The 72,089-nt window shown below is 36.8% G+C and overlaps 5 protein-coding genes and 1 pseudogene across 10 annotated transcripts in view; 1 reads left to right on the top strand and 5 right to left on the bottom strand.

Annotated features, from left to right (window-relative positions):
- LOC125191773 (Peptidase S41 family protein) overlaps positions 1 to 435 on the bottom strand; it is a 5,617-nt gene extending 5,182 nt beyond the window's left edge. The window contains exon 1 of the mRNA XM_048089184.2: positions 278 to 435. Within this exon, the coding sequence (XP_047945141.1) occupies positions 278 to 373 (96 nt within the window). The 5' untranslated portion in view covers positions 374 to 435. The remainder of the gene's footprint in view (positions 1 to 277) is intronic.
- Positions 436 to 6,885: 6,450 nt separating this feature from the next.
- On the bottom strand, positions 6,886 to 8,594 carry AMT1;1 (ammonium transporter 1;1). Its single transcript, XM_048094215.2, has one exon. The coding sequence runs from the start codon at positions 8,532 to 8,534 to the stop codon at positions 7,059 to 7,061; it is 1,476 nt and encodes a 491-aa protein (XP_047950172.1). The 5' UTR covers positions 8,535 to 8,594; the 3' UTR covers positions 6,886 to 7,058.
- A 7,649-nt stretch (positions 8,595 to 16,243) lies between these two features.
- LOC125193306 (UPF0481 protein At3g47200-like) lies at positions 16,244 to 18,904 on the bottom strand (annotated as a pseudogene). The gene is made up of 3 exons (XR_016137853.1): positions 18,745 to 18,904; positions 16,725 to 18,152; positions 16,244 to 16,465 (listed from the first exon to the last, which is right to left on the bottom strand). The product of XR_016137853.1 is annotated as a UPF0481 protein At3g47200-like (transcript).
- Positions 18,905 to 26,017: 7,113 nt separating this feature from the next.
- LOC148927155 (uncharacterized) lies at positions 26,018 to 29,798 on the bottom strand. The gene is made up of 2 exons (XM_089056505.1): positions 27,815 to 29,798; positions 26,018 to 26,782 (listed from the first exon to the last, which is right to left on the bottom strand). The coding sequence occupies exons 1-2, from the start codon at positions 29,783 to 29,785 to the stop codon at positions 26,018 to 26,020; spliced, it is 2,736 nt and encodes a 911-aa protein (XP_088912631.1). The 5' UTR covers positions 29,786 to 29,798.
- Positions 29,799 to 37,916: 8,118 nt separating this feature from the next.
- Positions 37,917 to 41,820, bottom strand: LOC125196169 (UPF0481 protein At3g47200-like). Of its 5 annotated transcripts, none has more exons than XM_048094572.2 (4): positions 41,697 to 41,818; positions 41,527 to 41,571; positions 38,454 to 39,861; positions 37,917 to 38,134 (listed from the first exon to the last, which is right to left on the bottom strand). In XM_048094572.2, the coding sequence occupies exons 2-4, from the start codon at positions 41,529 to 41,531 to the stop codon at positions 38,129 to 38,131; spliced, it is 1,419 nt and encodes a 472-aa protein (XP_047950529.1). In that variant the 5' UTR covers positions 41,532 to 41,571; positions 41,697 to 41,818; the 3' UTR covers positions 37,917 to 38,128. The 5 variants fall into 5 exon arrangements, with proteins under 5 accessions (XP_047950529.1, XP_088913521.1, XP_047950528.1 ...); XM_089057395.1 differs by having other exon boundaries at positions 38,454 to 39,839; XM_048094571.2 differs by having other exon boundaries at positions 41,527 to 41,819.
- A 3,786-nt stretch (positions 41,821 to 45,606) lies between these two features.
- On the top strand, positions 45,607 to 47,800 carry PPR2 (Tetratricopeptide repeat (TPR)-like superfamily protein). Its single transcript, XM_048094371.2, has 2 exons — positions 45,607 to 46,049; positions 46,152 to 47,800. The coding sequence occupies exons 1-2, from the start codon at positions 45,708 to 45,710 to the stop codon at positions 47,313 to 47,315; spliced, it is 1,506 nt and encodes a 501-aa protein (XP_047950328.1). The 5' UTR covers positions 45,607 to 45,707; the 3' UTR covers positions 47,316 to 47,800.
- The last annotated feature ends 24,289 nt before the right edge of the window (positions 47,801 to 72,089 follow it).

Raw genomic sequence — 72,089 nt, 5'->3', positions numbered from 1 at the left:
TAGACTTGCAGAATCTCGAATTGCATCAAAATATAAGCTTCATTTCGATGCACAAATCTTTGAATGCACATTCCACAATCAACTCCACAATGATTAGTTTTTCTCTTGTAACATTTTCGTCCTCATTTGTAATTGAAAGTATTGAACAACTCAAGCAAGGGATAAGATTGAGAAACAAATCCTATTTAACAAAACAACTAGCAGTATATTTTCCAAGCCATTCAGAAATTAAGCTGAATCCAATTTTAAAATTAGTGAAATTTGAAGAAAACCGCACCTCGGAAGAGTGAGCAGTGGGATTTCTGCGAGAATAGCAGACAGCGAAAGATGGAGCGGCGGCAAAAGCGGCGGAGCTTCCCAAAATCACTTCCATTTGGAAAATCGGGAAGATTTTGCAGCCACAATTTTGTATGCAAAATTGATTGGTTGTAATCAATGGCGGGATTATTGATTATTCTTTTATTTTTTGGCCTTTTCTTTTATTGAAAAATAATCTGTGGCATTGATTTATTGGAGTCTTTAATTTTCGCAATTTGGATAATGTATTTATCCCAACTTGAGTGGGACTGTTGAATCAAAACTTCTCTTTCACTTGCATTTCTAATTATGTTTTTAATATGGCAATTAGGTTATGAATTTTGCTGATATTAAAAGTGTTCTGTTATTTTTAAAGAATAAAAAAGAAAAGAAAAAAAGCTCTATAACTTGATATACCAATTAAGACTGGTTCCTTATAAAGAGATAATTGCATTTTCACAATCAATCTTTGAGTTATGCTATTAGATGAGATTAAAATCAAGAGTCGATCATCCTACAATGTATAGAAAATTAGACCATTCTATTATTCAACATGTGTTTGGCTAAGATTTGGACACTCGTGTGATTAAAACACAAATATTGTTTGAGAGTTTTGAAATCTAAGTGTAAATTGTGTTCTTTCCTGATGAAATTTTCATTAAGAACTCGAAATATATTGAGATAAGATCAAAATATCATCTAAAAATTACAAAAAGAGTTTCAAAATGATATTGGGCTCGGGTGAATTTTGGGCTATTGCTAAGCCCAAATTTTGAGTTGAAATATTACATGACTTCTAGGCTTTTAGAGTATCGTCTCAAATCTCAATCTACAAATTTGTGGCCATTTATTGTGAGTTATAGTGTGAAAAAAACAAATAAATAAAACATACTTCCTCCTTTCATCAATAATAGTCAGATTTGTTACTTTTGTTCATCAATATTATCTTATTTGTTTTCCTTCTGCTTTTCATAATAGATCATACATTTCACTAATTTTATCTCATTCAACTTTTATTACAGAGTATAAAACTATTTTTTCTTCATTTACATTTACTATTCCATAAAATTAGTGCTTTCTTCATTTACTTTCTATTATATTTCTTAAAACTCTTCTACGGTCAAACTGAGCCAACTATTAATAGTTAGAGGGAGTACTATCTTTATCCAAGAAAATAGTCTTAATAGTGGCGACAAATGTTTAAATACAAAATTAATAAATATTACTATATAAGAAATATGAGTTAAAGTGTTATTAGCAAAAAAAATTCATACTATATCAACTAACCCAATTAACTATGGGAATACAAATTTTGTTTTCAAGAAGAAATAAACTTTGTTCATCGTGAAATGTACGAGTCCAAGACTCGAAAAGTCATGTTAATTTGTGATTTGAGAAATGAATTATATACATCCAAGGACCAAGACTTATAAATCTTCACTATCAATTCAATGTTGGACACCAACAATGTAGAAAAACAATTCCACAAGATTAATGCCACATATCATATCATATTGTCGGCTAGTTAAATTAGTTTAATACTAAAAAAAATATCCATAATTTCCGTAGGATTTCGTCTTCAAGTTTTCAACTTAGTACGAATTAAGTTCCGTGGGAAAGAGACAATGGTTGTTTCATAAGAAAATTCTTCTTTATTTAACGTAATACGCACCCGTCCCATAAAATTGAAAGTGTATTTTATGATTTGATTATCAATAATCAAATTTGTCATTTTATGTTAGTCAATACAAATAACGGTGGGTTATTTTAAATTTTTGACGTTGATATATTGAATGACCATATAATTTTTTGTTGGACAATAATTTAAAAATGTTAATCATTAAAATATATTGTTAGCATTTTAGACTTCAACTTCCAAATCTCAAATCATGAACTATTTATTGTTGATATTACGTGTACTAACACCAACTTGTGTAAAGAACTATCTTCTAGAAAACCTTCACATAATCATCACATTATTATAGTGGAAAAAAAAATTGATAATACTCCATTCTTTCTTGAAATTTTGTTACATTTTTTCATTTCTGCCTGTCCTATAAAATTTTTCATATTTTACGTTTTACCACTTTTATAATGGACTACACATTTCACTAACTTATTCTCACACATATTTTATTATAAAATTAATATTTTAAAAGTAGGATCAACATCCTATTAACTTTTTCAATGCACTTTTTATTATATTTCTTAAAATCTTGATTAAATTGTGATAAAATTTGGAGGACGGATGGAGTATAACTTTTAAAGAAGGCTAAAATAATGATAAATTGACTAGTAGAACTATATCGCAAGTTGGGGTGACTAGTCAACAATATACCGAAAAGAAGAGTGCAAATCTAGAGATTAGGTGTTGACCAAAATGTTTGGAGCATTGATGCAACGTAATTAATTTTTGCCCAATCATATTAGCTTTAAATAAAAGCATCTTCCAAAATCGACTGGCCCTCATTTATTTCTGTGGAATGTGGAAAAATTGTTGCATCTCATATTTCCCGGAAGCTTCCTCTTCTTCACAACACTTTACTATCTTAATGTTATCTCATACCCTAGAAATATGTGCCTCTGAATATATGTATAGAGATTTCTAATACTCTTTGGTTGCCTTCCAAATAATTTAACCTCGGATATGTACATTTGTGTAAGTTATGAAATAATTATTTGATTTTTATATCAGTATAAGCTAGGTAATTTGCGTTAGCTATACTATGAATTAATTAATGTATCGTACTAACAATTATAAAGTATCTCCATAATCCATAAGAGATAAGGCAAGGAAATCAGTTTAATGTAAGAACTGAAACCGTTGGAGTTCACTCAACGTTGATTTCATGAGAAAATAAACACTAGCAGTAACAAACTATTTAAATCGTTACGTCCAATCCGAAATTCAGTGTATATTTATTTTCGCCTGGATTCGATTTTAAAATTGCATAACTAATTTTAAATACATAATTAGATAACACAAATTTAGTTTACTATAATGGTATTTTGGTTCACTCTGTATTTTAAAATTCATATTGTGAACTAAAATACTTTAATAGTATAATCGCTCTTGTAATACGCTAAATTCGTGTTTACTAGTCATGCATTTAAATTCTTGTTTACTCAGGTGTCATATATAGTACATCGGTAAGAACTCCTAAATTATTAAATTTATTCGTATATATAAGTGAAGTGGCATGCGAATAAGAAGCATTATAAGTGGCACTATTAGTGGAGTGATTATGATTACCTCACCACTATTTACAAAGCCACAACTCACAGACACAGGCCATCATTGATTCATTATCATTGGCTAATTTAACAAATACTCCATATTAATCTGAATCAATTTGACAGCGATTATATACGCCTCAATCTCGCATGTCGCATATGAAGAAATTTCAAACATAATGTGACAGTCATGATACACGAATACGACCCGATCTCGTATGTCGCATTCGCATATATATAACATAATTATAATTGACACTAAAAATAAGAAAATAATTCTTCTAATTCCGTAATAGTGTGAAGATTACACGTACATCACGTCATTACATTTGCTGCTTGAACTTCTTAAAAAATATTTTTTTCCCTCTAATTAAATTTTCAATATTTCGGAGTATTTCATTTCCGTGGGTAGGAAATGTTTTAAAATAAGATTTATCTCCCCTTTATATTAATAAAATTTACACAAATGAAACATCAATTATGGACATGAAGATTTCATTTCCTTCTGATAGTAACGAATTTAAATGGATCAAGTTGCTAATAGTAAAATTTATATTGATTTAAGCATTAGAAAATGAATTTAGACGAGTTCAATATTCAATGTCAATTTAAAATTAGTTACGTCCAGAGTTTAAAATATTTATTATTTTTATTTTATGAGAGTTCTTAGGTCAAATTCTTCAATCTTAAAATTTTATGACCTCTTCTTCTTGCTTGAACTAATTAAACTTAATACTTTAGATAAATAAAACCATTCTGATCAAACATCATATTCTATGTCCCCTCAAAATGAAATCCAGATACAAAGTTAATTATATACTTTTTTTTATCGCGTATTTGCCAACTATAATTGACCTGTGATAGTTATAAAATTGGTGGTGATTTCAGACGATGAATTCGTTCGGAAAATTTCGTTGAGGTATTAAAAAGTCTCATGCTACGTTGTTTTCATTAATTATCTTATATTTTTTTGAATTACGTACAATTCTTTGTACATTGCAATTGGGCATTTCTTTTGCTTAAGTTTCTTGCTCTGCCATCCATCTACGATCGTATGACATATTCGACTAATTAAAACTTAAAAGGATATTATTTTTTCATGATCAACGATAGACATGATTGAATATTTTTTATCCATTACTATAGTTTTACTATTTATAAATTAAATTAGCTAGCTCAAATTAATTAGGGAAACGGTCTAGTATGTTGAATATCTCAATCTCAATCGAATATTAAGAAAGGTGTGAAAATTTGAGGTGGCAATTAGCCTCTGCTAATCATGATACAATTTGATTTTCACATTGTTAAAGACTTATAGCTTTCTCGTGTTACAATTTAACACGTTTGTCATTATATAGTTTGATGTAGAATATAAGTAATAGATATACATCTAGAGGTTTACATATGTAAACATCATATTGTTTCAAGATTATTATCAAGCTTCATTATGTTAGTCATTATATAGTTGGATTTTACTCATTATAGTATTTCTTTTTGTCATTTCAATGACAAAATATATCAATCATAAAAGTATAACGTACTTATCATAGTAAGGTAGTATAATCATCGTAATGATATAGTATTCTCATCATAGCTACAATATTAATCGGTCTAAATCTACAACTTGCTATTAACAATATTAGAATTTTGTCATTCTAGATTGACAACAAAGTTGGTGAAAGTAAGGTAACATAATATAATGAGTCGGATTTTAGACTATACCATAACTACAAATTATGGAAAGACATATATATTCCGCTAAAATATTTAATTTAATAATAATGGATTGCAATGCATGAAAATAGCATTCATTAGATCTTCAAATCCAAAATTAAATAATTCATACTTTCAAATCCAAAATTAAATAATTCATACTTTTTAATGACAGAAAAAATATTCATATTTGAAGTATTATTATAAAAAATATATCATGATCCACTTTTCTTTTTTGGTTTGTCCCAAACAAGATGACTCATTACTAAAAACGGAAATAAATTTATTTCTTCTTTATTTCATTTATCTTACTTTACTCTCTCCACTTCACACACAAATAAAATTGCATAAATTCTCGTGCCGCTCAAGGAAGGGGTCATTTTCCTTGGGACGGGTGGAGTACCAGTAATTTGTTTTTTCGAAAAATGATGCTCCATTAAAATTGGATGGATCTTAGTTGGGCTTGTAATCAGTAAGCATCAATAATGTTTAGATCGGAAAATACAAGGAATTGCTGGACTAAGTGATTCAAATATGACAAACATCATTAATGGAACTTTGGAAAAAATTTAGCAGCCATTCAAATTGTGAGATGTCGTCTTGTGTTTGATGATAACTGGGTTCCCACTATCATTATTATTTTCTCTATTTAAAAAAGATTCTGCACGTTGCTGAGAAAAAGAGAGAGAGTATATTCAATCGATATGGCCCGTGATTTCTGGAGATTCTCCGTATATATCAATAATTTAGACTATAAGTTTATCTATGATTTTTATATTAATTATATACTCCATATCGATAACCAATTAACCAATAAAATATAGGGTAGTTTGAGATTAATATTATCACGGGTGTAATTAATAAATCAAAAATAATCTTATAATGATATTGTTTCGAGATTAATATTCATCTATATGAACATTCATAAGACTCTAATAATACCGTCAATAAAATATAAATTGCGCAATCAATGATAAGAGAATCAAAATTGCACGGCAGATGAACTGTATGCTTTTAATTCACTTGACAACTGTTATATACGATCAAATATAAGAAAAAATAATTAATACTCCTACAGCATGAACGATCCAAATTCCACCGCAGTTTAAATACGTCATCCCTCCATCCTGCATTAGGAGCCCGCTTTTCTACTGTAGTCCACTATTAGAAATCACGATTCATTTTTACTATAGATGATAGATAGACTTTATATTTCACTCACATTTTATTATATATAAAAATGTATTTTTCACCTACTTTCTTTCATATTTAACTCGTGTCAAACTCTAATGAGACTTTGCAAGTACGCACGCGTACGTACGAGTACTTAATTGGAGAAAAATACCTAAATTGACTTGTGATGCCTACATAATATGCTTCTTATAGACGATAGTTGACATGTGATTGCACATATACCAAGTCAATAAATGCAAAAAATAAACAAAGAGTCTCAACCCATGCCTAATTAATACAATTCCATACTCTTCATACAAAACTGAAGCAATATAGTACATATTTTTCACCAAAAGTCGAAGTTTTGATGTCACATCTCCCTTCTATAAGTCATTTACTCCACATGATCAAAGACTTATATGGTTTAGACTTTGTCAAAAGAAAAACGAAAAATCGACTCTATCATCCTTCCACACCCAAAATATCACCATTCAAAAATTCCCTTAAAATCTTTACAAAACAAAATAAAATATCATGCTTAATTACGAGATAACCGAAATGCATACCACATAAATATGACATACTAATAACATCAAGAGAGTTCCCCTCAACTAAAAATAAAGAGAAAAATAATTAAAAATCTAAATTTGATTTGGAGATGGCTCAACTCTCCTCATCGGAATATGCTTATTCGACTCATCCTCATAGACATAAGCAAAACCACCATGCCGGGTCAGATCCATACCCGCCAGCTCATCATCCTTCGAGATCCGGAGCAGCTTCAGCCTATGCAATATGTAGAAAAGCGGACCCATGGTAACGCTGACCCACCCGATCACCACCACAATCTGGATCAAATGCGCCGCCAGCAGCCGCCCCCCTCCGCCCATGAACAGCCCGTACGGCCGCCCCGGCTTCCCCGGGTACACCTCGTTCACATACTTCTCGGTCGCGAACAGCGCCGTGAAGATCACCCCCCACGTCCCGCACCCCCCGTGCAGCTGGGCCGCCTCGAGCGGGTCGTCGAACTTGACCCGCTCGGCCAGCCTGTTGCACCCGATCAGCACCAGCGCCGCCACGAACCCGCACACCACCGCCGCCCACGGCTCCACCACCGAGCACCCCGCCGTGATCGCCGCGAATCCGCCCAAAAGCCCGTTGCAGACGTCCGTCACGTTCCAGTGCCCGGAGAGGATCCTCTTCCCGAACAGAGTCGTCAGCGCCGCCGTGCAACCGGCGAGAGTGGTGGTGACCGCGGTCCGCCCCACAGCGGACCACTGCCCGTAGTAGCTCTTTGCCGCGTACGGGACTAGGATTTTGTTAAATGACCCGGGGTTGAACCCGTACCACCCGAACCATAAGAGGAAAGTCCCTAAAACCACCAGGGACGCGCTGTGGCCGCGCAGGGCTATAGCGCGTCCGGAGTGGTCAAAGCGGCCGATTCTGGGGCCTTCTATTAAAGCGCCCCAGAGGCCGGCTATACCGCCCACCATGTGGACCACGCCCGACCCGGCAAAGTCGATGACGCCTGATCCGAATAATAAATTATTCGTATTAAAGGCGCTGGCCCAGCCGTCGCCAGACCAGAACCAGTGCGATACGACCGGGTAGACAAACCCGGTCAGGAAGGAGGAGTAGATTAAATAGGCGACGAATTGGGTGCGCTCGGCGATGGAGCCGGAGGTGATGCCGGCGGCGGCGATGGCGAAGGCCCACTGGTAGAGGAAGTTGCTGTAGTCGAAGTTGGAGGTGGGGACGTCTTTGAGGCCGAAGAAGTGGCGGCCGATGAAGCCGTTGGAGGGGGCTCCAAAGGCGAAGGCGAAGCCGAAGAGGTAGTAGAAGAGGCCACCGGCGGCGGCGTCGAGGACGTTGGTGAGCATGATGTTCATGGTGTTCTTGGCGCGGACGGAGCCGGCGCAGAGCATGGCGAAGCCGAGCTGCATGGAGAAGACGAGGTAGGCGGAGAAGAGGAGGTAGGTGGTGTCGATGGCGAAGCCGGTGTCGAGGAAGCGGTCGTTGACGGTTTCGAACTGGCCGCAGATGTACTGGGCGGCGGCGGCGGCGTTGGTCGCGTTGGGGCCGAAGAGCGGCGCCAGCTGATCGGCGAGGCAGCTCATGGCTTTTTTATTTGTTTAGATGAAAGGAGAGATAATGTATGTGTGTATATGAACAGAATTTGTGAGAACAGGATATGTATATATAGAGATTTAGAGATAGATTTGATTATTGATTTACTATGAAGGAGGCGTCGATTTTGACTTTTCTTTGTTCATGGTAATCGAGGGTAAATTTGTCATTTTCCCTGATATTTTTATTTAGATTTTTTGTTAACTGGAAGATTTATTCCAATAAAAAAATCTTAAATTCCGGTGGTTGAGGGGCCATAGCCATCCCTTTGAATAATGGGACGAGACTTTTCATATATGTGATATTATGTTTGATGTCATAGTATGTAGGTACAAGTTTCTTCTTTAGCAAAGCAGTTGACATTGACTTAGGATTTCTTGGAAAGCTTACACAACTACATATGTTGTAGGGGTTCACCGTTCACATACAGAGCAAGTTTCAGGCCAAAATTCCAAAAATCATTGTTCCTAATTTCAGAATACCGTCTATACTCGTATGATGTTAATTATGCATAATATTGTCGCATGTGCAACGACATATATACTTATAATTTCAGTTAATGTGTTTCATTATGCATATATACATAAATTATTATTTTTTATATAAAATAGTCATTACAAGTAATGATTTCTGAATTCGTCCCTGTTCTCAATTATGTACTCGCATGTTTCATTATGCTTTTGTAACATACTACATATATTCACTATAATTAATAATTGTCATACATAAAAATGGTTTATACTCCCTCCGTCCCAGATAATTCGATCCAGTATTTCATTCCGGGCCGTCCCATATAATTTGTTCATTATTATTTTTGGTAGTGGACCTCATATTCCACTAACTCATTCCTACTCACATTTTATTATAAAATTAATACTTTTAAAGTAGGACCCACATCCCACCAACTTTTTCAACTCACTTTCTATTACATTTCTTAAAACCCGTGTCGGGTCAAAGTGTCCCGAATTATCTGGGACAGAGGAAATATTAAATTTTCGATTGGTATGCCCCAGAACCTACAAAGTGACTAGAATATTGATAAAAGAAATAATTTTGATCTTAGCCGTCCAACATTTTATAATCCAATAGTAAAAAGAGTATTCCTACTTTGTTGTCACCTCACAAATACTCCGTCTGACCGTAAAAAGAATTCTCAATTTTTCATTTTGATATATCCGTAATTTGAAGTATCATTTTTTGGCATATTTCTAAGCTCTAGTGCTTAAAAAGGTGTCATTTTCGAACATTGGTGATCCTTATATAGGCAGGAAAAGGTTTGACAAGAAATGTAGGTCGTTTCTGCGGACTGCGACATTCCAATGGGTTGTTGGGTTCGCAATCGCATGTGTGTGAGCTCAGGGGTCGCGGGTGGTCTTCTGTTTTCTCAGGCTTTTCCAGCAAATCTCATGGGTTGGCTCATCGTGCGAAGTTAACATATTACCGCGGATCTTATGGAAAAAGTGATGAGTTTTTTTTATTGTTTTCCTATTTTAATATTCAACTAATATGAGTTCTACTGGAGTATTAAAAACTGATACCTGTAACATTAAATTTACGCCATCTTTGAATCATCCATTTTTATATTCCGTAAAAATTACAGTTACACGGATCACGGATGATGCATCCCAATCGATAAAATATGGAGTAGTATATTCTACATATATACTCACGTGAAATAACTTATATTTGTATTTATATCTAGATATTATAGCAGAGTACAACTGTTTATTGTACTCTGTTACTAATTTACTTTACTTTCATAAGGTGAGTGCAAATAAGTATTTAAAGCATCTCCAATAATTCCACTAAACTCAAACCTATTTTAGTGTAAATCTCACACTAAATATTAATTTTGTTCCAACCATTTACACTAAACTCAAACCCAAAAGAATATTCCTCACCCACTATCTTTTTACACTTTTCAATAACATATATATATTTTATCTAAATTACACACTAACCTTATGACATTTTATCAATATCATAAATTAAATAATATAATATAAGATTTATGAATTAATATAACTAAATATAAAATCTATTATTCATTGAATAATAAATTACAAAATTTAGAAAATTTAAATACAATAAAAATACTATAAAAAATATTACAACGTCCACATAAAATAACTAAAATTCAAATTAAAATTCATTTAAAAATTTAATTTAATTATCAGTCTTCTGTTTTGATTTTATTTATTTGGGCTTATGTTTCTCTATTTTAAAATTTCTACATTATGCATCGTTTTTTATTACTTATGTTTAACTATTTTTTTTTATGATAGCATATTTGATTTGAATATAGTAATGTACGTATAGTATTAAATTACTAACTAATAAACTAATAGTTTCCATAGGTTTTATTTGTAACGTTATTATCTACTATTTAATAAAATTGGGTTCCATAGTGGAATAAAGTGACGGCTCATTCTTAGTAAATAGTAGTAATAGATTATTTTTTTCCAATTATATTGAATAATATAATATTAATTTGGGCCAGCCCATTATTTAATAACTAAATCAAATGTTAATAAGATTAGATTAGGTTAATTGATATCTTCTTCTCCGCCGCTTCCTTCTTCTCCCTGTAAGTTTTCTTCTCCCTGTAAGTTTTTTTTTTCACTGTATTTTAATTTCTCTTTCTTCTCTTCTTCTATTTTAATAAATATGAATTGATTTGGACTTGAATGCAATAACTCAAACTATAAAGAGTGTTTTTGGTATACTTTTAGTGCAAACCTAAAGATAGGTATTTTTTTCTTTAAAAACCTATAATAGGATTGGTATTGCAGTACCATTGGAGGTATTATTCTACTGCATTTTAAATTTTGCAGTACTGCTAGAGATCTTACTAGAACAATTAATCTAAACAAACCCTAGAATTGGAGGGTGGGCGGAGAAAAGCAATAGGCATGTATCATGATTCATGGGCAAAAGGGTCATTTAGGCCTTGCCTTTAAGTTGGTGTTGGATATTCTGATTCATATACAGAATCGAATTTGATTATGACAATCGTATATATATTTAATTAATAATAAGAGGAAACAAGTAAGAAAAAGTACTTATTTATACAATGATGGGTTGGTACCCATTTTTTATGCTATAGGAGTACTATATTTTTGTATAATTAAAAAAGTACATTAGTTAAACGTGGGGTTAACTAAACAAAGTTTGGGATTGGAAACAGAATTTTCACATTGATACTTTTGTCATAATGATGAATATATATTTTTTGAAGCAATTGAGAAGATAATAAATACTCCAATGAAATTTGTTTTGTCAATTTATTTGAGCCTCGCTCATTTGTTTGGAGAAATCAATAATACAGGGTTGCAAGTGCTGAAAATGTTAAGCGAGGCAATAATACAGGGTTGCAAGTGCTGAAAATGTTAAGTGAGGTAAGAGCATCCACGTCCGTGCTCTTTGGCAAGAGCACGGACGTGGGCCCGGACCCATTTTTACTTCCTGCTCTTAGGCAAAAGCACAACACTCACATTCATACTCTTCCGCAAGGACATGCTCAAGGGTCCCACTATTCCATTATTTAATTTAAAGAAAAACATTTCTACAATATTAAAATGCATTAAAAATACTCGGATTACTATTACAAATTAAAATAAATTAAAAATTACATAATTAGAATCCTAAAATTTTTTAAAATTACATAACTAAAATCCTAAAAATTTAAAATTACATAATTAAATTCATAAAATTTAAAAAACCACTACGCTTTGCCGAATTTCGCCCAAATGTGTTTGATTAGGTCTTGTTGTAGCTCATTGTGGATTCTGCTATCGCGCATTGTGTGTCTTGTTTTAATCCTCTCGCCCACCGTCGTATGCACACCTCAGCGAGGGGGAGACCTCGCGGTTGAGCTTCCGGCGTCATCCTCGTCGTTAAAGTTAGCCGCCCTCGGACCTTCGTCAGCTATAATCATATTGTGCAAGATAATACACGTGTACATGATGTCGGCAATATTCTTAACGTACCACAGCTGAGACGAGGCCTTTACAATGTTGAATCGGGCTTGAAGGACCCCAAAAGCTCTTTCGACGTCTTTTCGAGCAGCCTGTTGACGCTGCGCAAAAAGAATCCGTCTCGGGTCTTGCGAATTGCTGAACGTCTTCACGAAAGTCGACCACCGTGGGTAGATACCATCGGCTAGATAGTAACCCATGTGGTATGCATTTCCGTTGACGGTGAAGTCGATTGCCGGTGCTACACCATTCAAAACATCATTGAAGAGGTGAAGAATAGAGCACGTTCAAGTTGTTGTTGGATCCGGCAACATCGAAATATGCATGCCAAATCCATAGGCGGTAGTTGGCGACCGCTTCAAGGATAAGTGTTGGGCCGCCACCTTTGTGGCCGCTTAAGTATTGCCCCCTCCAAGTAGTCGGATAATTCTTCCACTTCCAATGCATGCAGTCAATGTTGTCTAGCATACCGGGAAAACGGTGGACTGTTTCGTGAAGATGAAGCAACCGTTGACAATCTTCGGTGGTGGGTGCCCGAAGGAATTCATCGCCGAAAGCAGAACGAATGTCGTCGCAAAAATTTTTGAGGCATAGGATTCCAGTTGACTCACCCACATGCAAATACTCGTCGAAGAGGTCAACCGTTTGCGCAGTAGCAAGTTGTCGGATGGCACAAGTACACTTTTGTAACACCGAGAGACTTTGCCGACCGACTGCGTCTCTACGTGATTGAAAGTATTCACCACGGGCGGACAATGTGTTGACAATACGCATAAACAACCGTTTTAACATGCGAAAACGGCGCCAAAAGTAATATTCTGGAAACCGCGGCTGGTCGAAAAAATAGTTGGCAACGAGCCTTCCGTTGGCTCCCTCCCGATCACGAGGGATGTAGCGGCGAGTTGATTTAGTTGGTCGAGGAGGAGGGGCGGGGGTATTGGCGGCGACATAGGCTTCATAGGCGGCACGGTATTGTTCATCGTATTCTTGTTCTTCGCGCTCCGCTTCCACAATGATATCGGTGAAATCCATTTTTGAATTTAGAGAGAGTTTGAGTGAGTGAGGAAGATGTAGATGAGTTTTATGAAATGGATGATGAATGTGTTGTATGAAAAAATAGATGATGAATGTGTGTATTAATAGATGTTTTTGGGATAAAAAAAAAAACGGTAATAAACGGCTATATTTTTTGGGAATCCAATTTTTTTTTTAATTTTTGGTATTATTTTCAATTTTTTTAAAAAATAGGAAAATCCAACGGATATACCGTTAGCGAATAGAATTGCACCACGTCAGTGTGCTCGCTGGCACGGACGTGCTCGATGCATCGAGCAGCACCATGCCAGCAGATTGAGCGTAGCGACGAACAGCGATGCACCGTGCCAGCGAACAGCGCTGTGGATGCTCTAACGCAATAATGCATGTCGCAACGGTATAAGAAATAGTACTATAAAAATTATGGTACAATGATTGCTAGTATTTGTACTTTGTCTGCAGTGCCTCAACATCCATTTACATGCTATCATGAACCTTGCAAAAATATTACTCTTATGAATTACAATCACCTTGCTCCCAGTTAAAAGAATTGCTAATCAATAGCATCCCCATCCGTGCTTGTGGGGAAGACGGCATCCGTGCCATCGGCACGGCATTCCCCTGTCCGCTGTTGTACTTTTGCCGACGGCATGGCTCTGCTCTATACATCGAGCACGGCTGTGCCGCTGAGCAGGGTGACATGGCGTGTTTCTATTGGCCGTTGGCATTTTCTTTCAATTTTTTTTTAAAATTGAAAATAATACCAATTTTTTTTTAAAAAAAGTTTCGGATTCCTAAAAATATAGCCGTTTTATTACCGTTTTTCTGATTATTTTTTGAATTTTTTTAAAAAAATTTTAATCCCAAAATCATCTATAAATACACACATTCATCATCCATTTTTTCATACAAATTATGTGTGTATTTTTAATGCATTTTAATATTGTGGAAATTTTTTTATTTAAATTGAATAATAGAATGGTGGGACCCTTGAACATGTCCTTGCGGAAGAGCATGGATGTGCAGGGAGTAAAAAATGAATAAAAATGGATCCGGACCCACAACCATGCTATCTGGCAAGAGCATGGCTGGCGATGCTTTAAAGAAATGAACACAAAACTTTAAAAGACAAATACTACTAAGACACAGTTGTTAATGTAAGAATATAGTCCTTCCGTCCGCGAAAAATAGGACACATTGTGAATTACATGAGTTTTAATGTGGATTTTGTAAAGTACTCCCTCCGTCCCATTGAAGATGACCCACTTTCCTTTTTGGTTTATCCCAACTAAGATGACCCATTTAAAATGGAAACACTTTTATCTCTACTTTATTCCCTCTTTCTTACTTTACTCTCTCCTCGTAAAACACAAAATATAACTGCATAAAATCCCGTGCCGCCCAAGAAAGGGGTCATCTTCCTTGGGACGGAGGGAGTAGTAAGAGATAATGGAAAAAAAGTAAGAGATAAGTAGTGTTAGTGGAAATGTGGAATGTGGAAACCATATTATTAGTAAGAGAGAAGGAAAAAATGTAAGAAAGAAATAGTGTTAGTGAAATATGTGGTTCATATTATTAGTAAGAGAGAAGGGAAAAAAGTAAAAGAGAAGTTGTTGAAAACTTTTCTTTTTTAAATACGCTCTATTTTTCGTGGACAATAAAAAATGATAAATATACTTTATTTTTCATAGACAAATGAAGTATTTATCTGCAAAACAAAGCAACACAACACAACACAACACAACACAACATAATGGTTTCTCTCTCTTCCACTTAATTATATGTACACAATTACCAATAATTCGAGCCAGTTTCATGATTCTATACTCCCTTTATTGACCTTTACCAAACCTAATAGGATGGTGAGTAGTGACATTTTTCATGTGAAATAGTAAAACTTGAACCAACTATATAACAGTAACTTGTACTATAAATAATTTTTTATGTTTCACTTTTTTTACACGAAATTTTGTTGTCTTCTAGAACTGTAGTCTAAGGTGCTAAAATGTTTTCAATAGCATAATTTTATAACAAGATTGTAAGAGATCACTTAATGTGCTGCTACACATGCTAACATAATTTTATTCATAATTGAGGCATCAAAGTTTTTCTCATTTGCAAGAGTTACGCGTGGATTGTAATTTTCGTCTTTTTGGATACTTAGCCTAACTTATTGTATCTAGAAAAACACAATCTTGTATTACAAATAGTATCTTATCACCCCCATATCTAAGTAACCAAAACATTTGACGCATTTTGCCATTTCAAAAATCTGAAATTCATATACTATAAATATACACCGATTAGTTATATTAGAAAACACAAATAATTAAAATGCCTTCCATTGTATAACTAAAGTTAAAAGAATAGCTATATTATGTTGAATTTCTTTGTCACGTTGCATAATTGGGTCACTATTTTTGCATCACTTCTCAGTCCAGAGATTTGATACACACTGAAATAACGCATAAATGGCCCAACCTTAGGCCTTGGATAAAGCCCATTAAACCTAATACCCATTACCCACCTGTATACTATTCAAATTTTTAGAGTTTTAGAAAAACATTATTTATATCTCGTTTGAATATTTTAATAACTGTACCATCTTATTTATAAAAGTACAGATTAATTCCTTCACCATTATTACTTTACAATTATATCCTATCATGCAGATATACTATAAAACATTTTTGGTAACAAGCTCAAGACCATCTCATTCACCATTATATAGAAATTAGAAATGTCATATGCAACATCACAAATACAATACAAAGTCATACACAAAAGTTTGCATCATTGGTGACAAGAGTCAAGACCATGTGTTACCAGGACATGCTCAAAAGAATGCATCTCCCACCATTTTCCCTTCTTTACAAATAATAGGACTCCTTTCCTCCTACTCATTGAACCTTGATAAAAAATAAAATAACATTAGAGCTCAAAAATAATTTTTTAGCTAAAAAGGGAAAAAGAAAAAAGGAAACAACTATAGTGATTGTATGAAAAGAGTGGCGATATCAATATGGTTCATAGGGCAATTTTATCAAAAGATGATTATACCAATGCTGTACTAAATATGGAGCATACATTTTGGGAGGCAAATCTAGCATGCTAGGAATAATATGTGACAGCAATTATTTGAATGGTAGGAAAAATGTGAAACCATACCTGCAGAATAGAACAGACTGTTTGTATCACTGTAAGAATGAGCAACACGGTTGCAGCGGTAAGAGACAAGAAGGACCAAGGGTTGCTGAAATAATTCTTTCTCAGCATCACTTTTGATCTAAACCAGCTGGCTTTCCACTGGTGAAGCCAATCCTTGCGTAGTCGTTCAAATCACTACAGAGCTCAGCAAAATAGAAGTCGTTTGCTTCAGTCACAACTTCCTTGTGAAGAGTGTTAAACAGGTCTGCTACTTGTTGGCTGTCGCCTAACTTATTGTCGATAATGTCATGATACACAAGTAGATCAACATCACCCGGTGTGTCTATGAAGCTATCCATGAGTATGACGTAACTAGTAATATATTTGGAAAAGTACCCGAAATGGCCTAACTGCTCAAAGGCTACAAGATTCCGAAAGAATGTCTCAGTCAATTCATCAACTCTCAATTTGGGGATCGTCAGCTCACCTCCTCGTTCACACAGAACCTCAAACAAGCAACCTCCTTTTCCATCTCCGGGTAGAAAAAAGGAAACCTCAAGCAAACAATCTGCTTTCCCACCACGGAACGTGACTCCAGCTTCTTGTAGCTCTGTTGCACTGCGAGTGTATTCAAACTTTCTAGCTAAAGATGTTTTTTTTCTCGGATTTTCTGTATCATGAGAACGCCCTGGTGGAGCATGAAGAAACAAAAGAAACTCAACAAAATGCCTAGCATTGTAACACCGTGCTGACAATGCAACCTTGTGCGTATTACCAACATTCTTGAAGAAACTGTGAGCAAGATCATAGATGGTGAGCACGGTGCCCTCGTTCAAGAATGATAGATCCACAAAATTCATCAGGCTCTCCATTATTCTTATAGGCAGCTGATTTTCTATCAACATCATATCATGCAACAAATTATTGTGCATCCACTGATTTTCATATATTGACTCGCTTTTGTCTCTCAGCTGTGAAAAATAGTTTTGTAGGAAAAGTTCAACGATGAATATCCCGTCCAAGAGAATAACTTCTGTAAGTTGCTTAACAGAAAGGTCAATCTGACCCTCATAACACCCACGAACAAAACTTTCTTCCTTTGCTGCAAATTTGACTAAGGTATGCATCCCAATTCCAAATCTGCTCAAGAAATTATGCATGAATTTCAATTTGGAAACTTCCATGCCTTGAAGTTGGGTTTGATTATGATGAAGTGGTCCAATTGACACTAATCGAGGAGTGTAGGCTCCTTCATTTGCTCCCCGTAGCTTCTCAGAAACTCTATAGATACATGCTGCATACGAGTATGAAGGATCTACTGACAACTTCTCTAGTTTTTGATCAAATGAAGATATTAAGATTTCAATCATATGAGCTTTTGATTCTTTATTCTCAACATTGACTCCAGCCTGATCAGATTTCATCTCCTGGTTTTGGGGCCTGTTAGAACTGTAGAGACGACAACAACGGCCATCAAAATCATATGTATAGACTTCTATAACAATGTCCTCATTAGACTTGAGCCTATAATTGAAGCTGACCATCTTAACGTTATTAAAATTAGATGATATACGCATATATGAAAGATAAGAATTCTACATACATGAAGCTGGAAATCTCAACATTATTGGAAGTAGATGAATTCTACATATATGAATGCAGATAAGATGCTTGAGCTATGCAAACAAAGTAGCAAAACACGTTTGGCTCATAAAAGTGGACTATAATTAATATGCTCAATCATCCAATAGGAAGTGTAACAATTTTTTGTTAAAATATTTTGGAAATTTTGTAAGAAAATTAGATGCAGTCAGGTTCATATAATGGATTAAAGAAGCAATCAAGCGCAATTCCACCCTCTCAACTTTGGGTTCATCATAAATCTAACACTAAGACTCAAAACTGAAAACTAGGAAAAAATCTATAAGTAGAAAGCATAATAAATGAATTTCAACTTTCTTCTCGAATTTCTGTTAAGTGCAACCTAAATTATTCCGTTTGATGTTCAAATTCAGTCAATGAGGAAGTAATTAGGGCTCACCTCATGTTGTGATAGACGAGAAGCAGGAGCTGTATAGTTAGTTAGCTCTGGCAAAGGAAAACCTGCAATTTTCTTCGGTCGTTGACTATGGAAGTTGCTTTCTCAAGTCTCACCTCTGTCCTCTCTTTCACTACTGCTACTACTCCTACTAAACTTTATTTAAGATATTTGTAAAACAAGAGTAGAAATCCAAATACTATTGGTTAATAATTTTGGGGGAATGGGTTTTAAAGTCACCAACTTTCTATGAATTCTGATTTTTCTAATGAACATTAAAAAGTTTGTGTAATGTCACGAATTTTATTATCGGTTGTCATTTTCCCATGTCAGGTTTTTCGGTTTGATTCAAACTGTTCGTTTCCTATTAAGACAATGTCCAAATTCTTTTATCTTACTATCGTTATCTTCGTCTTCGAAATAGCTTCGTGTGGGTACCTTGTACGCCTCAATCGGAACTCGGATGAAGAAGTTATGACCATTACAAGGTCACAGCCTTCATCAAATGACCATAACTTCTTCATCCGAGTTCCGATTGAGGCGTACAAGGTACCCACGCGAAGCTATTTCGAAGACGAAGATAACGATAGTAAGATAAAAGAATTTGGACATTGTCTTAATAGGCCGCGAACAATTTGAATCAGACCGGAAAACCTGACATGGGAAAATGACGACCGACAATAAAGTTCGTGACATTACACGAACTTTTTAAAGTTCTTGAAAAAAACCGGAATTCATGGAAAGTTGGTGACTTTAAAAGCAGCTGACTCGATTTATTTTAAACACGAGAAATACCCGCAAGTGTACGGGGCTAGTGTAGCAATAAACAAGTATGAGTATCGTATCCACGAAGACAAATTGTGCAGCTCAAGTACCACGGACCAATTTTGACTACTATCTAGAAAATCCGGAAGAGTTGGTTTTGATTTTTGAAAAACAAATGAACATAAACAAGACACAAGTATGCAACAAAAGACGAGTTTCAAATAATAGAACGAGATAGAGTCTTGGATCCAACTACAACGAACACAATGTGAACAACTCAACAACTTCGATTACCCAATTGAAGTCTCTAGGATTACTAGGAAAGCCGCTAGTCTAGGCTAAGCCCTCTCTCGAGTGCACTTAACCAGTTGATTAATTATTAATATTGAAGTCTCCTTCTAATACGTCACAATTAACTCCTTAAAACAAAAGGCTCAAGCCCTCATTCTAGAATTCCTTCTCTCGAATGCAAATTATCTAGGTGTTGTTCATTCTTTTAACAATCCTAATTGGGTATCTCTCGATTACTCAAACTAGGACAACAAACTCAATTGGTAGCTAAGCAATTGAATTGAAAAGGCACAAGAACGAAACAAAGAAATCACAAGAGCAAAGGTAATCAGAAGTCCTTGAATTAATCCAAAGCATTCATTGTAGTCTTCACCAAAACTCTACAAATGATTTAGCTACTCATATCCAAAGCAAACTCACAAGAGAAATCCATAGAAAGAGATTTGAACATAGTAAACTAATAAAGATACTCCCAAGGGTGAATTGAATGGGCAAATCGTCTTCGTCTTCAAACTTGTTGATGAATCGGACTCTTTGACGCTTCAATCTGCTCTCAAAAGGTGGAAACTGCTTCTGGGGCGTGTGGAATCTGTCCTGGAGTCGAACCCTAGGTCCTATTTATACCCGGGGCGAAAAATAGGAATTCAGCTGCAGACGAGCAAATCGCCCGGCCGGGCGATTTCTAAGCAACAAAACGCCCGACCGGGTGTTCTTCTTGAAGCGCGAAGTTGCGCAAAACGCCCGGCCCGGGCGTTTTCACAGGGAAAAACGCCCGGGGACAGTGGATTCGCCCGGTCTGAGAGGCAAAACGCCCGGCCCGGGCGATTTCAGAGGGAAAAACGCCCGGGGACAGAGAATTCGCCCGGCCTGAGTGGCAAAGCGCCCGGCTAGTTGTGTGAAAACGCCCGGCTTGATCTTTTGGCTGTCATTTCGTCCGTTTCCACCTGTTTTGACTACAAAAACTCGACAAACTTATCAGAGCACTCTAACTAAGGGATCATGGATGAAAACTCAAGTAATGTGCTACAGTATACTCAATTAAGCACTGTAAACCATCCAAAACACTTGCTAAACTACGAGTTTATCAACTCCCCCAAACTTAAACACTTGTTTGTCCTCGAACAAGAAGAAAACCAAGAAAAATAAACTCTTGCAAGTGTGTTGGATTTTCATCATTGCCTCAGTAAAAGAAAACAAGTCATCATGCATCATTAACTTCACAACAAGTAGAACCGTATCGAACATTGCTTCAAGCTACTAACACGTATTCCACCTTGTCAATTACCCTTACCGGATGTATATAGTGTAATTTTTTTTTTAACAAGCTCTCACGCTCAAAGTGTATGGGTAAAGTATGTAACTCTCAAGTCAATAAAAAATGTATAGTTTACCATAGGCTTGCTCGAAGTCTAGACTCTCCTCTGCTATGTTGTGACTATAGATCTAGGATCCGAAAGGTCTTTTCTTAAGGTTGTAATGTAAGGCTTTTTGGTTAGGTGAGGTACATTTGGCTAAAGTGGCTTATAATCCCAAAATGAAACTACAACTACTCCGGCTATGTATATTACAAATCTCAGTAGATTTAGGCTTTGCCTAAACTCATCTCAACTTCCCCAATCCTCATATTTTTTCTTTAACACTCTTATTCAGTCTCAACTCAATCACCTTATTCAATCGAAACCAGACTTTCCCTTTTCTTCCTTTCTTTCCCCTTTTTTTTTTCGAATTTTTGCATGCTTTGCATGTCATTTATTTTTCTTTTTCTTTTTTTTTTTTTTTTAACTTTCTATTTCGAAACCTTCTTGCTACAACAATATCCTTTTCCAAAAATTTCTTTTTCTATGACCCAACAAAGATTCAACCCATATTTTTGGCTATCAAAGAAAAAGGCTTAAGCTCAAAATTGGCTAGCAAAGAATTATGATTCGCAATTTGGTTCAAGGTTAAGATAAGGCTCCAAAGAATGGCCTAACGTCCTCTCCTATCACTATAACCACTTTGCGGATTCAAACAGACCGCGAGCAAGTTCTAGAAACATATAACATAGTTGATGAAAAATCACACTAAAATTTTTTTAGATGGTCTCAATCCTCACAAGGTAGTTTTTGGCAATAGACAAGGCAACGAGCAATTCACTTTAGGCAAATCACAATTAGGAACACAAGTCACTTAGCTAAATCAACAAGTTTTCGCAAACATTTTAACATAATCATCATAGGCAACTCATCCAACAAACATGCTTAGTTTATCTTGCCAACTCACCCATTTCCCACTTCAAATTCACCCAAGGAAAGACCCGACCAACAAAACCCACAAAAGCTAGACACCAAAAGAAAAAAAAAAAAAAAAAAACTATCCTACTATCACCACATAAGATATCATCATATCAAATTAGGGTACATGCCAGAATCACTCCAGTCACTACAAATTACATCATGGGGAACACGAATTAGGGAGAGGGGAAAGAGAAAAAGGCCCAATTCCACTAGACACCCCCCCAAACTTATTCCAAGCCAAGGCAAGGATAAGTTTGAAAGAATGTGGAATTGGGGCGGACCTTTACTGATTCGGTGGGTGATGAGGTGGTCGCCACATGGCCATGAAATCTTGCTGCTGCTGCATAAAAGTGGCCCATCTTTCATCCTGCCGGGCATAGAAATTCCCAAATTGGGCATTGATGTTCGCCCACTGATCATTGCTCTGTTGGTGCCACTGAATCCATTGAGCGTCGTTGTGCTCCCGCAGCTGCTGCATGTTCAGCTCCACGCTGTCCAGCCTATTGTTGATGGCGTCAATATCATCTTCAGTCCTGACCCCACGGTTCCTCCGTCGTGAAGTGCTTGTCTCGGCCCCATCTCTCCTTTGTTGGCTCGGTCTCTCTTCATGCTCCTCTTCCTCTTCTTCCTCGTTTGTGGCTACGTCTTCATCTTCGCTTGGCTCCGGGCTCGCTACATATCCGGGTGGGTTCCTAGATGTGATGTGGTGGTGAGCCGGACTGTTCATCAACCAGTTCTCCCTTTGCTCCGGCCCGTGGACATGAGTGTTGGAGTTGGGGAGAGGGAAGTGGTCTCCGCCCTTCTGCTTTAAATAAATTTGACCATGTTTGTCCGAGGCGATCACAATCGTTCTTTTCAAGAACGTGACGTCCAACACCGGGCTCGGCGACTCACCCACATCGGCTATCATGCCATTCAGTGGCACCTCCAGGTGGAGGGCAATGGCGGCTACCACCGCACCAACACATAGCGTCCCATTCTTCTTCTTCGCGGCCCGTTCTAGATGTTTAATCATGAAGTGGCCCAGGTTCAGAGCTGGTTGTCTATACAATATCTGCCACAACAGAAACAGCTCGTCTCTAGTGACGCTCCCATGCTCCACTCGTGCAAAGGGAAAACAGACGCATGCCTTCTGGAGGATGCGTAAGACAGGGTTCCGGATGGAAGAGCTCTTTGCCCTGTTGGCAGAAAATTTCCTTTCGCCCGTGATCTCCTGCCAGAACTTGTCTATATTATGGCTGAACTCATAGGGCATCTTGGATACTACCCCCGTGATTCCAAATATCTCATTAAACTGCGCTAATGGCATATCATGCACCGTATTCCGTAGCTGAAACGTGATGGACTCGATTGCGTGGCGAGTCTTGTTCACCGTCAGCGTCGAAAGGAACTCCAGGGTGAGTCGATGGTATGATGGACGGCCCTGTGCGAGAAACAAACCCGAAAGCTGTCCGACCTCACACAACTCCAAGAAGGATTGCTCGATACCGAGCTGGCGGAGTGTAAAGAGGCATGGGAGCCTAGCTACTTGGTAAGGCAGCCTGGCGAGGGCTTTCCACGTCTTCTTCTGGTCGGAGGTGAGGTCGACACCGGTGGGACTGGGACCGGAAGCCATGAGGATGCAAGTGGTACCTAAAAATTGGAAGTATTAGATCCGTTCTACAAAAACCATATATATATCCACAAGATACCCAACTCCCCCAAACTTCATTCAAGCCAAAGTGTTGCACATATATCACTAACATTTAGGAAGATAGACTCGATTCCTATATGTTTCTCAAAGCAAGTCATGCAATTCGTGTAAACAACCGACCATATAGGACGATAGACTCAAGTTCTAACATCATAAAACCAAAATCAAGATAAGCATACACCCCCCATTCTACATCATACTCAACAATTCCATAAGTAATCATAATTGGGAGATAGACTCAATCCCTTTATCACTTCAATCCATGTGGAATACCCAAATTCATGCTCAAGACAAAACCATTCACGCCAAGATGACATTCACACTAGCAAATCACCACCCAAAAATTATCACAACAGAAAGCATGCTAGAATTCAAGACATAATAGCACAAGCCCATAAGATAAATCAATCAATTTCAAGCTCAAAGCAGCCATTCACACCAAATCCTCTTTGAACTAGCAATTTAGCACTAAATTCCTCACAAATTCGAAAATTAAGCTAGCCCAAGCAACAACCAACAATACCCATCACAATATCAAGTGAAATCAAGAGGAAAAGAAGGAAATTCGTACCTTTGTAGCTTAGGAAGTAAAAAAAACGAAATTTCCACTTTTGTTCCTTGTTCTTGAGTAAAAACCACCAATTGCTTAGTTTAGATCTTGAATTAGGAGGGTATAATGGATGGGGTGTGTGCTAGAGTGAAGATTGTAGGAGAGAATGGAGAGAGGAGGGGGTTTTTGGCCGGAAAAACGAGAGAGAAAACTTGAAATTAGGGTTTGAACACTGACCTGCGTCGCCCAATATGTAGGCGGGAGAAACGCCCGACCGGGCGAATTGCCCGGGCATTTTCTCTGGAGCCGGGCATTTTTGTGCTCGAAACGCCCGCCCGGGCGTTTTCATGCTTCTACCCGGGCGTTTTCTCTGGAGCCGGGCGTTTTTGTGCTCGAAACGCCCGCCCGGGCGTTTTGCTTTCTGCGATTTTTTTTTTTTTTTTTTTTACACCCTGCAACAGAACTCGAAAAACAAACATTAAAAATACCAAAAACTCAGCTCAAACAAAAGCAGGGAAGGAAAGGAAACACTACCCATGTAAACACTCAAACACACCAAGAAGAAAAGCTAAAACACACACAAAAGCAATAAATGTACCTACTGGGGGTTGCCTCCCCTATAGCGCAACTTTTTACCGTCGTATGCTCGACGCTCTTCACTCTCCACCTACTCAATCAAACCAACAACAAAGACCTCGTCTTGTTGCTCCCTAGTATAGAATTTCTTCAAGTTTTGACCATTGGCCTTGAAGGTGGTGCCATCGGGTCCAAAGAGCTCCATCGTTCCATTGCTCATGACTTCCTTAATAGTGAAGGGGCCGGACCACTTGGATTTCAGCTTGCCCGGGAAGAGCCTCAACTTGTGGTTGAAGAGTAGAACGGCGTCTCCCGGGTAGAACTCACGCCTCTCAATCATCTTGTCGTGGTGAGCTTTCATCCTTGCCTTGTAGATGGATGAATTAGCATATGCTTCATTCCTAAACTCCTCAAGTAGATTGAGGTGAAACATCCTCTCCTTGCCGGCTTTGGTGAAGTCCATGTTCAATTGCCTCACCGCCCAATACGATGCATGCTCCATTTCAACCGGGAGATGGCACGACTTCCCAAACACCAATTGGTAAGGTGACATTCCGATGGGAGTCTTATAGGCCGTCCTATACGCCCATAAAGCATCATCAAGCTTGAGTGCCCAATCCTTCCGGTTCGCCTTGACACTCTTTTGAAGAACTTGTTTGATCTCTCTGTTGGCCAACTCAGTTTGGCCATTGGCTTGAGGGTGATACGGAGTTGTCACCCGATGCTTTACTCCATATCTTGCTAACACCGCCTCTAGCCACATATTGCGAAAGTGGGAACCTCCATCACTAATAATAGCTCGTGGTGCGCCAAATCGCGTAAAAATGTTCTTTTGAACAAACTTCGTCACCACCTTCGAATCATTGGTTGAGGTAGGAATGGCCTCCACCCACCGTGATACATAGTCCACGGTTAAGAGGATGTATTGGAACCCATTAGATGGAGGGAAGGGCCCCATGAAGTCGATACCCCACACATCAAAGAGCTCAACTTCTACGATCGTCGTCATCGGCATCTCCTTCTTCTTAGAAATGCCCCCCATTCTTTGGCATTCATCACACTTCTTCACGAACTCTTGACAATCTTTGGTGATGCTTGGCCAAAATAGGCCACTTTGTAGCACCTTCATGGCAGCCGGTTGGCTCCAAAATGCCCACCGCTAGGTGCGGCGTGGCAATGCATAATGACGGACTCCCACTCCTCTTGTGGGACACATCTTCTAATCACCATATCGGCACACCTCCTAAACAAGCACGGGTCATCCCAAAAGTAGAACTTTGCGTCATGGAAAAATTTCTTCTTTTGGTAATCTTCAAGTCCTTCGGGAACCACCTTAGCAACGAGGTAGTTCACAATGTTGGCATACCATGTCACTTTCCCCTTAGCCACAAAGAATAGGTGCTCGTCCGGAAACTCTTCGTTGATGGCTAACTTCAACTTCTCCTCTTCATTCATATGCTCCATCCTTGATAAGTGGTCTGCCACCACATTTTCACACCCTCTTCGGTCTCGGATCTCCAAGTCAAACTCCTGTAGGAGCAAGATCCATCTAATAAGCCTTGGCTTCGCGTCCTGCTTTGCAAAGAGGTGCCGGATTGCGGCATGATCGGTGAAAATGATGGTTTTGGCCCCGATGAGATAGGGGCGGAACTTATCAAAGGAGTAGACCACTGCTAGCATCTCCTTCTCGGTGGTGGTGTAATTGGCTTGAGCTGGATCCAAGGTCCGGCTCGCATAGTAAATCACCCGAAAAATCTTGTCTCTCTTCTGTCCCAATGCTGAGCCCACTGCTATGTCACTCGCATCGCACATGATTTCGAAGGGCTGCGACCAATCTGGAGAGATAAGGATAGGAGCGCTCACCAATGCCTCCTTCAGCTTCTCAAAAGCCTGCAAACAATCAGGGGAAAAGTTAAATTTCACATCCTTAGCTAACAAATTGCAAAGAGGTTTAGCAATTATCGAGAATTCCCTGATAAATCTCCTATAGAAGCCGGCATGCCCCAAGAAGCTTCTTACTGCCTTCTCATTTGTGGGTGGAGGCAGCTGCTCAATTGCGACGATTTTTGCTCTATCGACCTCCAAGCCACCTGCAGAAATTTTGTGCCCAAGCACAATGCCATCCCTGACCATGAAATGACACTTCTCCCAATTGAGCACGAGGTTAGTCTCCTCACATCGCTGCAACACTTGAGATAAATTGTCAAGGCAGTTATCAAAAGAATCACCAAATACAGAAAAGTCATCCATAAACACTTTCATAATATTTTCGATCAAGTCATGAAATATTGACATCATGCATCTTTAAAAAGTGGCGGGAGCATTACACAAACCAAAAGATATTCTCCTATAGGCATAGACTCCATAAGGACAGATAAAGGCTGACTTATGTTGGTCTTCGGGTGCTATGTGGATTTGGTTATACCCCGAGTACCCATCTAAGAAACAGTAGAACTCATGTCCAGCCAACCTATCTAACATTTGGTCAATAAAAGGGAGTGGGAAATGGTCCTTCCTAGTTGCGGCATTTAAGGCACGGTAGTCAATACATACTCTCCACCCAGTGACCGTCCTAGTGGCTATCACCTCATCATTCTCCCCCTTCACTACAGTAGTACCCCCTTTCTTTGCTACCACTTGGGTGGAGCTCACCCACTCACTATCAGAGATGGCATATATGATGCCGGCATCTAACAATTTTATCACCTCCTTCCTTACCACATTTTGCATAATAGGATTAAGTCGCCTTTGGTTTTGGGCCTTAGGCTTATGGTCATTTTCTAAATGGATCCTATGCATACACAGTGATGGACTTATTCCCTTCAAGTCTGAGATTGACCACCCTATTGTTCCCTTAAATTTCCTAAGAACTCTCAACAATTTATCTAATTCAGAAGCAGAAAGAGATGATGATACAATTACCGGTAGGGTGTCATCTTCTCCTAGGAATGCATACTGCAAATGTGATGGAAGAGGCTTCAGCTCCACTTTCTTGCTCTTTTCCTCATCCTTGCCGTCTTCTTCTTCATTCCTAAGAGGTAGGAACTGTTGACGGTATGATCTCGGGATCTCCTTCCCTGAATCCAGAGCACCTACAAACTCAATAAGCTCATGATTAGCCTCCATAATATCAATAAGATGAGAAGAATGAATAGAGTTAACGATACACCCCTCTAGTTGATCTTCTGGTGCGTTGGTGTAGGCCATCTTTCTGACACAATCATCCACTATAGTCACTACATTGCAATGCTGCAGGCTTCCTCCTGGTTCCACATCGTGCCTCTTCAAGGCTTCATAGATGGAGAAAGTCACGCTCACGCCATTGAAGCGAAAAGTAAGCTCTCCATTGTCAACATCGATCAGGGCCTTCCTTGTGGCTAGGAAAGGTCTTCCTAAAATGAGAGGCACCTTCTTATCTCCCTCCATGTCCAATATCACGAAGTCAGCTGGGAAGACGAACTCATCCACTCTCACCAATATGTCCTCCACTACACCCACTGGACGGGACACCGATCTGTCAGCCATCTGCAACGTGATAGATGTGGGCTTCACCTGGCCAATCTTCATCTTGTTATAGAAAGACAAAGGCATGAGGTTTATGCTCGCCCCAAGGTCGCATAAGGCATTCTCCACAAAGTAGTCTCCAATGGTGCACTCAATAGTAAAACTTCCCGGATCCTCCATCTTGGCTGGGAGCTTCCTTTGCAGGATCGCACTACAGTTTTCCGTCAAGTTGACGGTCTCATGATGCTCCCACTTCTTCTTTTTGGCGACAGCTTCCTTGAGAAACTTGACATATCCGGGCATCTGCTGCAGTGCCTCAATTAGCGGGATGTTAATCTGCACCTTCTTGAAGATCTCCCAAAATTTAGCTAACTGATCATTCTTCTTCTTCCTTTGCAGCAATTGGGGGAATGGCACTCTAACCTCTGCTGGCTTGACTAGTGTGTTCATCTTAGGGTGAACTGCAGAAGATGATGTCTCGAGTTCCTCCTCTTCTACTTCGGGCACTACTTCCTTCTCTGGCTCAGCTACAGGTTTTGATAGAGTCTCTGGCATGGAAGGACCCTCATAACTCGTCCCACTTCTCAAATGAATCGCCTTGCAATCCTTGGGATTCATCGTTGGCCGCCCTGGGAATTGCCCTGGCTTATGCTGGCCGCTCACAGACTGAGCGATTTGACTCATCTGTACCTCTAAGTTCTTCGTATGTGTCGCCATGCTGTGCACATCATTCTCTACCTTCTCGAGCCTCTTGTTTGAATGCTCCATATTCTTCTGAGATTGGGTCATGAAGGCATTCAGTATGTCCTCTGAACTCCTCTTCTGCGGCTCCTTAATTATTCCTTGTGACACTGTAAACCCCGGAGGTGGCTGCAAGACATTGTCGGTGTTCCCATAGGAGAGATTGGGGTGTGGCTTACTCCCAAAATGGTTGAAACCTCCACCCCCTTGATTGGGGCGGAAGTTGTTATAGTATCTGTTGCCCCCTTGGTGTATGTAGTTGACATCTTCTACACTTTCTAGGTTATCTTGCACCGATGATCCCACTCCCATGAGATCCAGCTTCCTATGGATGAGCTCCAATTGAATAGCCAAGCTGCTATCGGGACTGACTTCTGTGGCAGAAGCTATTCTGTGCACCTTGCTCCTCTCGTTAGTCCAAGTTCCATCATTCGAGGCAACCCTCTCGATTACCTCCATTGCTGTCGCCTCACCAATCTTTATCAGTGATCCTCCTGCGCTCCAGTTTAGCTCGCTCTTTGCATCAGGCAAGCACCCCTTGTAGAATGCGAGGACTTGATGGGTTGGATTCAAACCATGATTAGGACACCGCTTCAAAAGGCTCTTGAACCTTTCCCAAGCTCCTCGGATACTCTCTTGAGGGGTCATCTCAAATGCTAGAATCGCTGATTGCCTATTCAAAGCTTCACTCGGAGGGTAGTATTTTGCTAAGAATTTGGCCACCAATGCATCCCACGTACGGATGGAGTTGGGCTCCAAACTGTCCAGCCAATCCCGGGCATCATCCTCTAGAGAGAAAGGAAATGCCCTCAATCTGATATGCTCATCCGGTACTCCATTAATTTTCGTCGTGTTGCAGATCTGGATGAACTTGGTGATGTGTTTGTTAGGATCCTCCGTGGATCAGCCTCTAAAAACATTGTTCTCTACCATCTGAAGGAGCCCCTCCTGAGCTCAAAGTTGTTAGCTTCCACGTTGTTGCTGACGATTGCTGGATTGGACACCCCATTATAGGCAAACATATTCTGCACTGGTATCCCATTCTACCCTTGATCTAACCGCCTCTGCAATGCTGCGAGTTGCTCTTGAAGTTGAGCATTCGTTAGAGGAGGTGGTGGATTGTTATTCCTGTTGTTCCCCCCGTTTCCTCCGTCCATCAGAAAAGGAGGATGTGGTTCAAACTGGACAGGAGAGTGAACTGGTGATAGAGAAGGTGACGGTGGTTCTTGAACTGGTGAAGGTGACCGTCTCTGGACCGGAGAAGAAGCTCGGATCAGCTGGTTTAGCCTCTTCAAAGCGTTTCTCCTTCTGTTGGATGCTTCGATCTCAAGATCAATAGGCTCTAAAGGTAATCCCTTCAAAGCGTGTGTGCATACAACCTGAAAAAGACAACACAAACCTGAGAGCTCAAAGAAAATAAAAATAAAAATTAAAGCAATAAAATCTAGAGTAGTAATCTCTATCTTTACCACGATATTAAGCTAAAAACACAAATTGTCCCCGGCAACGGCGCCAAAAACTTGACTTGATTTATTTTAAACACGAGAAATACCCGCAAGTGTACGGGGCTAGTGTAGCAATAAACAAGTATGAGTATCGTATCCACGAAGACCAATTGTGCAGCTCAAGTACCACGAATCAATTTTGACTACTATCTAGAAAATCTGGAAGAGTTGGTTTTGATTTTTGAAAAACAAATGAACATAAACAAGACACAAGTGTGCAACAAAAGACGAGTTTCAAATAATAGAACGAGATAGAGTCTTGGATCCAACTACAACGAACACGATGTGAACAACTCAATAACTTCGATTACCCAATTGAAGTCTCTAGGATTACTAGGAAAGCCGCTAGTCTAGGCTAAGCCAACCAGTTTTATTAATTATTATTATTGAAGTCTCCTTCTAATACGTCACAATTAACTCCTTAAAACAAAAGGCTCAAGCCCTCATTCTAGAATTCCTTCTCTCGAATGCAAATTATCTAGGTGTTGTTCATTCTTTTAACAATCCTAATTGGTTATCTCTCGATTACTCAAACTAGGACAACAAACCCAATTGGTAGCTAAGCAATTGAATTGAAAAGGCACAAGAACGAAACAAAGAAATCACAAGAGCAAAGGTAATCAGAAGTCCTTGAATTAATCCAAAGCATTCATTGTAGTCTTCACCAAAACTCTACAAATGATTTAGCTACTCATATCCAAAGCAAATTCACAAGAGAAATCCATAGAAAGAGATTTGAACATAGTAAACTAATAAAGATACTCCCAAGGGTGAATTGAATGGGCAAATCGTCTTCGTCTTCAAACTTGTTGATGAATCGGACTCTTTGACGCTTCAATCTGCTCTCAAAAGGTGGAAACTGCTTCTGGGGCGTGTGGAATCTGTCCTGGAGTCGAACCCTAGGTCCTATTTATACCCGGGGCGAAAAATAGAAATTCAGCTGCAGACGAGCAAATCGCCCGGCCGAGCGATTTCTAAGCAACAAAACGCCCGACCGGGCGTTCTTCTTGAAGCGCGAAGTTGCACAAAACGCCCGGCTCGGGCGTTTTCAGAGGGAAAAACGCCCGGGGACAGTGGATTCGCCCGGTCTGAGAGGCAAAACGCCCGGCCCGGGCGATTTCAGAGGGAAAAACGCCCGGAGACAGAGAATTCGCCCGGCCTGAGTGGCAAAACGCCCGGCTAGTTGTGTGAAAACGCCCGGCTTGATCTTTTGGCTGTCATTTCGTCCGTTTCCACCTGTTTTGACTACAAAAACTCGACAAACTTATCAGAGCACTCTAACTAAGGGATCATGGATGAAAACTCAAGTAATGTGCTACAGTATACTCAATTAAGCACTGTAAACCATCCAAAACACTTGCTAAACTACGAGTTTATCAGCAGTTACCCCAATAATTTTTTATCCTAAAATCTAATTGTATTACATTAATTAGTTTATACCCTTTGTCCTACAAAGATTGTTTCACTTTAATCGAACACGAGTTTTAAGAAAATGTAATGAAAAATGAGTTGAAAAAGTTAATGGAAGGTGAGTCCTACTTTTATATGGAGTACTAGTTTTATAATAGAGTGAATTACATAAATGGTACCTGATCTTTCACTTTCGCACGTAAATGGTACCTGATCTTTATTTTATATCGTTTTTGGTACCTATAAATCACATTTTTGGTACGTGTTGTAATTTTCTTCCCAAATTGCCCTTTAAACAAATATAGGTTTCCATTTATATCATAAAGGGTATTTTGGACAAACATAAAATTAGTACCAAAAGTGATATTATAATATCTTCTCTCATTCTCCTAATTCTTTATAGTATTATTATTAATCAATATTAATATTAACATTCATTGTTAATATTATACTTAAATATAATTATAGTTATAATTATATCTAATTATTATTGTTATAATACTAAAAATTGATAGTAATTAATAAATAATTGTAGTATAATTATATAAATTATGAATCACATGATATTATGTAATACTAATTATAATTATTTTACATTAAATTAGTAACTAATCAATATAGATTATTATTGTTATAATACTAAAAACTGATAGTAACTAATAAATAATTGTAGTATAATTATATAAATTATGAATCACATAATATTATGTAATAATAATTATTATTATTTTACATTAAATTAGTAACTACTCAATATAACCTTAATAAAAATTTAATATTGTGAATTGTATTCATAATGATATAAAAAGTTGAATATTTTTTGTTAGGTGTTTCAACCTTAAAATGAGTATAAAATAATTTAATAAAAAATATTCAATTTATTTAATTACTTTAAATAATTAATTTAATTAAGTATTTTTTTTGTTTATATTATGAATGCAATTAGATGTATGTATAAACCACTAAAAAGAAAGAAGAAAAAAGAAGGAAGAAGAAACATAAACTAAGGAGAAAAAAAGATAAAAGAAAGGAAGATAAAATACTAAAAAGAAAGAAGAAAATGAAGAAAAAAGAAAGAAGAAGAAACTAAAGAAGAAAAAGAGAAATAAGAAAGGAAGAAAAAATAATCACATATTTGGTACTATTTAATGAAAATTTTCAAAAATATCCTCCATGAAAAAAAATCACATATTTGGTACCTAGGGTTATTTTTGTCACTGGGTACCAAAAACGATATAAAATAAAGATTAGGTACCATTTATGTGCGAAAGTGAGAGATCAGGTACCATTTATGTAGTTTACTTTTTATAATAAAATGTGAGTAAGAATGAGTTAGTGTCGTGTTATCGTGTCGTGTCAAAAATTGCCAGCCCTACTCTCACCCCTTCCTCCTTCCCTTGGGCCGACGACCACCCGCCGCCTGGGAATTCCAAGGCATTGAAGCTCGAGCTAGAGCTTGGCCGCGTATCCACACACGCCTACTCGTTTCAAGTGGTGCGCGTCGAAATCCAACAGCGCCTGATTCCTCTGATGGAATCCGCCGCCAACGAGATCGTCGATCTGCAGGAGGTTTTTAGGAGATTTTCCTTTGATTGTATTTCGAGGATTTCCTTCGGATTGGATCCGGCGGAGCTAGATTTGTCGTTGCTACTCTCCGAATTCATCGTCTCCTTCGATCTGGCGTCGAAGCTCTCGGCGGAGAGGGCGATGGCGAATTCTCCGATTGTGTGGAAGGCGAAGAGGTTTTTCAAGATCGGCAGCGAGAGGAGCTGCGCCGCGCGATCGGGACGATCCACGCCGTCGCACGAGATTTTATCAGAGAGCGGCGGAAGCTGGGGTTTTCCGATGGGAAGGATCTGCTGTGGAGATTCATGTGCAGCGTCGGTGATAATGAGAATTAATTAATTAATTAATTAAATCATGAAATTACCATTCTGCCCTTTCATAATAAATTAATTTAAAAATAATATTAATGTGGCAAAATCTGGACCACTCATCTAATTAAAATGAGTGGTTGCATCTCATTTCTCAATTATCCTAAAAAATCTCAATTGATCATGGATCTCTATACATATATATAAAAGACAAGTGTTGGACATAGTTTTGAATATTTATAAATTTTGGGTGCCATTGCAATTACTTAAAATCTATAATTATATAATAAGTGTAATGATATGACTATCTAAATATTCTAAGCGTTTTTCATAAAACGCTTGCCTAAAATATTTATAGGGTTAATGTCATACCGCATACCATACCGTAAATTGCGGTATGAGAAAATTTCATACTTATACCTTACCGAATTTTTCGGATATTGATAGGGTTAATGTCATACCGCATACCGTACCGTAAATTGCGGTATGAGAAAATTTCATGCTTATACCTTCGGTATGACTATTTTCCGATATCGTTACCATACCGTCTATGCGGTATACCATACCGTATTGCGCGGTATACCGTACTTTTACGGTAATAATGTATGGCATACCGAGTACGGTATACCAAAATAAGGTATGGCATACCGTAATACTTGTGTTTCATTCCCAAAAAATTCTATTATTGCTAAATATTTAAAATAAAATTTCGCTTATTTAAATAATGTCCAAAAGATTTAAACTACACCACAATCAAATCTATACGATTGACTTGATTTGCATCTCTGCGTGTGTGTGTTTGGGGTTGGGGGCGGTTGAACTAAAATATGAAAGTAAGGTTACGGATTTTAACATATTAACTATTTTTTATATAAATTTTAAATATAACATATATATTGAATTTTTAGCAAATATCGTAAATGCGGTATATTGCGGTATACCGCGGTATAGGAAAACCTATACATTTACCGTACCGAAATCTATCGGTACGGTATCATACCGTACCGCAACTTGCGGTATACCACAAATTCGATATTTTCGGCATTTTTTCAGTACGATAAGTGCGGTATTTCGGTATTACGGTATATTTAGTCAGCCCCAGATATTGAGGCCATGCTAATTATATAATACTAATTAATTATGAGAATGAATTCTACTATACCATAGCTAATTAATTGTGAGAAAGAATACTAATTATGTACCAATATTTGTGTATGACCGACGGTTTCATTGTTGAGGTCATGATACGTCAATAATTATATACTCCTACGTTTTCATATTATTATAATGTAATGATTAATGATTTCTTAATGTGATCAAATTAATATGCAATTGATTATCAAATTAAACCTCCATCTCTCATGTCCTACTTATGTGCCTATAAAAGACATTAAGTTGTGGATGATTTACACACCAATAAAAGTATTCTTTCTCTCTTTTAAGCTCTCAACATTTTAGGAACATTGTATTGCTCAATTTTTGGAGGCCATCAAGTTCGTCGGTGCCTAGCGAATTTGAGATGCAATATACGTTAGGAGAAAGTCGTTTCATCTTTGGGGATAATATGTCAATCCGAGAGCAGTAACCGTGATGTAATTTGTCTTGAGGATAGAGGGTTTTTCTAGATTAGACTTAATAGTTTTGTTTATTTTATAATTTTCACTGTAATTTCTATTTCATTTATTGTTGTTTTTTTTCTTTGATTGCAATAGTTAGAGTCAGTGGCGGACGCAGGATTTTTACGATGGAGGGTCCAAAAATAATTTATAATAAAATTAGAAAAATATAAAATTAAATAATAATGTTTAAGTATTAAAGTAAAAAACAAACATATCATAACATTTCTCTTCTATTCTTCATCTTCTGGAATCACTGCATAATAGTTTCATTAGTAACATTAACAAAGACATCCTTTTCAATATAAGGAACTAAGCAATCTTGTAATAGTTGGTCTCCCATACTATTACGTAGAGAACTCTTGATGAATTTCATTGCTGAAAATACTCTTTCCACTGAGGCAATAGCAACCGGCAAGAGCAATGACAACTTGACTAACAAATAAACCAATGGAACATCTTCATGCTTTCTTGTAGAAATCATCTGCTGAGCAAGATCACCGATCCCAGATACCTGTGAAAAATTTTCATCTATCCGCACATCAAAAATAAAGCTTTGAAGTTGATTTTCAAGCTCATCCAAAGCAGCTCCAAAAAACTCTGATGGATAATAACTTGATTTCGAATTGCCGAATGAACAGCAAGTGAATAGACAATATGGAACAACAACTCAAGCTATTCAGCAATGGAAAGTGAACATTAGAATATGGAATTGCAGCTTGCATTTATTCTTGAGAAGTTGAGATGGAGAAGCAATATTAAATTATGTATTGGATAATTGGAGAAAGGGGGAGGAGAATGGGTAGCAGCTGGAGTGAATATTGGCCGAGAAGATCAAAGTTGGGATATTAATTATCTAGGTTTAACTCTGATTTAATATAAAATAATATTTAATTTAATTATAATGTGAAATTACTAAATTACTCCTATAATTTTTAAAAAATATTGGGGGTTCCATGGGCCCCCCATGGCTCTCTTTATGTCCGCCTCTGGTTAGAGTACCGCGTGTATATATGGTTAAAGAATTTTATCCCAATATTTCTTACTATAATTCTTGTAGAGGGAGGAATTGTAACATCCCTAACTCAAAACATGCATAATATTTACCTCCATCTTTACACAATTTATTATTTTTATATATTTATATTATCATTGACGCTATAATTATATTAAGTGGTGTCAAAAAAAATAATAATATTCGATCACTTATGATGAATTATTAAATTCATGTATATATAAGTATATATTTGCAATGAGATAATTAAACCTAGCAAAATCGAATCGATGAAACTTTTAGTTGTTCAAACAAAATAAAATAGTCTACTACCAAATTATGATTTACTAATAATACTTTGAAATTAAGATTTAGCACTTAATTGTTCTGGGATACAACTGATTTTATATGGTGAATCTAATTATCTTATCTATAGATGAACATGCTGAGTAAATAAATATATTAGATATATTTTTATAAAAAGAAAATTTGCAGTATTGAGAATTGTAAAGTAGCATAAAAAGGTATAGATGTTTTATGTTTCAACAAGCCACGTTTAATAAAGATAAATGCTCCAATATTTAAAAAGTCATAATGTAATAATGTCAATTCAACCCATTAATGTAATGTTATTTTGTGTAGTTTATCATTCAGATTATTTTTATGGTCATAATTTTGACGTTTTGAATATTATGAATTTATGAGTTATTGTTTCATTATTTTGTGAAAATTGTGATTTACATTTTTTAGCAATGAGATATGAAGGATTGTTTTAAACATATTTTTCAAAAGTGTCAACACTTGATATACTTCTCTTCATTGTTATCCAAAAAATTATTTTTGTCTTGATTTCATTTTGAATATGTTTAATTTTACTCCCTCCGTCCCGGATAATTCATCCCACTTTGATCGGACATGGGTTTTAAGAAATGTAATGAAAAGTGAGTTGAAAAAGTTAGTGGAATGTGAATCCTACTTTTATATGTTAGTTTTTATGTGAGTATGGATAAGTTAGTGGATTATGGGGTCCATTACCATAAACGATAAAAAGTGAAATGTGACAAATTATGTGAGACGGATTGAAATGGAAAAATGGGACAAATTATCCGGGACGGAGGGAATATGTCTTTAAGTGTAAAATGAATTGAGGAGTATATAATTATTGAATTGTTATTATATTGTAGTATATTTTTATGTTTTTAAATCTTATATAGTTATATTGTTTCTCATTTTAAATCAATTAACAATATAAAATCGTACGATGGAAAAATATTTCGTCGTGCATCGCACGTGGGTTAACACTAGTTATTTATAAAATTACAGATTATCTTCACCATTATTATTTTACAAATATATCCTATCATGCAGATATATCATCAGTTTTGGCAACAAGCTCAAGACCATCTTATTTCACCAGTATGTAGGAATGTCATATGCAACATCACAAATACAATATAAAGTCATACATAAAAGTTAGCATAATTGCATCATTGGTGACAAGCTGAAGACCATAAGGTGTTACCAGGATATGCTCAAGAGAAAGTACCTCCCACCATATGCTCTTCTTTACAGGACTCCTTTCCTCCTACTCATCAAACCTTGTTACAAATAAGATAACACTAATTAGAGCTCATAAACAATTTTCCAGCAAAACTAGGAAAAAGATAACAGCTTTAGTGATTGTATGATAAGAGTAGTGATATCAATATGGTTCATGGAGCAATATTATCAAATGATGATTGTATCAAAAGAAATATACATTATGAATTTTGGGAGGCAAATCTAGCATGCCAGAGGTTGATAAGAAGCATCACAGATACATAAGGGGACGTATGCTTAGGAATGATACAAGGAAGCATTCTGAAACAATATATGACAGCAATATATTTGAATGGTAGGAATAATGTGAAACTATACCTGGAGGATAGAACAGACTGTTTGTATAACTGTAAGAATGAGCAACACGGTTGCAGCAGCAAGAGACAAGAAGGACCAAGGGTTGCTGAAATAATTCTTTTTCAGCATCACTTTTGATCTAAACCAGCTGGCTTTCCACTGGTGAAGCCAATCCTTGCTGTATTCATTCAATTCTCCACAAGTCTTAGCAAAATAGAAGTCGTTTGCTTCAGTTACAACTTCCTTGTGAAGATTGTTAAACAAGTTTGCTACCTGTTGGCTGTCACCTAATTTATTCTCAATGATGCCATGATTCACAAGTATATCAACATCACCTGATGTGTCTATGAAGCTATCCATGAGTATGACATAACTTGTAATATATTTGGAAAAGTGTCCAAAGTGGCCTAACTGCTCAAAGGCTACAAGATTCCGAAAGAATGTCTCACTCAATTCATCAACTCTCAATTTGGGGATCGTCAGCTCACCTCCTCGTCCACACAGAAACTTAAACAAGCAACCTCTTTTTTCACCGTCTGACTCAAAGAAAACCTCAAGTAAACAATCTGCTTTCCCATCACGAAACCTGACTCCAGCTTCTTGTAGCTCTTTTGCACTGCGAGTATATTCAACCTTTCTAGCTGAAGATGACGTATCACGAGAACCCGCTGCTGGAGCATGAAGAAACAGAAGAAACTCAACAAAATGCCTAGCATTATTACACCGTGATGTCAATGCTACCCTGTGCGTATTACCAACATTCTTGAAGAAACTGTGAGCAAGATCATAGATGGTGAGCACTCTGCCCTCGTTCAAGAATGAAAGATCCACAAAATCCATTAGGCTCTTCATTATTCTTATAGGTAGCTGATTCTCTATCAACATCATATCATGCAACAAATTATTGTGCATCCACTGATTTTCAAATATTGTCTCGCTTTTGTCTCTCAGCTGTGAAAAATAGTTCTGTAGGAAAAGTTCAACGATAAATATCCCGTCCAAGAGAATCACTTCTGTAAGTTTCTTAACAGAAAGGTCAATTTTACCCTCATAACAGCCACGAACAAAACTTTCTTCCTTTGCTGCAAATTTGACTAACGTATGCATCCCAATTCCAAATCTGCTCAAGAAATTATGCATGAATTTCAACTTGGAAGCTTCCATGCCTTGAAGTTGGGCTCGATCATGATGAAGTGGACCAATCGACACTAATCGAGGAGTATAAGCTGCTTCATTTGCTTTCCGGAGCTTCTCAGAAACTCTATAGATACATGCTGCATACGAGTACGAAGGATCTACTGACAACTTCTCTAATTTTTGATCAAATGAAGATATTAAGATTTCAATGAGATGAGCTTTCGATTCTTTATTCTCAACATTGACTCCAGCCTGGTCAGATTTCATCTCCTGGTTTGGGGACCTGTCAGAACTGTAGAGACGACAACAAAGGCTATCTAAATCACATATATGGACTTAGCAGCTCCAAATTATCTCAAATATACAAACTTCTTTTTCTTCATTCTTTTAGCTATGTAAAAATTAGTCTGTGAGACAGTTACTTTCTTAGGACTATACTTGTTTTTGGGACCTATATACCAACGTCCTCCTAAGACTTGAGCATAGCTGAAGCTGACAATCTTAGGCCATTCTTGATATGATGGAATTAAATAAGGAAGGAGCGGAATGAACATGGGAACAGACAGACATTCCATTCCATTCCATTCTCTTGCTTAGTTATGATAAGGAATACAAAAGGAATGAAATTGTTATTCATTTCATTCTATGCTTGATGCCTACAAATAATATAGGAATAGAATGAAATGAAATATGAATAGTTAATATGTTGATTCTAGCAAAAAAAAATTATTTATTCAAAAATATTTTTGCCTAATATTTTAGATGATATTATTTTGTATACAAGTAAATGAGTGTGATATCGACCAACCATGGAGGGTGTATATGCGAGGTGCACGGCGGGTGGTGAATTTTGATAATCAGTTGACTCCAAGTGGATAAGAAGATATATTCAAGATATGCTTGAAAGAAAATAGGAGAGACACGCTTAGTTTAATTTTATTATTTAGTTTCCGTATTTATTTCCTTTTCAAAGTAGGATTTGATTTGTTTTGTTTAGTAGTATAATTTATTTCAAGTATGACTCTAACCTTTAAAAAGGGCTTCAAGAGGTTAGAAGAGATCATCTTTGGAAAGCACATTCGTGAACGGTGTGAACCGTGGCCTCAAGGAGGAGTTAACTGTTTTCTCTATTTTAGTTATTCATTCTGTTTCTTAAACACTTGTGCTGTGTAATTATTATTAGTTTACTCCTTTCAACACGCAGTGTGCGATTTGTGAACTGCCTTTACTCCTAACAGAGTGTGTGTGTATCGATGTTGTGTGTGTGTATGTGTTGGTGTTGAAGTTGTGTGTGTATGTGTCAAAGTGTGTGTGTGCAAAAGTGTGAGTTAAGGTGATGAGAAGAAGAGCTCTCACAATATTGTTCAATGTGTGCAGTATTGTTCTCTCTCCTATGTGTTATATAAATTTAGGATTTATAAAATTAAGATGATATTGCAATGCAATTGGGATGATATTTTGGTCTTTAGGATCATAATTGACCTTTACTCATAAATAAACGAATTCTGCACACATGAAGCAAGGAATCTCGACATTATGGGAAATAGAAGAATTCTACATATATGAACACACAGATAAGATGCTAGAGCTAAGCAAACAAAGCAGCAAAACAAGTTTAGCACATAAAAGTGGAATATACTCAATCATCCAACAGGAAGTGTAACACTCTTCTTGTAAGGTCAAATTTTGAAAGAAAATCAAATGCTCAAAGACTTATCAAGCGCTATTCCACACTCTCAACTTTCAGTTCATCATAGATTAAACAACAAGGCTCAAAATTGAAAACTAGGAATATTAGGAGGAAAATCTATAAGTAGAAAGCAAAATAAAAAAGCAACTAGTCATGAATTTCGATTTTTCTTCCAACCAGGGCCTCGAATTTCTGTTAGTTGCAGCCAAAATTCTTCGGTTTAGTGTTCAATTTAGTTAATGATGAAGCATAGTGATTAGGGCTAACCTCATACTGTCATAGATCAGAAGCAGGAGCTGAATAGTTGGTTAGCTGTGGAGTCGAAACAGCAACAAAGAAACAGGAAAATGATATACACAATTGAACTAGATATGCATTGTATTGACAAGGAAAAATCGCATAGCTAAGTGGATAGAATAGTATAGGCAAAGGCAAACCCGCAATTTTCTTCAGGCGTTGACTATGGAAGTTGCTCTCTCAAATCTCACCTTTGTCCTCTCTCTCTCTCTCTCTCGCTCTTGTACTGGGTCGATCTAGTTAAATTTATTATTGTCTATTTTGTGAAAACTTAATCCTGTGTCCTTGTCTTATAAGTTGATAATTGAAGTTGTGTGTGTATGTATCTCACACTTCTAACTGAACTGAATATATTTGCAAATTGCAACTATTTTGCTATTATGTTAGAATCTTAGGGCTATCGACTGGACATGATATAATAGGGATAGTTATTATAATTTTGATTAGTTAATTTATCTTGATTGAGTGTTTGGTAGCTAAAGATAATTGTGAGTTATCCTATTTAGATGTTTGGTGTAATAATTTATAAATAAAGATAAAAATGAGTATTGTCAATATTACCCTAACTAATTTAACTTAATAATTAAACTATTCTCATGTTGCCTTAATTTTGGATAGTTTGGTAATTTATTAACAATGAAAAGAACTCAAGTATACCATTTCTTATTATATAAAATGCTAAAAACGACATGTAATCATAATTTTATTTTTTATTATATGTATATGAAAAATATCCAAGTATACTATTTTTTTACTATATAAAAAATGCTAAAAATGAGATATTAAATAAATATGATCATTATTAAATTTGCTGTTTTTATTTTTATTATACTATATTTTATGGGGCCGTTTGGTAGCTATGTTTCGCCTAGATAAGAGATTAATCTGGGTTTATTTGTGTGTTTGGTAGTTATGTTACCAAACATAGTAGCCCGTGTTTTATTTCCGGCCCGCACAAAGCCCACTGAAAATCTTATGTTTTAGTCATATTTGTAACTACTCAAAATCCTATGTTATTTATCATGGAAGCCTAGTTAAGTTAGCAAAATACAATTTTACCCATCAAAATTTCTAACCCATCAATTTTACTTAGTTGTTGTATTGAAGGACGTCATTTTCCTATTAAATCATATTAAGAATTTTGTTGATGTCAATTTGTTGTTCTAATTATATTACTTTGTTATTTTATTTACATTATATTATATTATAATATTCTCATTATATTATTTTATGTTCTCATTATATTACTTTATTTACATTATATTACATTATACTTATAATTACGTAATACTTGAAGGCAATTGCTTTTGTTTTGAACATAAATATACGATGTTGTTCAATCCATAAACGCTTTAAACTTCAAAAAATTGAACATATAAAATTTGGTACTTGATAAAATATTTTCATATAGAATTTGTCCAAAATAATAATTGATTATTCATAAAATTTGTCCAAAATTATTAATGCTCACAAAAATAGAATACTAAAATAAATATAAGTTTTTTGATATAAAGATGCTAATTTTTGTAAGGAGTTTAGCTTGAAAAGATGTTAATTTTAAACAAAACGATTTTATAGGAATAATTAGGGTAAAATGATGATAGTTTAGTAATTAACTTAAACTAATGAGGATAATTTTGACAATCATAATTTTAATCCTTACTTGTGACTTATTGTACCAAACACTACAATAAGATAACTCACAATTATCTTAATCTACCAAACACCCAATATATGTAAATTAACTAATCGAAACTATGATTACTATCATAATGATATCATGTCTAGTCGAAACATGACATAGCTACCAAACGAGCCCTATGTATATTAAAAATACCCAAGTATACTATATGATTGCACTTCATTAATTGCATTGATTATTATTTGGTATATTGAAATATAATAAAAGTATGTATGTGTATATGCCTATAAAATAGTGTATATAAAAATTGATGGGTAAAATTATATTTTTCTAAAATTAACTAGGTGGACTAGATGGGTAACATAGCAAAATGGATACTTACATATATGTTTGAAACATGGATTTTTCAGTGGGCTTTGTGCGGGCCGAATATAAGACACGGGCTATTTAAATAGGTAACATAACTACCAAACGCACAAATAAGCCTAAATTACTCCCTTATCTAGTTGTAATATAGCTATCAAACGGCCACAGGTTCCATTCATTACATGGAATTGAAATTGAAATTGAAATTGAAATTGAAATTTTTTACGGAGTTGAAAATGAAAAAATTAATTCAATTCTAAATTCTTTGTTCGATAAAATGATAAATGATATGAATTTGAATTCAAAAAATTATATAGTGTATGTGTGTGCGCGCGTGTGCAAACGAGGTCATGTGTGTGTGTTTGTTGTGCGTGAAAGTGCAATTTTATATGAAATTTAGTGAATTTAAGAGGAATTGAAATTGTAATTTAATTCCAAATTCAAATATTTTGTGGTACCAAACATGGGATTAGGAATTGGAAGCTCTAATTCAAATTCCGCATGCCCAATTCCGTTATATTTTTATCCTTGAAGGCTATAAAGCTAAAATAATACTCCATCCATCCCATGTTACTCGCACTTTTCATTTTAGGCCGTAAATTTGGGATTGATTTTTTAGTGAAATTAAATTACAATTTTAAGTGTAATGAGACATCACTTAATAAATGAGCGCTTAACTTAATCTAACATATTAATTAAATGCATTAATTCTAACTTAAACTATAAATAGTGTAAGGAGTTTGTGACGAGCTGAAAAGAAACAGTGCAAGTAACATGAGACGAAGAGAGTATTCTATTTGTCTCATCATAGCGATCCATATTCTTTTTTGAAACATTCTATCTAAAACGAGTCAATTTTTTTAGCAATGAACAACACATTAACCTCTCTTATTTTTTTATATTTTTTTTGGACATGTAATTTAAAAAATTAATATTTAAAATAGAAGAAAGAATAAATTAAAAAAAGAATAAAATATTAAAGAGTAAAATAGAAGAACAAATAATTTTTCTATAAAAAATTGACCCAACTAATTTGAGACAACAAAAAAAAAAAAGATTGCGGAAGGAGTAATACAACACTTCGTTCACGAAAATAGTTTCATTTGTGGATACAAAATTTAAATAAAAATTTTGATAAAATAGGAGAGCAAAAATATAGTAGAGAGATGGAGAAAAAATGATATACAATACGAGAAAAAAAATATTATGTGAGAGAATTTGTAAATATTTTTAAATGGTAAAATGAGATTTTCCGTGGATGGATTTAGTATTAGAGCATCCGCAATGGTCGGCTAGCGACTGGCTAGCCGATTCGTCGCGCTGGCCGATCGGCTAGCCGAACCATTGGAGTCGGCCAGCGCGAAATCGGCGAGCCGATCGGCGTGGGCTGGCCGATCGTTTGGCGCTGGCCGATGCGCTGGCAGCCATTGTGGCGGGCCGATCGGCCAGCGCCGAATTTTGTTTTTTTTTTAATTCTTTTTTTAAATTTTTTTAATTCTTTTTAAAAAATTTTTTTTTAATTCTTTTTTTTAATTTTTGAAAAACTATATAAACGCAATTTTCTCTATCTCTAAATTTCTGTACAAGAGCAACATCTAGCGATGGACAACAACAACTAGCCCAATACAAAATTAAGACCTAAAACAGACCCCCGTTCGGCTAGCGGCAAACTATAACAGATTCAAGGCGGCTCGTGTGTGGAAGTCCGGATTTTTTTTATTATGTTATTTTTATGATTTTTAGTTAATGTACTTTTTTTTATTTAAATAAAATTAATGAATTTTCCCGTATATGTCTCGTAAATTTAATTCCGTATTTTAATTGTAATTTTAATTCTGTAAATATAGTATATTTTGAATTATTTTTATTGCGGCTGGTCTATAGCTAACCTATGGCTGGCCTAAATCTGATGTGGCAGGTAGATTTTTTAGTATTGCTGATGTGGCAGAGGAGAGAATGGCTGGCCTATTGCTGGCCTAAGCACGCGGATGCTATTAAAAAGTTTATGTGTTATAAACAAGTTCTGCAAACCGCTGGTCCCTCTCTCACCTGTTAAACTTATCCAATTACGGTGTGTATATCCTTCCCAAATTCTCCCCCCAAATCCAATCCATCTCCACTGCTGAATGCGAGTAATATAGTGATGGCTGGTCCTTTTCAACTCTCCTTCTCCTCCTCCTTCCTCCCCTCCCCTCTCCCCGCCACCGCTAAAACCACCGCCGCCCCTCCGCCACTCCGCAGATTCAGTGTCCTGTGCTCCGCCGCATCATCCACATCGGATTTGCCCAAGAAGAAGCACTGGAAGGCCGGTGAATATCCTGCTCAGATACAAACCTCCACCACGCAGCTACCCAAAAGGAGAAGCCCTATCAAAAACATCAAGAAGAAACTGGATAACAAGAACAATGCCAAAGCGTGGGTTAACACTGTCACCGAATCTCTCTCCGACGCCATTGACAAAAAACAGTGGCTCCGAGCCCTTCAGGTGGTTATCAACTTACAATGTATTTTCTATTTTGTTTTTTTTCGGATTGAAACAACATTTCATCAAACCCACTTAATTCATGCTGGTTTACCGATCAATTAGGTGTTTGAGATGCTAAAGGCGCAACCTTTTTATCATCCAAAAGAAGGGACATATATGAAGCTCATTGTTCTTCTCGGTAGATGCGGGCAACCTGGTCAAGCCTGCCAACTATTTGATGAAATGCTTCAAGAAGGTTTGGAGCCAACTGCTCAGCTCTACACTGCACTGCTTGGTGCTTGTTGCCGCAGCAATTTGATTGACAAGGCTTTTTTCTTTCTGGAACAAATGAAGGCCCTTCCTCATTGCCAGCCTGATGTCTACACCTACAGTATACTCATAAAGGCCTGTGTCGATGCTACCCGTTTCGATCTACTCGAGTCCCTCTATGATGAAATGTCTGAAAGGTGGATTACTCCTAACACTGTCACTCAAAATATAGTTCTTAGTGGCTATGGCAAGGCAGGAAGATATGAAGATATGGAGAAGGTTCTTGTAAGGATGCTCGAAAGTGAGACGAGCATACCTGATGTGTGGACTATGAATACCATCATTAGCTTGTTTGGAAATGATGGCCAGATTGAGATGATGGAGAGGTGGTATGAGAAGTTCCGCGACTTTGGAATAGAGCCAGAAACGCGCACTTTCAACATTTTGATTGGCGCTTATGGGAAGAAGAGGATGTATGATAAGATGTCATCCGTGATGGAGCACATGCGCAGGCTTTCATTTCCTTGGACAACCTCAACTTATAACAACGTGATTGAGGCATTTTCGGATGTTGGTGATGCAAAGCACATGGAGTACACGTTTGATCAAATGCGTACCGAAGGTATTAAGGCGGACACCAAGACCTTCTGCTGTCTCATTCGAGGGTATGCCAATGCCGGCCTCTTTCATAAGGTTATCAGCTCTGTTCAGTTGGCGGGGAGATTGGAGATACCTGAGAATACCTCTTTCTTCAATGCAGTGTTGCATGCTTGCACCAAGGCACAGGATTTGATGGAGATGGAGAGAGTTTTTAAGAGAATGAAGGATAAGTTATGCCGACCAGATTCCACAACTTACTCTATAATGATGGAAGCTTATAGAAAGGAGGGTATGAGTGACAAGGTCTATGATTTGGAGCAAGAAATGCAGGGGATGATCGCAAAGACTTCGAGTGAAGATGATGTCGGTGATATTGAAGATACTAGCCCTGATGTCAATCAAGTGTTGTCTGTTTGAATACTTGCCTGATAAATTTCTGGTGTCACCTATAAGCTGTTATCAGTTGAAAAGCTCATTTTAGAAGGATGTGAAGACACATTTCCAAATTGGAAAGTCAAGAAGAGTGAGGCAGCCTTACTTGATGACAACATCTCTAATTTCAACCACATAAGCCAGGGTAAACTCAAGTCAAGATTTTGTTTGCTTCGATGCCTCTTCCTTCTGGTGACCAAAAAGTGGTTTATAGTGCGAGTGTAATTCAACAGAACCTAATATTCCAATGGATCCATGTTGAGGGGGAAGTTTGCTATGGGGTAAAAAGAGAATTGGTAGCTTGTGTTCTTATCTTTTGATGTGGTTTCTGTTGTTTTCATTTCAGTGCCATCATCCCTTTTATCCAACAATTATGAGTAGCATTAGCATGAATGCTTGAAATAGGTTTATTGTGATTAAGTCATTGCAAATGTCTAGTTAAACCAGTATGAATTTTGTGTGTTGAGAAATCTTTAGAGCCTTGTATTTAGGTGATTTTTTGTCACCATTTAGTTACTCTTGTTTTGTTGAAAATCATACTTAGATTTGAAAGAGAAAAATGTTCAGTAAGGGCGGTTGAATTTCAAAGTTCTTCACTTTTTCATGTACACTTCTGTCAAAATATGAATTGAGAGCATAAAAATAGAAGATTGAGTTGAAATCTCATTTTGGTGTAGGCATTTTTGCAGTAGATTCAAATCTTACTAACATCTCCATAGGTTTGAGTTACATATTCATGAACTTATATTTGTTGACTGCTGCGCCAAAGGTATTGGCTGCAAGTAGGAGTCTGAAAATTTGGGTATCGGGCATTGGATAAATCCAACCTGATCCAAAAATTTTCGGATATTGGGTACCTGATATCCGATTTTTCAGATGTCGGGTACATGTTCAGATAGTGGGTTCGATTACCCGATTTTGACAAGAAGAAATGGAGAAGTAGCGCTGATAGTCAACTCGAAATTGTAGCATCTCACAGTTTTTAGTTTTACCATGAGTAGACTGCTAATTATTTAATCCATTGATTATGCATCATATTTCGAACTTAAGAACAGATTGTTCATCTGCAGAAAAAAATTTCCTGCTTTACAGATACCGCTTCTGGTTTAACCCCAATATCATGTCTTTTTCTTGGATCCAAAATTTAGAAAGCTTGGCGTTTAAAGTACTCCCTCCGTCCCGCTTAAGATGACACGTTTTCCCTTTTAGTTTGTCCCAACTAAGATGACACATTTCCTTTTTTGGTAACTTTCTCTCTCCAATTAATACACTCAACCACTTTTTCTCACTCCTATTAAAATATTCATCTTTCTTTATCTCTCTACTTTAATATCTACTTTAATACCTACACTCACCTTCTCTCTCTCCAATTAAACACTTTAACCAATAACTCCTAAAATCCTGTGCCGGCTAAGCAATGTGTCATCTTAGCCGGGACGGAGGGAGTAGTAATTTAATCCAGTTTGGTGAAAGGATTATTACTAGTAGAAAAATAAAAAATTGGGTCAACTAAATTTATCCTGCCAACAAATTTGAGATTCTAAAATTTTGATTTTGGATTTTATTGCTGGTGTTATGACTTGTGATTGTGAAATTTTGGCTTTGGATATTCTCTGATTTGGAACAAGATGATGGGAAGTTGAAAAATTGGAGACATTTCATTTTTTTTTAAAAAATATTTGGATACTCAATTTTTTGGGACCGGATATTCGATTCAGGTATCCAGGTACCCGAATGCTAGTCGAGTTGGGGTATTGGATACCATAAGATGGTAATTTTGGGTTAGGATATCCAAAAATTTCAGATCGAGTATCCGTAGAATAGCTTTTTACTCCTAGGCTAGGGATGTTCATGGCCATGGTTTCGGTTCGAACCGGCCTGCAAGTTCCCATCTATGTTCTTCATTTTTGTTTTTATGTTTTTATATTTTGATAATTCTTTTATTTGTTTGATGCAAAATATTTAATTTTCAAATTTTATTTGATGGCTTCAGAAAATTATAACTCCACTTCGCCGGAAATCGATTTTAATGGTGTTATCTGATAGTACTGAAATGGAATGTTAGTGGAGTAGGACTGTAGGAGTAATAATTTTGTAAAGTCTTTTTTTTACCGTAATTTTTCTAGTCAAATTATAACGGAAATGAGTTGGGCTAAAATATCAGGAATTAAATCGTTATTTTTCTTTTGAACATGATTTGGCGATTTTCTTAAGCTGAACTTGTAATGACAAAAATACAAAAGGTGTGAGCTGATTGGTCAATATATTTCTCAGCCCTCTTTTTTACATCCAATCTAATATTACTAACAGATCTCCGTAGTCGCTAACTGAGACTCCTTCCGTCCCAAAAAAAAAAAAAAAAAAAAAAAAAAAAAATTCGGTAAGTACAATTTGAACCGTTCATTAAAATTAGACTATTTTCTAAATATGAAAAGTTTTAAACATTTAGATACTACTAATAATGTGAATTCCATAATCCACTAGTACTTAGTCATTAATTATTTTTTTTCCATCTCTCTTATTTTTTCAATTTCACATTAAAACTTGTGTCATACACAATTATGTCTATTTTTTGTGGAAGGAGGGAGAATTTATTAATAGTAAAACTTACAGCAAGCACAATATAATAAAAATAGTCGATTTTTTTGTTTAATTTTGGTTCATTTCATACAATAGAAGAAAAAATTTAATGGCCTAGACACACCATATGACATAATAATATGTTCCACTAGTTATTCTAGAAATTTAAACTATATAAAATATTTTGATAGGTTATTGCATATTGTTATCAATTATTACACGTATTTGCCAATTTTTTTGAATAATTTCCAAGTTTACGGTAATGTCTTTTTATTTTGGAGGAAAAATTCAATTTGTTAGCTTAAGAGCATCTCCAATGGTCGGCTAGCGACTGGCTAGCTGATTCGTCGCGCTGGCCGATCGGCTACCCGAACCATTGGAGTCGGCGAGCGCGAAATCGGCGAGCGGACCGGCGTGGGCTGGCTGATCGCTCGGCGCTGGCCGATCGGCTAGCCGCCATTGTGGCGGCCCGATCGGCCAGCGATCGGCCAGCGCCGATTTTTATTTTTGTTTTTGTTTTTTTTAAAAAACCTATATAAACGCGATTTTTGTTTCATTTTCATTTGCACCACTTGTTTTAACGAGTTTTCTCTCTCTCTAACTTTCTGTACAAGAGCATCATCGAGCGATGGATCACAACAACGAGTCCAGTCCAGCGACGAGTGGATCTCAGACTCCCACGGTACCTGTGGGATCTGGATGGGGGAAGATGGGCCCGGGGTTTAACATCCCTTGGAATCAGATGATGGGGATGATGGCCGGTGCGCCGGGGGGGGGGGGGGGGGGGGCGCAGGGGGGTATGCCGTGGGGGATGCCGGGCGGGGGGCAGGGGAGCGGCGGGCAGTCAGCGCCCGGGTGGGGGGGTATGCCCCAGATGCAGCAGCAGATGATGCTGCAGCAGATGATGGGGATGATGTGGCAGGGGGGATGCAGCACGGTATGCATCCCGGGATGCAGGGGGGGATGCAGGGGTCACCGGGAGGGGACACGGTGTATCGTCCCTCGCTTGATTTTTTGACGGCTTCGTCTCACACGTCGACCCCTTCTGTCATTGCATGATATGGGGATCGATCTCGGGGATGCGGACACTCCCGTTCCAGCGAGGCGGGCCGCGGCGAAGAAGAAGAAGACGAGGGGGAAGGCCAAGGCGGTCGGCCAGTCGTCGCAGCCCGTTGTTGACGACACCCCTGGCCGGAGGAAGTGGACGGAGGATGAGTACGCCGGGGTGGCCAGGGGGTGGTTGGAGGTGTGCGACGATCCGCTGGTTGCGAACAACCAGCGGGTCGTCAACATGTGGGCGAAGATCAGATCTGCCTATAGGAGGCACTGCCCGCACGGGAAGGACTTCAGCGGGGAGGAGGTCCGGAAGGGGTGGGAGCGCATCAGGGCCGCGGTGGGCCGTTTTGCGAATTTGTACGCCAACGCCCTCCGTCAGCTCAGTAGTGGGCGGAATGAGGACGACGCCCGGAGGATAGCCGAGAGTCAGTTCCCCTTGGCGGGGACGTACAAGGAGTTCACCTTCTGGGAGTGCTTTTTGTTGTTGAAGGACTCCGAGAAGTTCTGGGCGGGGTGCGACGCTGGGTGGCCGAAGAAGCAGAGGCTGAACTATAGCGGCGACTACAGCGGCAGCAGCGGCGGATCCCACGACCTCCCCCTGGATGCTGAGGAGTTTCCATCCCCTCCTTCATTTGCTGGTCGCCCCCGCCCGGTTGGACAGAAGCGGGCGCAACGGGCTGCGAGGGGCGGATCCCCCTATCGCCCCACGAGGTCCAGTCCTCCGCCCTCCCACCCGCCCCCACTCGAGTACACTCTCCATTCGCGTAACCATACGCGGGATCAGATGTACAAGGTCTTCCAAGATTGGAGGACCGCCACTGACCCCACAGAGAAGATGTTTCTTCACGAGATGCTCGAGAGCATGCGGGTTGATTTGGAAATTGCGAGGGCACGGCTAGCGGGTTCCGATGTGGGCTCAGATACCACGGGTGGCGGCGGCGGCGGCGGCGAGGACGACGGCGATGAGGAGTAGAGAGTGGCGGGGCTCGTGTGTTGAAGCCCTTTTTTTTTTAAAAAAATCATGTACTTTTTTTTAAATCTTTGTACTTTTTTTTAATGGAATGGACTAATTTTCCCGTATATGTGTCGTAAATTTAATTCTGTATTTTAATCGTAATTTTAATTCCGTAAATGTAGTATATTTTGAATTATTTTTATTGCGGCTGGCCTATGGCTGGCCTAAATCTGATGTGGCAGGTGGATTTTTTAGTGTTGCTGACGTGGCTGGGGAGAGAATGGCTAGCCTATTGCTGGCCTATGCACAATTGGAGATGCTCTAATACTCCCTCCATTTGCGAATAAAAGTTCCGTTTTGCCATTTTAGCCATCCTCGAATAAGAGTCCCTGTTTACTTTTACCATAAATGATAATAGGGTCTCATCTTCCACTAACTCATTCCACTCACATTTCATTTAAAACTAATATATATAAGTGAGACCTCTATTCTACAAACTTCTTTCCGGAGATGGATCCCCTGCTGTGCTACCACTACAAGGAGTGCTGTGCTCTCACAGCTGGATATTTTATTTATAAAATATAATGTTAAAATATTGATTAAGTTTTTTTTTTAAATTGTGTTGTGAGAGCACATCACACCCTGCTGTGGTGGGAGCACAGAAGGGGATCCATTCCCCTTTTTTCCACCCACTTTTCTTAACATTTCTTAGTACCCGTGCTGCCAAGAAATAACACTCCTAATGGCGAACGGATGGAGTAAAAACTAAATATCTTATATAGTTTAAATCTCTAGATTTTTACTATTTTTACTAATTAGTGGGATACACAATATCACCATGCCACATGTTGTGTTTAGACATTGATTTTTTTCTCTATAAATAGACAATAATATTTTTAGTACTAGTTATTTTTCTAATTAATTGGGCTTCATTCATACTAACAATATTTCAATCACTTTATTTTGATCTATCTCTTACTTTATCAATTGTGTGTTGAAATCCAGGTCATAACAAAATACTCCCCCCGTCCAAGAAAAATAGACCACATTGTGAATGACACGGATTTTAATGTGGAATTGGTAAAGTAAGAGAGGTGGGAAAAAAGTAAGAGAAAAATAGTGTTAGTGGAATATGGAGTCCATATTGTTAGTACTGTTTAATTGTGTTAGATAGCAAATATGAGGTCCTTTTTCAAACTTGGTCTATTTTTCGTGGACAACCTGATGCACTATTTTTAGCACTAAATAACCTGCAAGTATACAGAGTATATATAGTATAGCTAAAGGTCAGTACCGGATATCGAACATGGGGAAGACAAACACAAAGTGTCTATCTCCTACTAAGACTCAATTACTATTGGAAGAACAAGAGAATTTTGCAAACTTTTGAAAACTGGAAAGATTTGAAAACAAATAACAACTAGATGCAATTAAAACACGGAGATAAATGATAGAGATAAGGGAATTCCAGGGATGTGCGTTCACAGTTATGGTTATACAAATTCCAAACTACCATACCCTAACACAATTATTACTTTGATAGGACGAGTCACCTAGCTTATGCTCATGCGATGCAAACGTTGATTACAAGATTAGAGTTGTCAATCATAACACATAACTCCAAAAAGCTCCTGAGACCCTTGAAGAGTCCTCACTCTTAATTAACAGTGCCGTTTTAAGGGAAGCTAACTGTAGCGTCTACTAAGTGGATATAACTCGCTAGAACTCTCTCACAGTTATGAAGCAAGCTATATTAAATCATACACGATTGTGTCACTCAATAGAAAAAGGAATTGTATAACCAAAGTCGTTACTAACACATCCCTAGAATCCAATGAGTTTAGTTACACTCAATGGAATAAGTTAAACACATAGATTGAAGGGAAGACAATTTGAACATAAAACTAAAGCTAATAAAACCCTTGCACAAACACATAGGTTGAATCCTTGTCGTTTTTGATGTTCTTGAAATCCTTCTCCAACTCCTTGCACAATTGAAGTACTCTAGCTTTTGATCTTTGTGAATTATTTTGCAAGTAGAAGCTCTCTAATTTGATGAAGTTTGAGGTTTTATTTATCGGGGAAAGCCAATCCTCATTGTAGAAGGAAAAGATCTTCAAAATATGGTAAATCTTGCAGCAAATCTAGGGCAATTTGGATTCGCCGCCTTTCTCCGGCGGGCCGCCGCACCTTGGCCGGCTGTCGCCGCATTGGAGTCCAGAGTCTCTGTTCCTTCGTCGGCGGACCGCCGCATGAATTCCGGCGGTCGCCGGGCGAGACTCTCTTCCAAGTGTAATTTTCCGAGGCGGACCGCTGCACTGCTCTGACCGCCAGGCGCCGGCGGTCGCCGTACAACTTCGCGGCGGTCGGCGGTCGCCGTCTGACTCCAGATTTCCAGACTGCGTTTTGGCTCCCCTTTTCGGCTCAATTATGCACATTTCTCACAAAACACGTCAAAATACCAAAATAGATAAAATATGCAAATAATGGACGTGTAGAGTGACTTTGACATAAAAAAAAGGACCAAATAATGACCTTAAAATAGTGCAAAATCCGAGCGTATCAACTCCCCAAAACTTACATTTTTGTTTGTCCTCGAACAAAACAATATAGACACAAGAATAGACGCACAGAATGCACAAGGGCTAGACGTCTGAAGAGTGCGATAAGTCAGCGAGGTGTGTTTGAAATGAAATCTCCCGATTTAGATAATCCACTAGACACCGGGTCTAGGAACTCAGAGAATCCTTGGGTTACCTGTCGTTGGGCACACAATCAATTCCTTCGCCCTTCAAAACCCTCAACCCACTGGTGCTAAAAAGATTAGTACATGGAAGCAGGTATCGAATCCACAGAGACAGATGTGCAAGTAAACATGCTCAAAGACCTGGAAGCTATTTTTGGCTGCTGTCACGCAATTTTTGGGGTTGAGATTTATTTCCTAGACTTGGTAAATGAAATATTCTACTCTAACAACTAGATCTAGGCAGGGACATGCATAAACGTGGGGGCCATTTCCTTAAACGGCATAGTACGACGGAAAAAGCTGCAGATTAACAAACTAAAGGACTAACTAATAGCGACATCATCTTCTCTAACTTTAATCACAAAACAACCGGTGAAAATCAGAGCAAATAGAGATCGAAACAGGGCAAACGAAATTAAACCGATGGACACAAAGAACGACTAAAACCAACACAGATCTATGACTACTAGACGAGGCAAACAAGTAAATAGAGTTCAAAATATCATAACCATGCAAATGCGAACAGATCTACACGTCGGATGCTTCATCCACTCCGGATCCAAGCCATCCACAACAATCAAACACCATTTCCATCTCCGATCTTCACAGATTCAACTAGATTAAACCGATCAACTACAATTCTCCATGCAATTCAAACTTCAAACTCAGATCAGCCAACATTATCCACCGAAGCAAACAAATAAAAGGACAATATCTTAACTGAAACCAAAATAGAAATCTCCATAGCAAAATACGAAGTATCCAACGAGAGAATAACAAAACACAACCGAGCTTCGAACAGCGAAGACTTGGGGAAATACGGAATGTAAACAGAAAGCAAATAACGATTGTATCTTCGCCTCCGCAGAGACGGTGTTACACCACAACTAGATCTGAAACGTGAACTCCCCAAATGATTCCCCTCAAGTGTGTGTAGTGAAAAGTGGAAAAGCTAAGCTAAGAGCCGAAATGGAGAAAAAGATATATCTTCAGGTTGACCGCGTGCTCTTATTTATAGTAGGTAGAGCTTTTAGACTGTTCTTGTGATTCCCGTTTTGCCCTCCAATTGGATGCTCCTTAGTCTAGTAACTCTTCCTTCTTCCGCTCACTTTTCCCGCCAGCTTCTTCTTCCAGGCAATCTTCGTCTTTTTCCTGGGGCTGGCGATTACTCTACACACCTGGCTTATAAAACCTTGTTAGACCCAGGAAATCACAAAATTTATTCCCATAACCAATGCATGAAATTAGCCTTATCAAATTGCTCACACTTAAACCATACTTGTCCTCAAGTATAAAGACAAGAAAAAAGAGAAATAAGGCGAATTTCAATGCATGGTTATTCCATGACCGACACACTAAAAACTCCCAGACCTAGACATCCATTTGACACACAAAAGAAACAAACACTTAAGAAAATAAAACACATAGGCATGAATTAGTTCAGATTTTTAAGCATTTGTCCCCACAAGTTTAAGGTCAATCCAATAGTCTACTCTCTCCAAATCCTCCCCTTCCCTTCTTCCACCTAGTCGGGTTGTCAGTTTGTCCAGATAGCCTTTAGCTTCACTAATTGTTGGATTCGCTCGATCACTCATTCCTCACCTGGGATGTTAGGATCAAACGCTCTAAGTTATTTTCTGCCACCGATGCTTCGGGTTATGAGAATTTCTCCTTCTAACCTCCCTTCTTTTTCCCCTTTTTTTTCTCAGGACTTCGTCCAACTTATACTTCCTTTTCTGGACTTCGTCCAGCTTATACCCCCAGAATATATATTTTCTCTCTCTTCTTTTTCATTGGACTTCGTCCAGCTTGTCCCTCCATATATATATATATATATATATATATATATATATATATATATATGGAGGGATGTGATCAGGTCCATAAGTGAAATTCTGTCAAAAATCAAAGCAAATCTCAGCCATTGGATCCTGTGATGTAACCGTTAGATTAATGCCACCTGTCATCTAATAATGTAGATTGTGTAGTCTAATAATGTAGCTCGACGAATAATGTAACGCGCTTTAGTCTAATAATGTAGATTGTGTAGTCTAATAATGTAGTTTGGCTAATAATGTAACGCTTATACTGTAATAATGTTCGTCCAGCTTATACCTCCTTTTCCTGGACTTCGTCCAGCTTATACCCCCAGAATATATATTTTCTCTCTCTTTTTTTTTCATTGGACTTCGTCCAGCTTATCCCTCCATATATATATATATATAGGATTGTGATCAATTGAGATTATTTAGGCTAATTGAGAAATGAGATGCAATATCAACCACTCATTTTTATTAAATGAGTGGTCCAGATTTTGCCACACAATAAATATTTTTAGATTAATTTAATATGAAAGGGTAAAACTGTCTTTTCGCGTTTTAATCTAGGTTTCTTCAGCATAATACCGTGAGATTGGCGATTCTTGTGAGATTTTGCAATTTCCGTCAGATCACTGATTGAATCTATTTTAACGATTTATGATTCAATTGATTCGAAAATTAGACTCAAACGATTTCAACGATTTCAACGATATCTGATTTGCGATTCAATTTTCGAAAAACAGATTTCTGTGTTGATTTTGAAGTTTTTCGGTCGATTTTACCGATTTTGAAGTTCTTCAGCTTTCAATTGCGATTTTGGTGAGAATTGCGATTTCGTGAGATCTCTGATTCAATTGATTGAAACGATGTCTGATTCAATTGACTCAAAAATTAGAACGCAGACGATTTCAACGATTCGAACGATATCTGATTCGACGATTCCTCAGGATATCAATTTTCGAACAGAACACAAATTGACAGATTTCGGTGTTGAATTTGAAGTTTTTAGGTCGATTTTATCTACTTTGATTCTGTTTTTATGTTTTATTTGTTGATGCCCAGTCAAATTTCTTCCTAATCAATTTTTATTTTTTTGCTTTTTCATCTTTAGCTTCGATTTCACTTCATAATCAACACCTAAGTGTTATCTGATGGATTCTTCATCTTATTCCGAGTCGACGTCGACGAATGGTGGAGGTAATTTGGTTTGATTTTCATTAACATGATTTTTTTGTGTTGTGTTGGTGAATTATACTCTGTTGACATGACATGATGTATGTTACCTGTCAAATTTTGTGTTATGTTGGTGAATTATACTCTGTAGCTATACTCTTTGTTGATATTCTGTTTCATTAACATGATTTTTTTGTGTTATGTTGGTGAATTATACTCTGTTGACATAAACGTACTGTTGATATTTAAATTGATGTTCTGTTGACATAAACGCAAATCTGTTGGCATGATGTATGTTATCTGTTAAATATTCTATGTAGCTATACTCTTTGATGACATTTTGTTGATCTACAAAATAGTTTTATGCAAAATGAACCCTCCCATGTCTGAACAGCCCCTGCTGTGGTGTTTGTTGGTGGATGAAGGGGTTATGGATAGTGTTGAGAGTCCATGATAGGATGTCTGATGTATGTTACCTGTTAAATATTCTATGTAGCTATACTCTTTGTTGACATTTTGTTGATATACAAAATAGTTGTATGCAAAATGCAACCTCCCCTGTCTGAACATCCTCTGCTGTGGTGTTTGTTGGTGGAGGAAGGTGTTATGGATAGGGTTGAGAGTCCATGATATGATGTCTGAGATGTTGGTGCTGGTGTGGGTCAATTAAGATATGCTAGTTGCCATTATCTGTTTCAGTTTGTTTACATATTTTCCCATTATGTTGCAGGATTTGTTATTCCAATTTATGATTGCTTGCTTATGCAATTTGCATAATTTGAGAGATGAATCTGATTGGATTGCAGTTATCATGATAATTCATTTGCAACTTCTAAGGCTCTGCATATAGCTAATAAGATCAACTCTTCATCAACATTCCATGTATTGGAAGCCTTTTTCCACCATCAGGTACATTGTGAATCTCCTACATCGGTTCTTGATCTTATAATTCATGAAATCTTGTGTGTGGTTCTTTTTTTTCAAGCGCGGTTGTGTAGTATAAAGCTCGAATTACTTAGTTGAAGATTGCAATGCTGCATAACATGCTAATTGCACTTGAGATTGATTGATTGACTGATTGAAAATTAAAACAGGAACTATTTTATGGGAAGGTGACATTTAACAAGTCTAAAGCAGCTGTGAGGGAGCGTATAGTGGACTTCGCAGCAAAGGCCCTTGGATCGTTGCAGTATTGTTCTGCAGTCAAATCCGGCTTCAACGACATGAATTATATGTAAAACATTGTTGTTGACATGAATTATATGTAAAACATTGTTTTTGACATGAATTATATGTAAAACGTTGTTGTTGACATAAATAATATAGGTCGTTGACATGAAAATAAACGTTGTTGACATTAATTATTTGTAAAATGTTGTTGTTGACATAATAGTTGACATAAATAACGTTTGTTGTTGACATCGTGGTTCCCATAAATAAAATTTGTTGTTGACATCGTAGTTGACATAAATAATGTTCGCTGTTGACATTGTAGTTGACATAATGTCTCCGTAGTTGACATTGCGAAAATGACAATTATGCCCCCTAGTTGACATAATGTTTGAGTAGTTGACATTGCGCGAAAGTTGTGAATGAGTGGCTGAAAATTGTTGACATTTGGTTATTAGTTGTTGACATTTTAATACAAGTTGGAGTCAGACTTGCCTCCGTGCTACTCGCTGATGAGGGCGTCCAGGCTGCCCCAGTCCTGCCTGGAGGGGTAATTACAATTAAAATTCATGTTTTTAAGGTTAATTACAATTAAAAATCATGTCAACTATATATACTAGTCATGCCAACAACTAATATAATTATATCAACTGTGGTGCATATCGTGTCAACGGTACAGACAAGTCATGTCAACTACGGTACATATCGTGTCAACTACACGTACAAACCATGTCAACTATGTTACACACTATGTCAACTACACGTACAAGCCATGTCAACTATACATAGAAACCATGTCAACAACAATTATAAGTCATTTCATCTACACGTGCAAGCCATGTCAACAACAATCGGAGTTGTTTTTTAGTTGTTAACATATACTAAAAGTTATTGACATTATCTTATTAGTTGTTGATATTTGATTTTGCTCTCTAATGACATCTATCTTATAATTTTCTTTATTAATTAAAATATTTGTTTTATGAGTTGTTGACACTTTATACAAGCTGTTGACATTTGGTTATAGGTTGTTGACATTTCAATACAATTTGTTGAACTGATTAACATTTGATATAACTGCTAAGTTCAAAATTCAGAATCCACAATAATAGTTTTAAAACCCATCCAACTATATAATTTAAGATTACTAACACATGGAGATGTAGTCATATAATTTAAGATTACTTAAACATATAATTTAATTATGCTCAATTATAATTCATGTTTTTAAGGTTAGTTACAGTTAAAAATCATGTCAACTATATATACTAGTCATGTCAACAACTAATATAATTATGTCAACTGTGGTGCATATCGTGTCAACGACATATACAAGTCATGTCAACTACGGTACATATCGTGTCAACTACACGTACAAACCATGTCAACTATGTTACATACTATGTCAACTACACATAGAACCATGTTAATAACAATTATAAGTCATGTCAACAGCAATTATAAGCCATGTCAACTACACATAGAACCATGTCAACAACAATTATAAGCCATGTCAACTACACATACAAACCATGTCAACAACAATTATAAGTCATGTCAACAACACGTACAAATCATGTCGACAACAATTATAACCAAATGTCAACTACACTTTCAAGCCATGTCAACAACAATTCAGTCATTTTATAAAAACAATATACTATTTAATCTTAGTTTTAGTTATTTTATTTTAACAATATTCTCTTCTTTCTCTTTCCCTTTCTCCTGTTGTTTTTCTTTGTTTCTTTCAACTTGTGCGTCATCCATTGGGCCTGCAGCGGGTGGTGAGATAGGAGAGGCTGATTCATTGGCTCACCCCTTTAGGACATAACCTGACGATGTAGGGATATTTTCTCTGTTTCTTTCTTCTGCATGATGCTTGTAAATTAGTTCTACAATGTTAGTATATAAACTGTAGGAGTAATCTAATGTCAACTCAGAGAAACATATGTAAACAAAATGATGTACTTACTTCATCAAAGAAATGTCCAAATTTAAAAGTTGGAAATTCAGTCAAATCTTCAAGAACTTCCTTTTCTTTTTCAAAAATAACTATTGATTCAGATATTATTTTCCAGTGATCAAAAGTATCAGGCTTGTCTTGGAGCAACGTCTTGGACAAATGAAGAAACTTGTCGGCCACAGATTCAAGTGGAGTCGTTTGGCTTCCAAGTGCAGATCTAGCCATATCACACACCAATCCAAATAAAAAATTAGATTTGATGTGTGAGAGAGCTTCTTTAAGGACCTTGACAAGATTGATCTTCCCGTAATTCATGTGATTAATGGTTTTCACTACATTATGTATGAATTCTTTTGGGAGTAGGTTTTGGGAAGACCCAACACCACTGTCATCAACATCAGGCATTTGTTGTTGAGGCACTTGTTCTTCCTCAATGGACCCAACTTCACCGCCAACGACTGCCTTTCTCTCCACCACGATATCATCTCCCGTCTCCTCCCCCATTACATCCTCTGGTCCAAAACATACAGTGTATATATATATATATATATATATATATATATATATATATATATATATATATATATGTACCACATCATTCATTCATTTATTCATTCAGAAAAACGCTTCATATTATGGAACGGAGTGGAGCCACGGCTGTGCCTCACCGAAGCACACATCATCAAAAAGCTTATGTCCAAATATAGCAGCCTCTCCGTGAAATCCTGGCTCCAGCAGCAGGGCTCCAAGCATTTCACCGGCCGCGGCCTCTTGATGGCTAACGGCAACGACTGGTACCACCAACGCCATATCAACAGTCAACAATCAATTAGTGAAATCGATCCTGTTTATAATGTGAATATAACTATGTCAACAGTCATTCAAACAAGCATACACTATGTCAATATCCTGTTTATAATGCACAGTCTAATTAGTGAAATTGATCCTGTTTATAATGTGAATATAACTATGTCAACAGCCATTCAAACAAACATACACTATGTCAACAATATACAATATCTTGTTAAAAGATGTATACTTTTATCAATAGCTATTGAATAAAATATCAATAATCTTAAAAATTTAAACAAATCCTTAACTGGAAGGTGATGCTTGATGTTCTCTGATGTTCAATTGCGCTTCTTCAATTTCTAATCAACAAAAAAAATCATCAGAAATTGAATTCATAAAAAAATTGATTATTCTAGTATTAATCACAACAAAAAAAATCATCAGAAATTGAATTCATAAGAGAAATCATCCACAATTCCACATCAATGTCGCAACCAGATCGACCCCAAATTCTGGAAGGTAAATTGCGACGAATTTATTTTTGTCAAATTTCGCAAGAATGTCAAATTCTCAATCATCCACAACTTCTGATTCTACCATCGCTAATCAACAAAAAAAATTAGCAAGATTCGAATTTATAAAAAACGAAATCCAGATGTGTTTTAATACACCAAAATCGAAGCAATATACTTAAAATTTGAATCAATTTCTTAACCTGAAGAAGTCGCTTCAACCGTCGCCGATTTGGAATGCCTATTCTCTTCGATCGCTGCTTCAGCCAATTCAGCTTCAATCGATGTTTCAACCGATTCTTTTCGATTTTGCTCTTCTATCGTCATTGTAGAAAACTCTGTTTGAATGTTTGCGGTTTGAATTTTGAAGATCAGCGAGATTTTGCAGATTTTGAAGGGGTTCGAATTGTATGAATTGTATGAAGATTTGAAGATTTTTCAACAGAGAGGTTTTAAGAAATTGGATTGAAATACGTTTTTATGTTTTAAGTTTTTTTATTAATGAAATTACAATTATACCCCCTTGTTGACATAATGTGGTATTTGTTGACATTTTGTTAATCTTGTGGATTAGTGGCCCATATTGCATCTCATTTCTCAATTTAGCTAAATAATCTCAACCTAACAAGACCATATATATATATATATATATATATATATAGGGTTCTATTCTAATGCTTATAGCACCCTAATCCAAAATCAAGATTAAATCTCCACCCTTGGATTTTAAAATGAGTGGATGAGATTAAAGCTCACAAATCTCAATAAATAGTAGACAAAATATCAACAAAAGGGTAATATCGTCATTATGTTATCATATGATAATTTTCGTGGGTGTTTTTTTATATCAACATTGTGTATTACAAATATCAACAATATGACATTAGAATATCAATACAAGGACAAGAAAATATCAACACATTTTTATTGAGATTGAACATGCATAATATTGAGATTTTGCCTACAATATATTGAGATTTTTTGTTGCATTTGTTGATAAAAGCTGCTTATCAACATGTACGAAAATTGAAATATAATTTATCAAATTTCATCACCCGAACATCGTCGGAACATATGCAATTGAGATCTCGTTGGAATCCTTATTAAATTATCTTTAATTTGTTATATTTTTTGTGAAAAAATAATTTAAATTGAGAGAGTTACGTAAATTTAAAGATTTGAGATGATTTTGAGGAGAGAGAAAGTAGTTAATTATAATTACTACATATATGATTTGACATTAATACCCTTTTAATTTAATTAATAATTATTTAAATTTAAAATATATTACACTTGACATTATATCAACCACAAGATCTTCTAATCTAATGATTAAAAATTGGTCTCAATTTTGGATTGCTAATTAGTTAGCAATTGATCACCTCGCTCTATATATATATAGAGAGAGAAATGTTATTCCGCGCAATAATTGTGAGCGACAACTTGAGCGACACTTTCACAACCACGCGCTCCTTCCCTTTATTTTTCTTCTAAGGGTTTCTCTCTCCTCCCTCGTGTCTGATCTCTGCCTATCTTCCACAATTTTCACCGTCTAATTCTTGTTTTTCTTATCACATTCACAAACTATGGATACACTCATAAATTTTCCGATCTTCTCTCTCAACCTCTCTTCCACAATTTTCTCCGCAGTATTTTTTTAATCCAATCAAAAGCCATGGATATTAAGCAATTTTCTGACCTCTGTCGACGAAGAGGATAATAATATTGAAGGAGAAAAGATTCAATTGGATTACTATTCAATTGGGAGGCGTAAATAGTTTCGGAAATTTATCAAATTCAGAAGAAGAGATTCAATTGGATTGCTACTGTGACAATTGGGAGGCGCAATTAGTTTGGAAAATTTATCAGATTCTCTTCGCTATCCATGTTCTCTTTTTTCTTGTCAATTCTCTTCATTGTGTGAGAACCAAAATTCATCTGCTCAATTTTTATCAAATGCCAACTCATGTTCTCAATTCTCTCATCAATTTCTCATCGTTTATTTGTATGCATATTAGTATTTATTTCATCAAATCTTTTCTGCTATCAACTATGAATGTTTGCGTTTTCTTCTATTTGTGTTTTACTGCTCATTCTGGAAATAGATCTGCTATGTGATTGAGGGCTGCTACCGGTTGTTATCACCTAGAAACAGAGAGCTTGATAAAAATCAAGAGTGAAATTGTGGTCAGGAAATTGAAAACTGCGGAATGTTTATCATTTTTAGCGTATCTTTATATTGTGATAATGAATCGAGAAGAAGAAAAGTAATGAAGAGAAAGAGATACTTTTTTTTTAATCAGGTGAAGATGTAATGAGGAGAGAGAAACTCAGAGAAGAATAATAAAGGGAAGGAGCGCGTGGATGTGAAAGTGTCGCTCAAGTTGTCGCTCCCCTTCATCCCGCAGCATATCGTTTCTATATATATATATATAGGATTGTGATCAATTGAGATTTTTTATGCTAATTGAGAAATGAGATGCAATATCAGCTGCTCATTTTTATTAGATGAGTGGTCCAGATTTTTCCACATGAAACATATCTTTAGATTAATTAATTATGAAAGGGCAGAATGGTAGTATCATGGTAAATTTTATTCAATAAATATTTTTTTTAATTTTTAATTTTAATTTTTTATTATTTTTTTTTAAAAATTTTAATTTTTTTTATATATTTTTTTAATTTTTTTTAAAAATTTTAAATTTTTTTATTTTTCAACTATATATACAATTCATATCAACTACACACATATAATGTCAACTATGTGTACAATCCATGTCAACTACATATACAATTCATGTTAACCACACAATATAATGTCAACTACATGTACAATACATGTCAAATAGTATTTATTGAATAAGGTTGTTGACATTTGATGTGTAGTTGACATGAATTGTATATGTAGTTGAAAAAAAAAATTTAAAAATAAAAAATAATAAAAAAACGAAAAAAAATTAAAAACAATTTAAAAAATTTAAAAAAAATTAAAAAAAATTAAAAATAAAATAAAATAAAATTACAATTATGCCCCTCTGTTGACATAAACTACATGCTATTGACATTTCACAAATATTATGGATGAGTGGCTGAGATTGCATCTCAATTCTCAATTAGGTTGATAAATCTCAACCTAACAAGACCATATATATATATAGGGATGTATTCAGGTCAGAACGCTAAGTATAAGTAAAACTCAAAACACTTGCAGTCCATTGGATCTTATGATCTAACGGTTAGATTAATGTCACGTGTCATCTAATGATGTAGAATTTTAGACTAATAATGTAGCTCGGATAATAATGTAGCATTTTAGTTTAATAATGTACAGTTTTAGTCTTACAATGTACATTTCTAGTCTAATAATGTACCTCGGCTAATAATGTAGATTTTTAGTATGATAATGTAACTAATTACAACCATCCAATCTAATGATCCAAGGGCCGTGATTAGTGCTGTGTTTTACACTAAGATGCTGTAAGGACCCTAACACACCCATATATATATATATATATATATATATATATAGGAGAGTGATCAATTGCTAACTCATCCCTTAATTGCTAACTACAACTAATTTAAGACCATAAGATTTTAGAAATCTTGTGGTCTACAATTTGCCATGTGTAATTTCGTTTTTCATTTTTTAATATTAAAAAGATAATAGCAAGTATCAAATTTAGCGTTTAGAAATATAATGTCAATATAGTGTATGAAATACATCAACACGAAGACATAATAATGTCAACACAATTTCATATTGACATTTTACATGCATAATATTGACATATTATGTAAGGTGTATTGACATAAATCTGTACGTAAAAAATACGAAAATTAAAAAAAAAAATTAAATTTTTTTCAAATTTTGACGTCGGAACATATGCATGTAGTATATCGTTGGAATCCTTATAAAATTATCTTTAATTTGATATATGTTATATGAATTTAAAGTTTTGGGATTTCTTTTAAAAGTTAGTTATAACTAACTTGACATTAATACCCCTATTGATATTTATTAGAATTAATCCTAAAGCCTTATTGACGTTTTTGTTGATCATATTGACATTTCGTGGTTGATGATCTAGGCCTTTAATTTGAATATCTAATGGCTATTATTGAGTTGTAGTTAGCAATTAAACATTGAGTTAGCAATATATCACTCCCCTATATATATATATATTTTTTTTTCTATTCTCCCTTCTATATTCTTCTCCCTAAGCATCATGTGGCAGTTCCCCTTTTTAGATTGTTAGCACTCAATGTTACGGCTTATACCTTATTGATATTTACGGGGTTTCACAACTAGGTCTGATAAGGCATCTTCTATCTTCCTCACTTCTTCCAAACCGATTTTAGCTTATCATGGAAAGAGGCCTCAAAGTTGTAATGTATCCTATTTTCAATTACTCTCCCTAAGGGGATCTTGCCTTATTATCCTTGCTAATTCATGCTTCAAACACATAACCTAAAAAAAAACTCTTAGACCTAGGGATTTTTACACATGCTGAGCACACATTGCACTAACTCTCTTACCCCCTCCCACTTCACTCCAGCTTAGAAGAGGGGAAATAAGGGAGTTGGTGCACACAATCAAAACAAATAACAAAAACTTCTCACACAAACACAAAAAAACATGCTGAATAAACACATAAACTTCTCACACTTAGACCAAGAATTGGGCTAAGTGGGGGAAGAAAACACATTGCGACAGATAGACAACATGCTCTTCTTACACAAGCAAATGCGTTTCCTTCCCTTGCGGCTTCATCCATAGAGTAATCCACCGCCACCCTATCAATCTCGTCCGCAAAACCGCTGACGCTCTCCTCCTCAGTTCCACCACCACCCTTTCCCTGTTTTCCGATGTCTGGGATCGGCCCAGTCTCTGCATGTGCCAGATCTAGGGTTTGGAATTTCTCTGAGTGTGAACTAGGTGGCTGCGCCATCGATTTGTCAGGAACCATCCGTGGTTGTGGGCGGAATGCCGAGAAGCGGGAGAAGAGTTTCATGGCCTCCTCTTTACTGCCAAATTTCTCCTCCAACTCCCTCAAGAACGCCTCTTGTTTAGGGTTACTGACGGCGGTTGGCTCCGGTACTGTAGGCGCACGCCACTTAGAGCGTATATCCAGGACTGGAAAAGTTTCCTGAGCCGGCGGTTGTCTGGACGACTCGCCGGACGGTGGTTTGGTAGTGGGGTTTCCATTCTTTGCGATGGTATCCTATGCCTTCTTCATGATTTTTCTGCAAAAACTTACAGTATCTAGGGTAAATTCCGGTTAGGGTTTGAAGAAATTTGGGGAAAAAGTTTTGAGAGAGAGAATTGTGAGAGTAGAGAGAGAAAAGATCGATTAATTTCTGATTTGAAATGATCTCTTGGCTTTTCAGGGTGGCAGGTGAACGGTTGCGTGATGATGTAAGCAATCGTACGTCCCCTCGAAAAGCGGAATTTAAAATTCGAAAAGCAACCGCCTTCCCTCCGAATTCTTATTGCGAAAACTCTTCCTCCCCCTAGCAACTCACAATTCCTAAAAAAATGAAAATCCAAATTCTCGGGTCGGAGATCATGAGTGACAAAACAATTTCCCCAAAGAGTTTGGTGCTTCAAAAATTTATTTTGGAAGATTAAAATTTTTAATTTGTTTGGATTTTTTTTATTAGAAAGCAACTAGACTATTTACACTTGCAAATGAGTATCCTCAAGATTTCCTAGGTCAGTGTACAGATAAACTTTCATTCCCCATTTTACCTGACCTAGGAATTCATTGAGAATATCCATTTGCCAGACCAATTAAGAAATAATAGCAGATGCATGTAGTGGCGTTTCTTCCACCACATGCAGATCTGCATTATCTCTATATACCTTCACCCTGTGTCCATTGACTAGGAAAGGAACAGAATTTGGGGCGCTTCCTTGGATCTCCACTGCTCCATTTGCTCGAAGGCCAACGATTGTGTATGGTCCTATCCATTTGGATTTCAACTTCCCAGGCATTAGCTTCAGCCGAGATTGAAAAAGAAGTGCTTGGTTCTTTCTTTATACCACATGGCTGAGTCAAATGCCTCTAGCCTTAGCTCCTCCAGTTCTTGTAGTTGCAGTTTCCGTTCTTCTTCACATGCCGACGCCCTCATATTCATCTCTTTAATGGCCCAGTATGCTTTATAGTATGCTTTATATTCGACTTCCACGGACAGATGACACATTTTCCCGAACACCAACCTATAAGGTGACATCCCGATCGGTGTTTTGTAAGCAGTCATGTATGCCCATAGAGCATCGTCGAGACGCTTACTCCAATCTTTCCTCGTGGTATTTACCGTTATTTCCAGAATACTTTTGATTTCCCTATTCGACACTTCAGCTTGACCATTCGATTGGGGTGATATGGTGTAGACAACCGATGATGCAAACCATATTTCTTCATCAAAGCCTCTATGATGCGGTTGCAGAAATGCGTTCCCTGGTCTGAGATAATAGCTCTGGGTACCCCATACCTATTGAAAATATTGGTCTTCAGAAATTTAGCTACTTCTTTTGATTCACAGGTGGGGGTAGCCTTGCCTCTATCCATTTGGATACATAATCCACTGCTACCAAGATGTACGTGTTACCATAAGAAGATGGAAATGGGCCCATAAAGTCCATGCCCCAAACATCGAAAATTTCACAGACTATTATCGGGTTCTGCGGAATCTCATCTCTCTTAGAAATCCCTCCGGTCAGTTGGCATCTTTCACAAACTTGGCAAAATTCGAAAGAATCCTTGTTTAGGGTTGGCCAATAAAATCTACTGTCCAAAACCTTCCTGACAGTTTTCCTGGGTCCAAAATGACCTCCACAGGCTAAGGCATGGCAGTGATTTAGGACATCCTTTTGCTCCCACTCCGGAATGCATCGTCGGATTACCTGGTCTGAGCACATCTTCTAGAGGTAGGGATCATCCCAAAAGTAGTATTTGGCTTCACTCTTCAACTTCATCCTCTGGGCCCAGGAAATTTCTTGGGAACTTGGCACTTCTCCTGTGACTAAGTAATTAGCCAGGCCAGCGAACTATGGCTCTGCATTCAACGGATGCTTCCCTTTGTCTGATGTTCCTGGACCTGTTACTGCCAACACTACTTTCCAGTTGATAGGTCTAGCAGATTTCCATAGATAATATAGATGTTCCTCGGGGAAAGCATCAGATATAGCTTCGTCCGTGTCCCCTTGGAATATTCGACTTAAATGATCTGCAACTTTGTTCTCCGTCCCCTTTTTATCTTTTACCTCCTAGTCAAATTCTTGCAGTAATAGCACCCACCTAATCAACCTTGGTTTAGACTCTCTCTTGGCCAGGAGATACTTAATGGCTGCGTGATCCGTGTAGACTATCACTTTCGACCCTAGTAAGTACGGTCGAAACTTCTCAAATGAGTACACCACTGCCAACATCTCCTTCTCTGTAGTATCATAGTTCTTCTGAGCCTGGTTGAGGGTCTTCGAGGCATAGAAAATGACATAACTTTTTCCATCTATACTCTGACCTAGGACCGCTCCTACCGCAAAATCGCTTGCATCGCACATCACCTCGAAAGGGTAGTTCCAATCTGGTGCTCTGATTATTGGGGCAGAGACAAGTCTATCCTTTAACAATTGGAAAGCCTTCTTGCAGCCTTCATCAAACTCAAATTTCACATCATTGTGCAAGAGATGCGTAAGTGGTTGGACAATTTTTGCGAAATCTTTGATGAATCTCCTATAAGGTAACACCATACCACCAATCCTAGCCAATCATTTGTACACATGGACGAATAACCAGCTGCCATGTGGCAATCATAAAACTTTCTCAAGGGTAAATTTTCGCGGACTTCAATTTCTCAAGTGTATTGGATATTGCAGTCTAGCGTTTATAATATTGCAGTCTAGCGTGGTGTCACAGTGTCATTTTAAGAGTGTTGTCATTTTAACGCACCCCATATGTATATATATATATATATATATATATATATATATATATATATAGGGTCATGTTAGGGTGCCACCACCCCTTAAAATAACACCATACCACCATTCCTAGCCAATCATTTGTAAAGGTGGACGAATAATAAGCTGCCACGTGGCAAAAAAAAAAAAAAATGAAAAAAGACGGTCAGCAATTTACTGGTCTTTAACCAGCAATATTTCTTGTCCAGCAATATCCGACACACTATACAGCAATCTATAGATTGCTGTGTAGTGTTTGTAATATTGTTGTGTAGCGTTTATAATATTGCTGTATAAGCGGTGTCACAGTGTCATTTTAAGATGGGTTGTCATTTTAACACAAACATATATATATATATATATATATATATATATATAGGGTTGCGTTAGTGTGCTAACTAATTTACAGTAATAACTAATAACTTTCAATATTGTGTATTAAAATTATCAACACAAAGATATAATTATATCAATACAACATGTAAATTTAAAATGTCAACACAAAGACATAAGTTTATCAACACAAGAAGATTGATAAATTTATGTCTTTGTGTTGATAACCCATATTTATGGTGATAACCTAATAACCCTCATTTTATGAATGAAAAATATCATTTTATGGAACAGAATATCATTTTATGGAATAAAAGTATCATTTTATGCATGCTGAAAAAATATCATTTTATCATGTATAAATATCATTTTTAGTAAAAATGATACTTTTGACCCATAAAATGATAGGGTTATTAGGTTATCACATAAATATGAGTTATGATATGATCGCACCCCTATATATATTATATATATATATATATATATATATATATATAAGGTAGTGATATAATGAAAACCATATATATATGTACAAACTCAAAACTTTGATCTGGACCCTTAAAAAATATCAACAGATGATAAAATAGTAGCAATAGACACAATATCAACACAGAATCAACCGTTGACACTGTGTTGATATTTTCTGTTGCTACTATTTTGTCATCTGTTGACATTTTTTAATGGTCCAGATCATAGTTTTGAGTTTTCATTATATATATGGTTTTCATTTGATCACATTCCTATATATATATATATATATATATATATATAGGGAGATGATCAAAATAATAATGCATTTAAATTCAAAAATGCAGCCCAAATCTTGGCCCTAGGATTAGATGATCTAATGGTCAATAATTAACCCAAAACACGGAAGGTCATAATTAAGTAGTTTTAGGTCATATATAAGATTTGGGTTTATGTCATGTTAAGATCATTTTAGGTCATGCTTTGTTAGCATGACTTAAAAATAAACTAACTATGACCTAAAAATGTCTTACGTATGACCGTGTTCTGCGTTTGTGTATTTAAATATGGTTTCATAGATCAAAATCCTATATATATATATATGAATGTGATCAAATGCAAACTCTAAATATTGTACAAACTCCAAACTATGATCTGGACCGTTAGAAAATATCAACAGATCATGAAATAATAGCAACAAAAAATGTCAACACAATGTCAACGGTTGATGTTGTGTTGAAATTGTGTTGACATTGTATTGATATTGTGTTGATATCAGAATCTTGAAATTTTATACTGTGTTGACATTATGTTGATATTGTGTTGAAAAAGTTTGGAGTTTGTATAATATATGAGTTTGCATTTTATCACTACCCTATATATATATATATATATATATATATATATGGATGTATTCAAATCATTTTCATATCTTGTCCTTTTTCCTTCTTAATCCTAGCCCCACGATTTTGTCATCTGACGGTTAGATTAATGCCACGTGTCATTTAATAATGCACATTTTCATTCTAATAATGCACAACGGCTAATAATGCAACATTATAGACTAATAATGCACATTTTCATTCTAATAATGCACAACGGCTAATAATGCAACATTATAGACTAATAATGCATTGATCACAACCATCCAATTCAAGGATCCAAGGGCTGAGATTAAGAAGAAAATAGGACACTTAGGGTGCAAAGGAGCCTAGCGCACCCCTATATA

Source organism: Salvia hispanica, chromosome 4 (assembly GCF_029641045.1).
Source record: "Salvia hispanica isolate PSC_SH4W2 chromosome 4, Shi_PSC_v1, whole genome shotgun sequence".
Classification (NCBI taxonomy): Eukaryota; Viridiplantae; Streptophyta; class Magnoliopsida; order Lamiales; family Lamiaceae; genus Salvia; species Salvia hispanica.
The sequence above is the reverse complement of the archived record's forward strand: the minus strand, read 5'-3'. Positions and strand labels throughout refer to the sequence as shown.

Excerpts from the sequence above, each read along its gene's own strand:
- LOC148927155 (XM_089056505.1), bottom strand. The coding sequence starts at position 29,785 with ATGACCCCTCAAGAGAGTATCCGAGGAGCTTGGGAAAGGTTCAAGAGC. Across the intron at positions 26,783-27,814 it reads GAGAAGATGACACCCTACCG|GCTTTTGAGAAGCTGAAGGA; the intron begins GTAATTGTATCA and ends GATTGTTTGCAG.
- PPR2 (XM_048094371.2), top strand. The coding sequence starts at position 45,708 with ATGGCTGGTCCTTTTCAACTCTCCTTCTCCTCCTCCTTCCTCCCCTCC. Across the intron at positions 46,050-46,151 it reads AGTGGCTCCGAGCCCTTCAG|GTGTTTGAGATGCTAAAGGC; the intron begins GTGGTTATCAAC and ends CCGATCAATTAG.